Source organism: Pelophylax lessonae (assembly GCF_965119305.1).
Source record: "Pelophylax lessonae genome assembly, chromosome: 12".
NCBI lineage: Eukaryota > Metazoa > Chordata > Amphibia > Anura > Ranidae > Pelophylax > Pelophylax lessonae.
Genome location: NC_138779.1, coordinates 215,512,061 through 215,584,149, shown reverse-complemented (window position 1 = coordinate 215,584,149; position 72,089 = coordinate 215,512,061). Strand labels below are relative to the sequence as shown.

The window sequence follows — 72,089 nt, the reverse complement described above, 5'->3', positions numbered from 1 at the left end:
AATGGGGGGTAGAGGATTTGTGCTAGGAGGTGGGATTTGGGGGGTTTGTTCCACAAGAGGTGATATGGTGGGGGAGGGGGAATTTGTGCTAGTAGGAATGATCTGTGATAGGAGGGGAAAATGGGGGGGGGGGAGATTTGGAGGGTGGCAGAGGATAAGCATTGTTCTTGGAGGGGTACTAGGAATGGTGATTTTGGGGAATTTGTGTTGGGAAGGGGATTGGGGGAAGAGGATTTGTGCTAGGAGGTGGGATTTGGGGGGTTTGTTCTATAAGAGATGATATGGTGGAAAATGGGGGATTTGTGCTAGTAGGGATGATCTGTAATAGAAGGGGAAAATTGGGGGGGGGGGGGTGAATTGGAGGGTAGCAGAGGATAAGTATTGTTTTTGGAGGGGTACTAGGAATGGTGATTTTGGAGAATTTGTGTTGGGAAAGGGAATGGGGGGTAGAACATTTGTGCTATGAGGGGGAATTTGGGGGGTTTGTTCTACAAGAGATGATATGATGGGGGAGGGGGGATTTGTGCTAGTAGGGATGATCTGTGAGGGGGACATGGGGGGGGGGCTTGAGCTGAAGGGGAAATGGGAGTTGGGGGGGACATTTGTGCTAGGAGGGTGACTTTTTTTCTGAGTTGGGGGAATTGTGTTGGGGGGATTTGGTGAGAGAGGGGATTTGAGATTGGAGGGAGGGTGGATTTGGGCTAGCAGTGGAGATTTCGGGGGAAGGGGGGTTGGGCAGATTTTTACTGAGAGGAGGGGGAAGGTTGGGTCCCTTATTGAACCCAAGCATATTTGATAAAGTAGCCTTTTAGAGAGTGGACAGCTCTCCACCCACATTTGATGCTGGGAAAGGTTCCCAAGTTAATCTATGCTGGCTAATTTTGGACTCTCCCCCGTTCAGGGAAGCTGCTCCATACGTTCCCGGAACTTGGTCACGTGCTAACACTCCTCACCCATGGTGGATCGTTTTAAATTTCCTCTCCATGTGGTTCGGAACTGGTCCAAACACCCCCAAGTCACAGGAGCAGACCCTGCATTGGTGGTCCCAGTGCAAACTTGTACTCTTCCGAGATGCTTGAGTGGGTGAGGAATTCATTACCGAAAAAAGAACAAAAAAGGATCAGGTGGCCGGGCCTGCCTACTTCTGTCCTAGGGCAATTTAAAAAAAAAAATAGAAACTGGATCACATTCAAAGAAAAGTCACACAGCTAGTTACAAAGCCGAGGTGAAGTAACTGAAGAAAAAAGGCAGGGTGCCAGCAAATTTGTTGAACCCAATAATATTCAAAGGGTGTCATGTCCACAAAGGGCAATTCGTATGAAGCTCGAGACTTTGGTCATCAGGACAATCCTCCACCATGCTATGACAACGCGGCATCACACCACGAACAGGCCCTTCCAGAGATGGACACCACACAGCCACAATTCTTCCCACCTCCACCGGATTATCCTGAAGTACCTCCAGAATCGCAACCAGGAGGTACGGTCAATCCTCCTCCATATGACATCAACAACTCCAGTGAAGGAGCTTTCTTTAGACCTCTGGTGTTCCCTTCTCCAGGATGGGCACAACCACAAGAAGTGAACATTTCTCTTCCACAACCCAACAACAACCAGAAAATAATTCAAAAGCCTCTTCCAAATCATAACCCAGAATTCTTAACAACACCAATCTCTAAACCAAGAAGCACCGAAGCATTTGCTTCACCCCCACCCACCATGTTTCCTGGAATGATGCCACCACTGCAGGAACCTCAGAACTGTCTATTTCCCATCACACCGATCGTTAATACTGTCCAACCAATGGTGGTGACCACACAAACTTCCTTGATCTCTGATCCAACACCCCCTTGTAAGGACTATTTGGGGTGGTCCATCGTAAGCCTTATACTTGGTTGTTTAGTTTTTGGGATAGTGGCGCTTCACTACAGCATTAAGGTAAGAAATGTTGGGTAGACTTGGTTGCTGTTGCCCTTGAACATCCTTAGTGCTATATAATGCTTTTTCCTCTTAATCTATCTTTCCACTGGTGGGCCACATGGTACTGGAGAGCCAGAGCCATACCATCAATGCTAACAGTACCAGGTCGTGTCCATTTTAGCATGTTGAAATATATTCTGTTCTTGTGTGTATGGAGCTTTTTGGCTAAATGTACTTTTTTTGAGTGTAGGGTGGTGGCGGAACTACCAGGGTCGTAAAAGTTGCACTTGCGACCGGGATCTGGTGTTCCACCACTGTGGGGAGTCCCCAAAACATCCAAAGGCAGCAAGTACAATCCAGTGGTCCATGGTGCAGCGACTCCATCCCCGCCCACTCTCCCTTTTCCCGGTCTTCTTTTGACCCCCATTCCAAGCTGAAGCTCCGCTCCAGGTACTCTCTACTCACCAGGTTCCCGACCTGGCCAGCAGGGGCGGTTGGGGGGAGCTGGGACCGCTCGGCTGGGGCTTGTCGGGGGAGAGTCTCCAGTGGGGCATGGAACTGCTCAGACACAGTTTACACCATCCATGCTGGGGAGGGCCTGCGCTCTGTCCTCGTCCTCTTCCCACACTCAGTAGGTCAGCAGCAGGGACTTTTTACTTCTCTTCACCAGGAATCCTTTAGGCATGTCTGTGGCAGAAGCAGTGCAGCCTTTTTACAGGGCATCAGAGTGGCCCAGGGGGCAATTGCCCCCCTTTCCCCCTGGCCCAGTCCTCCCCTGGTAGGTCAGCACACAGACATCCTTTAGGCATGTCTGTGGCAGAAGCAGTGCAGCCTTTTTACAGGGCATCAGAGTGGCCCAGGGGGCAATTGCCCCCCTTTCCCCCTGGCCCAGTCCTCCCCTGGTAGGTCAGCACACAGCCATACACCACATACACCGTCTGCTGAGATGAGAATACTGCACAACGTCTGTGGAGCGGCACTCTGGACACCTGCCTGGATGGAACATCTCTCCCTCAGCTCTCCATCACCAGGAGTTCAGCCCCCCTGCCATGTTGATGTCTCCATTGCCCCCACCATTTTGTTGAAGGCAGCCCATATACACAGAGCAGAGTTGGTCTTGACAATATCCACTTGCCCTCTGGAAGATTTACTCCCCTTTATGACCAGGCCATTTTTTTAAGATATGGCACTGCCTTATTTTACATGATAATTGCGCTGACGTGCGACGCTGTACCCACACAAAATTTATGTCCTTTTTTTCCTCACAAATAGAACTTTCTTTTAGTGGTATTTGATCACTACTGCGGTTTTTATTTTTTGCGCTATAAAAAAAAAAGACCGATAGTTAAAAAAAAAAAAAATAGAACAGAGCATTAGGGGTCAGGCTGCACATGCTCAGTTAGGTGCGTACTGCTAGAGAGGTTTTTTTTTTTCTCTTGGGAGAGTGCATGTGATCAGCACAGGGCCAATCAGCACTGCCCAGATAGAGGGTCAGAGGAAAATGGAAACCTCCTAAAAGCTTTAAGCCCACAGTGATAGAAGTCAAAAGACTGCTCTAACTGCTGACGAGAAAAAGGTATTTATACAGTATGTACTACAATAATTGCATTTCCATGTTCTGTGTACTGTGGGAGACCAGATATAGTGAATGCAGGGTCTCGGGTTTAGTAATGTTGTAATTGAACAAGCTGAAGTTAGAAGCTGATTGGCTATCATGCACAGCTGCACCAGATTATGACTGCACCAGTTTTAGTAAATGCCCCCCCAATGTTGCTTTGTGTCTCTCTCTATCTTCAGTCTGATCAATGTTTATAAACAATGTTACTATGTATCTATCTCCTGTCTGATCAATGTTTATAAACAATGTTACTATGTATCTATCTCCTGTCTGATCAATGTTTATAAACAATGTTACTTTGTATTTCTTTATCTCCTGTCTGATAAATGTTTATAAATAATGTTACTTTTTATCTCTCTATCTCTTGTCCGAACAATGTGTATAAAACAATGTTACTTTATATCTCTCTCTTTCTCCAGTCTGATTAATCTTTATAAACAATGTTACTTTGTTTCTCTCTATCTCCCGTCTGATCAATGTTTATAAACAATGTTACTTTGTATCTCTCTATCTCCTGTCTGATCAATGTTTATGAGCATTGTTACTTTGGATCTCTATATCTCCTGTCTGATCAATATTTATAAACATTGTTACTTTGTATCTCTCCATCTCCAGCCTGATCAATGTTTATGAACATTGTTACTTTGTATCTCTCTATCTCCAGTCTGATCAATGTTTATGAGCATTGTTACTTTGTATCTCTCTATCTCCTGTCTGATCAATGTTTATAAACATTGTTACTTTGTATCTTTCTATCTTCAGTTTGATCAATATTTATAAACAATGTTACTTTGTATCTCTCTATCTTCAGTCTGATCAATGTTTATAAACAATGTTACTTTGTATCTCTCTATCTTCAGTCTGATCAATGTTTATAAACAATGTTACTTTGTAGCTCTCTGGCTCAGTTCACACTGCCACCACCTAAAAGTCATGCGACTTACAGTGCGACTTTGCGAGGCGACTTTGGCCAGACTTTGAAGCAACTTCAGGGAATGCCTGTGTAATCTTCCTGTAATGTCGGATCCAAATCATGGATGAGGATCCGACTTGGAGGCAAATTCCATTACAGTCTATGGCCACAAGTCGGATAGAAGTCGCCTTGAAGTAATACAGGAACCTTTTCTAAAGTCGGAGCGACTACAGTAGTGCTAATTAAGACCGCTCTCATTGAGTAATATGGGATTTACATGTCATGTGACTTGGGGGTCTCCCAAGTCGGGGCAGTGTGAACAGAGCCTAAATCTCCTGTCTGATCAATGTTTATAAACAATGTTACTTTGTATCTTTCCATCTTCTGTCTAATCAATGTTTATAAACAATTTTACTTTGTATCTCTCTATCTCCTGTCTGATCAATGTTTATAAACAATGTTACTTTGTATCTTTTCATCTCATGTCTGATCAATGTTTATAAACAATTTTACTTTGTATCTCTCTATCTCCTGTCTGATCAATGTTTATAAACAATGTTACTTTGTATCTTTTCATCTCATGTCTGATCAATGTTTATAAACAATGTTACCTTATATCTTTCTATCTCCCATCTGAACTATGTTTATAAACAATGTTACTTTGTATCTCTCTGTCTCCTATCTGATCAATGTTTATAAACAATGTTACTTTGCATCTTTTCATCTCCTGTCTGATCAATGTTTATAAACAATGTTACTTTATATCTTTCCATCTCCTGTCTTAACAATGTTTATAAACAATGTTACTTTGTATCTTTCCATCTCCTGTCTTAACAATGTTTATAAACGATGTTACCTTCTATCTATCTATCTATCTATCTATCTATCTATCTATCTATCTATCTATCTATCTATCTATCTATCTATCTATCTATCTATCTATCTATCTAATCTATCTATAAAATGTTTCTAAATAATGTTACTTTGTATCTTTCCATCTCCATTTCCATCTCTTTGCATCTACAATATTGTAGTTGTGCTGTGGACAAGCAGCTGCTCCATGCTGGGTGACGTATCTGTACATCACAATCTTTCTTCCAGGGCACGCATGCGCCCCCTACCTACCAGTGCTGTGATTGGACACAGCACTAGTTTGGCAGCTGAATGATTTTCAATGCCAATGCTAATCTAGCATTGCATTGTACTTGCTAGCTGCCATAACCCAGGTCCCAGGTATATTTTTTTTCCCTTTGGCAGCTGGCATTCAGATAAAAGTAAGATTCACCATGGAATTATGTTTATAGGTGGTGGGAGAGGAGCTTACCAGAGCGTGTAAAAAAAAGCGGACAGTGTAAAAAAAGAAAAAAGTAGAAAAAATTAAAAAAATTAAAAAATGTAAAACATTTAAAAAATTAAAAGCTTCCCATCCCTCTATGCTCACGGGCAGAAGCGAATGCATACGTAAGTCGCACCCACATATGTAAACAGTGTTCAGACCACACATGTGAGGTATTGCCAGGATCATTAGAGCGAGAGGGGTCTTTTTGACCCCAGATCTCTCAAGAAAGAGAACCTTTAATGCTTATTTCTATTACACGGATTGTTTACATTCCTTATAATAGGAATAAAAGTGATAAAAAATAAAATATAAAAATAAAACAAAGGGACAGTGTTAAAAAAATAATAAAAAAAAGCGGACAGTGTAAAAAAAGAAAAAAGTAGAAAAAATGTAAAAAATGTAAAAAATTAAAAAAATGATAGCTCCCCATCCCTCTATGCTCACGCACAGAAGCAAACGCATACGTAAGTCGCACCCGCATATGTAAACAGTGTTCAAACCACACATGTGAGGTATTGCCAGGATCGTTAGAGCGAGAGGTGTCTTTTTGACCCCAGATCTTTCAAGAAAGAGGACCTGTCATGCTTATTTATATTACACGGATTGTTTACATTCCTTGTAATAGGAATAATAGTGATTAAAAAAAATTTAAATAAAAAAATTGGGCAAACTTTACTGTGTTTTTTTTTCTTTTTTATTTCATTGAAGTTTTTTTTTTCCCAAAAAAATTGTGCTTAACCATTACAGCCCCAGAAGGATTTTCTCCCTTTGTGACCAGGCCCTATTTTGCGATTCGGCACTGCATTATTTTAACGGACAATTGCTCGGTCGTGCAAGGCTGTACCCAAACAAAATTTACGTCCTTTTCTCCCCACAAATAGAGCTTTCTTTTGGTGGTATTTGATCACCTGTGCGATTTTTCATTTTTGTGCTATAAACAAAAAAATAGCGACAATTCAACATTTTTTAACATTTTAGGCCAATTTGTTTTCTGCTACATATTTTTAGTAAAAAAAATTGCAATAAGTGTATTTTGATAGGTTTGCGCAAAAGTAATCGCGTTGACTAACTCCTGGAAAGATTTATGTCCTTTTTATTGTTTTTTTTTTGCTTTTTTTACTAGTAATGGTGGCCATCTGCGATTTTTTGTGGGACTGCGACATTGCGGCGGACAGATCGGACCCCTAACTGACATTTTTTGACATTTTTGGGGGGACCAGTGACATTACTACAGTAATCAGTGCTAAAAATATGCACTGTTACTGTAATAATGACACTGGCAGGGAAGGGGTTAACACCAGGGGAAGACAAAGGGTTAAGTGTGAGCCTAGGGGGTGTTTTCTAACTTTCTAACAGGGAAGGGGTTAACCCTGTGGGTGATCAATGGGTTAAATGTATGCCTCATACTTACTGACGTGTGTGTGGGGGGAGGGGGGTTCTGTGACACAGACAGATATCGCAGGTTCAGCTATGCTGAATCCTGTGATCTCCTCCTTGTCTGTCACTGAGAAGATCCGCCTGCTTTGTTTACATAAGCAGGCGGGTCTTCTCACAGTTTCCCAGATAAGCGGAAAAGGGGGGGGGGGGCGGGCGCGGCAATCACCGCCTCTCCTCCTCCGGCCCGACTCCCGCTGTGTCTGAACACAGTGGGAGTGCGCCTCCGGCGATGCACTCGCGCCGCCGGAGTCACTAGGAGTCCAGCGACTACTATGAGCAGTCGGCAAGTGGTTAAAAAAAAAAAACACTGCTACAGTGTGACATAAAATATTGCAACAACCGTTATTTTATTCTCTAGGGTCTCTGCTATAAAAAAAAAAAAAGATAAAATATATATATAGTGTTTGGGGGTTCTAAGTAATTTTCTATCAGAAAATACAGATTTTTACTTGTAAACAACAAATGTCAGAAAAATACCTGGTATTAAAGACGTTGTAAGGTCACTTGTATTTATATTTTTACAGCATTGCAGCTCAGCACTCAAAGATCTCATTCTGTTTTACAGACGCGTTCCGCTAAAAGGCAACGGAACTGGGAATTGGCGATGAGAAGCTCCCGCATGTCTCTCCGCTTCAACTTAATTTCCTTGTTCCTGGCAGCTGGCATTGTTGGAGCCGTAGCTGGTGTGAACCGCAGCTACTTCTACACTTCCTATAGTTACTATGGATAACTGCGCACTGATCTGCACAAGGGCGGCAAGCTTTTTTGGGGGGTTTCTAGTCTAACTGTAAATGTTATTCTGATGAGAGTTTTTTTTTTGTTGTTGTTTTGGGCGGATTAGTGAAGGATTAAAACCTCCGTCATGTTTTTTCTCTATTTTTCCCATTTGAGATTTTCTTTCACATTAGCGTGTCTTTAAAGCCGTGAGATTTCCAGTGCAAGTTTGATGTGACTTTTGGTGCGAGTTTGATGTGACTTTACGCTCTCTGGACCACAGTCATATCAAAAGTCCCATCAAAGTAGCGCAGGCACCTTTTAAAAAAAATCAATGCGACTTTAAGGCTGAATTCACAAGTCAATAGAGAAAACTATCATCTGCTGAATTATTTTTTGCTAAACTTTTCAGCTTTTTTAGCTTTTCCATCAGCTTTTATTTTTTTATGTTTTTATCATTAATATTCATTTAATATGATTTTTTTTCTCCTTAGGGTAAGAGGTTAGAGTTTGAATAAGGCCCCGTTCACACTGGGGCGATCTGACTTGCCGGGGCGACCTCATAGGTCGCGGCGCGCTGCTCGCACCGCGACCTCAGAGCGGCCGGCATGGACTTCATAACATTGAAGTCTATGCAGGTCGCTCCGGGTCGCCCCAAAGAAGCTCCGGACCCTTTTTCTAAGTCGGAGCGACTTGTGTCGCTCCTATTAGAACGGGTCCACAGCTTCTCTATGGCAGGCGACCTACGGCGACCTGTCAGGCGACCAGGTCGCCTGACAGGTCGCCCCAGTGTGAACGGGGGCTTAGGGTTAGGATTAAGTAAATATTTTATGTATTGTCTTATTAATATTTATTTATTATTATTATTATTTTTTTTTTGTTAGAGCCTTTTCACACTTTCAAGCACTTTGGCTCTAAAAAAAGGGCTTGAAAAGCTTACAAAAACCTATACCTATTAAAAGTAATGAATAATTTCATGCTGGGGGAGTGCGCTGGCGGGGCGCTGAAAAAAAAAATCCTGCAAGCAGCATCTTTGGAGCCAGTTTGGATCGCTAAGAAAAGCGCCTCAAATACGCCCCTCTCCATTGAAATGAATGGAAATAAATGAATAAATAAATGTAAAATAAATACACAAATAAATAAAAATAATCATAAATAAATACAATAAATGAATACTATGTAAAAATAAATAAATAAATAATAATTATTATTATTATTTTTATTTTGGTCTGGTTTGGGTTTTTATTATTATTATTATTACTAATTCAGAAGCACTGATAGTAGAAGGAAACAAAGTAACGGTGTGATGTGTTTGTCCCATTCACTGGGGCTTGGTCACAGAGATGAACAAGCCCCCCCCCCCCCCCGTCGGTGTGGCGAAATGCATTGGGGGCGTGGGTGGAGTGGCGGCTGAGGCCAACACCATTAGTTTGCTTGGGCTGGTTTGAGAGCTATTCTTCTACAGAAAATGAGGAGACATCGTCCTGGCAGAAGCCCAAAAAATAAATACCTGTTAAAAAAAAAGAAAAAATCTGGGCTTTGTAAATCTTGTTTAATGTTTTTTTTTTTTTTTTTTAATTTTTTTTATTTAATATGTTAATTTCACAAAATTTGAGGATCTCTTTGGTGAATTTTTTATTGTATATGTAATGGGGGAAAACCATATTTGTTTGGTGCTTAGTAAATTGTGCTCTTGTTATCACAGTGCATTTCTTCAGTCTGTTAATAAAGTCCAACTGAACACAATACAGTGTCTATGTGTCTTATTCTGTAATTCATTTTCTTACAGCCATGATTCAGCAAGAATGCTGCTTTCACTATCTGAGAGTCACATTACCAAGAGAAGAAACAATTAAACTTCTGTACTTTTACATAAACAAGTATGCCAATTTGACTTTTCATTGACACCAGGGTATGCATGCTTGTTCTCAGGGCCGCCATCAGGGGGGGGGGGGTGGTAGAGGTGATACACCTATACGGGGCCTGAGCATCAGGAGGGGCCCGGATCCCGGCAACCAGGAAGTGTGCACAGTGCAAGAGAGAGGAGATGGGATGGAGGAGATAGGATTGGAGGAGGAGGACATGGGATGGGGCCATGGAGGAGATGAGACTGCAGGAGGAGGGCATGGGATAGAAGAGGACATGGGATGGGGGAGATGAAACTGCAGGAGGAGGACAAGGGATTGGGGAGATGGGATAAAGAAGGAGGAGGGCATGGGATAGAAGAGGGTAAGGGATGGAGGAGATGAGACTGCAGGAGGAGGACATGGGATTGGGGAGATGGGATAGAGAAGGAGGAGGGCATAGGATAGAAGAGGACATGGAATGGGGGAGATGAAACTGCAGGTGGAGGACAAGGGATTGGGGAGATGGGATAGAGAAGGAGGAGGTCATGGGATAGAAGAGGACATGGGATGGAGGAGATGAAACTGCAGGAGGAGGACAAGGGATTGGGGAGATGGAATGGAGAAGGAGGAGGGCATGGGATAGAAGAGGGTAAGGGATGGAGGAGATGAGACTGCAGGAGGAGGACATGGGATTGGGGAGATGGGATAGAGAAGGAGGAGGGCATAGGATAGAAGAGGACATGGGATGGGGGAGATGAAACTGCAGGAGGAGGACAAGGGATTGGGGAGATGGGATAAAGAAGGAGGAGGGCATAGGATAGAAGAGGACATGGGATGGAGGAGATGAAACTGCAGGAGGAGGACAAGGGATTGGGGAGATGGGATAGAGAAGGAGGAGGGCATGGGATAGAAGAGGACATGGGATGGGGAAGATGAGACTGCAGGAGGAGGACATGGGATTGGGGAGATGGGATGGAGAAGGAGGAGGGCATGGGATAGAAGAGGGTAAGGGATGGAGGAGATGAGACTGCAGGAGGAGGACATGGGATTGGGGAGATGGGATAGAGAAGGAGGAGGGCATAGGATAGAAGAGGACATGGGATGGAGGAGATGAAACTGCAGGAGGAGGACAAGGGATTGGGGAGATGGGATAGAGAAGGAGGAGGGCATGGGATAGAAGAGGACATGGGATGGAGGAGATGAAACTGCAGGAGGAGGACAAGGGATTGGGGAGATGGGATGGAGAAGGAGGAGGGCATGGGATAGAAGAGGGTAAGGGATGGAGGAGATGAGACTGCAGGAGGAGGACATGGGATTGGGGAGATGGGATAGAGAAGGAGGAGGGCATAGGATAGAAGAGGACATGGGATGGGGGAGATGAAACTGCAGGAGGAGGACAAGGGATTGGGGAGATGGGATAAAGAAGGAGGAGGGCATAGGATAGAAGAGGACATGGGATGGAGGAGATGAAACTGCAGGAGGAGGACAAGGGATTGGGGAGATGGGATAGAGAAGGAGGAGGGCATGGGATAGAAGAGGACATGGGATGGGGAAGATGAGACTGCAGGAGGAGGACATGGGATTGGGGAGATGGGATGGAGAAGGAGGAGGGCATGGGATAGAAGAGGGTAAGGGATGGAGGAGATGAGACTGCAGGAGGAGGACATGGGATTGGGGAGATGGGATAGAGAAGGAGGAGGGCATAGGATAGAAGAGGACATGGGATGGAGGAGATGAAACTGCAGGAGGAGGACAAGGGATTGGGGAGATGGGATAGAGAAGGAGGAGGGCATGGGATAGAAGAGGACATGGGATGGGGAAGATGAGACTGCAGGAGGAGGACATGGGATTGGGGAGATGGGATGGAGAAGGAGGAGGGCATGGGATAGAAGAGGGTAAGGGATGGAGGAGATGAGACTGCAGAAGGAGGACAAGGGATTGGGGAGATGGGATGGGGAAGGAGGAGGGCATGGGATAGAAGAGGACATGGGATGGAGGAGGACATGGGATGGAAGAGGACATGGGATGGAGGAGGGTATGTGATGGAGGAGGACATGGGATGGAAGAGGACATGGGATGGAGGAGGACATGGGATAGAAGAGGATATGGGATGGAGGAGGACATGGGATGGAAGAGGACATGGGATGGAAGAGGGCATGGGATGGAAGAGGGCATGGTATGGAAGAGGACACAGGATGAGACTTGGTGGGACAGCCAGTGGGGGGCCCTGGGGAATGTTGATGGCCAGGTCCAGGGGGGCCCAGGCCTACTGTAAAGCTGTGTAAGGGGTCCTAAAATTTCTGATGGCTCCCCTGCTTGTTCTAGGTCATGTGTTTAAGGCAGAGAGACAGCATTAAAAGCCAGGCAGTCAGAATTTTCAAAAGAATGTCAGCAATGGCAGTCTTTCTAACATAACAAAAATGCGTTTTCTTAGTTTCTGTTATACAATTTTGCAAATAAATAATCTTTCCTCATAAATTAGAGCTAAAATATTTTCTGCTACACTTCTTTGGTGAAATCCTGATGTACTGATGTCCGATCTCATTAAGGCTGGGTTCACACTGTAGACGGATGCAGCTGACAACAAGGGGTCCAGGATGTCCCTATTCTCCGTTTCAGGGATGAATCAGGCCTGAATTTTTGCCTGAACTCAGACCTGAAACAGAGCCAAAGAAGCACAGGACTCCTGTGCAATCTGCTCCGGAGCCACCCCGGAGATGTGTGAACCGGCTCCATTGAGAGCCAAACACAATCTCCTGTCATGCAAATTGGAACAGGAAAAATCCACATCTAATTCCCACTAGTGTGAACCCTAAAATGCCAGGACAGTACAAATACCCCCCAAATCCCCCCTTTTTGGAAAGTAGAAAATCCAAGATATTATTTAGTAGGAGGCATGGCAAGTTTTTTGAAGTTGCAATTTTTTGTCACAATGTTTTGAGGAATGAAGAAATGTAAAAAGTTTTTTTTTTTTTCAAATATTTTAAACATTTTTTACATACTGTCACCAGGTGCAGTACAGCGTGATCATATAGCTGGTGTTAAAATAAAAACAAAAAGCAGAGCGCCTCTAAGACCGCATTCACACTGAAGCGGCATGACTTCGGGGGCGACCTGTGAAGTCGCGTGCACCGCGACTTTGCCGTGACTTGCATGGACTTCATATAATGAATGTCTATGCAAGTCGCTCCGAGGTCGCCCCGAAGTAGTACAGGACCCTTTTTATAAGTCAGAGCGACTTGTGTCGCTCCTATTAGAACGGGTCCTGTAGCACTGCATGGACCGCGATGGACCGCGACTTGTCAGGCTGACAAGTCGCCTGACAAGTCGCGGTAGTGTGAATGGAGACTAAGTGTTATCAGTTTAATTAAAAGCAAGGCAGCCATCAGAAATTTTGGGGCCCCTTACACAGCTTTTGGCCTGGGCCCCATCAGGCCTGACGACCAACATTTAGCAGGGCGCACCCTCTGGCCCGTCCCACCGAATCCGCCCACTGGCCATCCCACCGAGTCCTTCAGTGCTCCCACTTCTGTTTTAACACTCTTACAACCTAATATATAAAAATGAATCCAAGCCAGCAAAGAGACATCCCCATCTATTCAGCAAATATACAACCCAATCCAGCAAAGAGATGACCTCATATATTTAGCAAAGAGAAATCTCAATCCAGGAAAGAGACAGTATCATATATTCAGCAAAGAGACATCCCAATCTAGCAAAGAGACAGCCCTAAATATTCAGCAAAGACACATCCCAATCCAGTAAAGAGACGGCCTCATAAATTCAGCAAAGAGACATCCCAATCCAACAAGGAGACAGCCTTATATTTTTAGAAAAAAGACAGCACAATCCAGCAAAGAGACATCCTTTCAGCTCCATCAGCTTACTCTGCAGCCACCCTGCTTTAGCAATTGCTAGTTTCTACAGCAGCAACAACTTGGTCTTGTTGGTTGGGGCCTGGGTGGTCGGGCCCCGGAACGCCTGGGCCCCCTACATGTGTATGGGCTGTCCCCCCTGATGGCAGCCCTGATTAAAAGGGCTGTCATTACAAGGAGCGGGAGGGGACATCCCCCCCCCATCCCCAGGCTTGAAGGGAAGGGCCCCGGCCAGGGGCCGTGGGGGCCCTTCATGATTTCTTGCACTGGGGCCCTGAAGGTTCTAGTTACGCCTCTGGTGCGGATGCGATGTGATTTCAGCCATACAAAATGTAAGACTGAAATCTCAGGGCACAGACATTGCATTAATATACATGTGATGTGCTCAGAAATGTGGTGGGATTCTTGTGCGAATCACATGATCTCCTAATGACGTCAGCACGCCTGACGAAACGTGCGTCGGGAGCGTGAGACCGTAGAGTTCCGGTTTGGTGGAACGCAGGCGCGGAGCACCGTCGCATCCACCAGACCAGCCGATTGTTCGTACATGGATTGAAGGCGTTTTGATTACTACTATGGAGTAAGTGCAATTTTAATAATAAACCCCTAGTATTTTGACATATTACACTATTGGAGTCTCCTTTCTATTTCCGCATTTGGATGTCCATAATTCCGGAGCTTCCTATGGCAATTGGTCTTGATATCTTGCTGATGAGGAGACAGTGTTAAGAACAGTCTGGAGCCTCTTTGGAGATCAATGCTGATTACGACCCCCTGTAATTAAGGGGTCATATTTCTCTGGTAAGAAGTATCTAATCAGAGCACTGGGTGGAGGTTTAGTGGTGAAGGCTTTTCCATCAAGTCCAAGTCTACTCATATTGCTGAGATACCACTTTGCACTGAGCACTTTAAGGACTTCAACTATTTATTTATTTATTTATTCACGATAATCACCTAAAAGGACTTTCTATGTATTTATTTATTTATCACTAGCTGATCTGTGTTTTTTACCTAATATTGCAGTTGTTGCTATTTATGGTACATTTTCAGCTTTATATGCACACAAGCACTTTATTGTGAGTTTTGATTGTTGAGCGCAATATTCACCCCTTTTTGTCCACTAGAATCACATGTGATGTTTTCCCACGCACCTAGCCTTAAATACGATTACTAACATGGCATTTCAGTCAAAAGACAAAATGACAAAAAAACGACATCGAAATTTGATGCCAAAAATTAATACTGTTCTCTGTTCATCAACATTTTTCACCGTGAGTCATGGTTGAGGAATGCATTCTTTATTGAACAAAAGAAAGAAAAGGTTCAGGTGGCCGGGTCCACCTAGTTCTGTCCTTATCATAAATGATAAATTGGACTTCTTCTGAAGAAAAGTCACAAACTGGTTACAAAGCCGAAGGGAAGCACCTGAAGAAAGGCAGGGTGCTGGCAAATTTGTTGAAGGCAATAATATTTAAAGGGACGTAATGTCCCCAGAGGGAAATTTGTATGAAGCTGTAGACTTTGGTCATCAGGACAATCCCCCACCATGCTACGACAATGCCGCATCATGCTACGACAGGCCTTTCCAGAGATGGACACCACACAGCCAACATTCTACCCACCTCCACCGGCATATTCTGAAGTACCCCCAGAATCGCAACCAGGAGGTACGGTCAATCCTCCTCCATATCACATCAACAACTCCAGTGAAGGAGCTTTCTCTAAGCCTATGGTGATCCCTTCTCCAAGATGGACACATCCACAAGGAGTGGGCATTTCTCTTCCACAAACCAACAACAATGAGAAAATATTTCAACAGCCTCCCCCAATGTATAACCCAGCGTCGGAAGCGGTGTTTCCTTCGCCCCCACCCACCATGATTCAGGGAATGATGCCACCATTGCAGTACCCTCACAACTGTTCAGTTCCAGGTCCACCAGTGTTCATTAATAATGTCCAACCAATGGTTGTGACAACACAAACAACCATAATCTCTACTCAACCACCCCCTTGTAAGGACTATTTGGCATGGTCCATCTTGAACCTTATATTTTGTGGTTTCATTTTCGGGATAGTGGCTCTTATCTTCAGCATTCAGGTAAGAAATCTTGGGTTGACTTGGTTGCTGTTGATCTTGAACATCCTTCAATGTTATGCCCCATACACACGTGCAGATTATCTGCAGACTTTTGTCTGCAGACTTACCAAAACCATATAATATGAGGTCAAACCTAAACACTTTCAATTTGTATGCAATCCGGCAGGCCCTTGCACTACATAGAAAAGGTAAGTCTGCAGACAAAAGTCTGCAGATAATCTGCACGTGTGTATGGGGCTTTACTATGTATCTCTCTATCTCCTTTCTGACCAATGTTTATAAACAATGTTACTTTGTATCTCTCTATCTCCTTTCCAATCGATGTTTATAAACAATGTTACTTTGTATCTCTCTATCTCCTGTCTGACCAATGTTTATAAACAATGTTACTTTGTATTTCTCTATCTCCTGTCTGAACAATGTTTATAAACAATACTTTGTATCTCTCTATCTCCTTTCCAATTGATGTTGATAAACAATGTTACTTTGTATCTCTCTCTATCTCCTGTCTGATCAATGCTTATAAACAATGTTACTTTGTATCTCAGCATCTCCTATCTGATAAATGTTTATAAACAATGTTAATTTGTATCTCTCTATCTCCTGTCTGATCAATGTTTATAAACAATGTTACTTTGTATCTCAGTTTCTCCTGTCTGAACAATGTTTATAAACAATGTCACTTTGTATTTCTTTATCTCCTTTCTGAACAATATTTATAAACAATGTTGCTTTGCATTTCTTTATCTCCTGTCTGATCAATGTTTATAAACAATGTTACTTGTCTGAACAATAATCATAAACAATGTTACTTTGTATCTCTCTCTATCTCCTGTCTGAACAATATTTATAAACAATGTTATTTTGTATCTCGTTATCTTCTGTCTGATCAATGTTTATACACAATGTTAATTTGAATCTCTTTATCTTCTTTCTGATCAATGTTTCTAAACTATGTTACTTTGTATCTCTCTATCTCCTGTCTGAACAATATTTATAAACAATTTTACTTTGTATCTCACTATCTCCTGTCTAAACAGTGTTTATAAACATTGTTACTTTGTATCTCTCTATCTCCTGTCTAATCAATATTTATAAACAATGATACTTTATATCTCTCTATCTCCTGTCTGATCAATATTTATAAACAATGTTACTTTGTATCTCTCTATCTCATGTCTGAACAATATTTATAAACAATGTTACTTTGTATTTCTCTATCTCCAGTCAAACCAATGTTTATAAACAATGCTACTTTGTATATTTCTATCTCATGTCTGCTAAATGTTTATAAACAATGATACTTTGTATCTCTCTATCTCCTGTCTAACCAATGTTTATAACCAATTTTACATTGTATCTCTCTATCTCCTGGCTGAACAATGTGCTATAAAGGATGTTTACATTCCTTGTGACAGCAATAAAAGTAATACAAAAATGTAAAGCAACAGTTCAAAAATAAAAAATAAATTAATATTCAATAGTAAAAAAAAATAAAAGAATAATAGTAATAAAAAAAAAATGTAAGTGCCCCTGTGTCCCCCCCCCCCCCCGCACAAAGGAGAGTGCATGCAAACAGCAATCGTCCCACACATGTGAAGTATCATCGCAAACGTCAGATCATGGGCAGGAATTCTAGCACCAGACTTCCTCTGTAATTCTACAGTGGTAACCTGTAAGGCTACGTTTCCACTATTGCGGCTACAAAGTCGCACTACTTCTAGCGCGACTTTGTAGTGTGACTTTTTTGCGGCTACATCTGGGGACTTCAGTGTGACCTTCCTTCTATGAGGGACAAGTCGCACTGAAGTCGGCCCAAAAGTAGTGCAAAAACTATTTTTAAAGTCGCTGCAACTCAAGTCGCAGCAGCTAGAACGGGCCAAATTGAAATGAATGGCTTTTGACTTGCTGTGCGACTTGACATGTGTCAAGTCACACAACAAGTCGCAATAGTGGAAACGGAGCTTAAAGGCTTTTAAAACATTGCCTATGGATAGTAAAATCTACAGAATTTGTTGCCGTTGCATATGTGTGCAATTTTAACCACTTGCCGACCGCCCCACGCAGATTTACTGCGGCACGGCGGCTCGGCTGTGCATAATCACGTAGATCTACGTGATTATGTGCACGCGGTTTTGGCGGCGGCGCGCGCGTGCCACCAGAGTCGCGCTCCTGCTGTGATTAGACACAGCGGGAGGCAGACCGCGGGAGGAGCGGGCTCGATTGTCACCGGCTTCTTGCGATCTTCAGAGAAACTGACAGGAGAGTCGCCTGGAATGTAAACAATGTAAGATGGCTCTCCTGTCAGAGAGGCAGGGAACGAGCGTGTGTCTCAGCTAAGCTGAATCACCGATCTCTCTCTGCCTCTGTTCAATCCACCCCCCCCCCCCCACAGTTAGTAAGCACATATAGGGAACACATTTAACCCTTTGATCACCCCCAGAGTTAACCCCTTCCCTGCCAGTGTCATTTATACAGTAACAGTGCATATTATTTGAAACTGATCACCATATTAACATTACTGGTCCCCAAAAAGTGTCAGATTTGTCCACCGCAATGTCGCAGTCCCGATAAAAATTGCTGATTACCACCATTACTGATAAAAAAAAATAAAAAAATCCATAAATCTATCCCGTAGTTTGTAAACGCTATAGCTTTTGCGCAAACCAATAATTATACACTTTTTGGGATTTTTTTTACCAAAAATATGTAGCAGAATACAAATTGGCCTAAACTGATAAAAAAAAAAGTAGATTTTATTTATTATTTCTTTTATTGGGAATGTTTTATAACACAAAGTAGAAGTGTTTTTTTTTTCAAAATTGATACCATTATTTTGTTTATAGTGCAAAAACGAAAAACCGCACAGGTGATCAAATACTACCAAAAGCAAGCTCTATGAAAAATGGATTTTTTTACAAGAAAAGTTAAAATTTTTTAATTTTTACATTTTTTTTTATTGGGAATGTTATATAGCAGAAAGTAAACAAATATTGTTTTTTATTTTTTTCAGAATTGTTGCTCCTTTTTTGTTTATAGTGCAAAAACGAAAAACCGCACAGGTGATCAAATACCACCAAAAGGAAGCTCTATAAAAAATTGATTTTTTACAAGAAAAGTTAAAAATTTTTAATTTTTACATTTTTTTTTATTGGGAATGTTATATAGCAGAAAGTAAACAAATATTGTTTTTTATTTTTTATTTTTTTCAGAATTGTTGCTCCTTTTTTGTTTATAGTGCAAAAATGAAAAACCGCACAGCCAATTAAATACCACCAAAAGAAAGCTCTATTTGTGGGAAAAAAAAGGACATCGATTGTATTTGGGTAAGGCGTTGAATGACCGCGCAATTGTCAGTTAAACAACGCAGTGCAGAATCCCAAAAAAATGGCCTGGTCATTAAAGGGTAATAACCTTTTGTGGCTTTGGTGGTTAAAGCATGACATGTTTGGTATCTATTTACTCGGCGTAACATCATCTTTTTATATTTTACAAAACAAGTGCATTATGTATTGTGTTTTATTGCTTTAAAATAAAAAATAAAAAAGTGTATTTTCCCCTAACAAATTGCATTTAAAAAACCATTGCAAAAATACAGTGTGACCTAAAAAAAAAAAAATGAAAAACCCACCAATTTATTCTCTGGGGGCTCTGCTTTAAAAAGAAAAATAATAAAAATAAATATATATATATATATATATATATATATTTTATATATATATATATATATATATATATATATATATATATATATATATAAAATATATATATATATATATTGTTTGGGGGTTCTAAGACATTTTCTATCAAAAAATACTGATTTTTACATGTAAAAAAGAAAATAAAAGTACCAGAAATGGCCTGGAACTGAAGTGGCTATTTGTCTTTCGTAAGTGAACCCTTTAGTGTCCAGAGAGACTTAAGAGAGTGTCCCCATCTGCAGTTCATTGCTCCATCCCCAGCCCGTGTCACCATAGGACACAGCAGTGATATAGGGGGGTGGAGCCATGGCATGCAGCGAGAGGACATGGGCATCAAGAGGCTGCAGTTCTGGAGTGAAGGGAAGGTAGAAGATACGGGTCCCTGGAAAAATTAATACAATGGTTCTTCTCTCATGCCGTGAATTTCAGATACCATTTCTTACCACTTGACCTCCAGAAGTATTAACCCCTCTTCTGGCACTACATTATTTTAACTGACAATTGCGCGGTCATGCAACGCTGTACAAAAATGAAATTTATATCATCCCCCCCCCCCCCCTCACAGAGTTTTCTTTTGGGGGTATTTCATCACCACTGGGTTTTTTATTTTTTTGCGCTTCAAAAGAAAAAGCACGAAAATTTTAAAAGAAAACAATATTTTCTGCTATAAAACATATCCAATGATTTTTTTTTTAAAATCAATTCCAATTAAATAAAAATAAATAAAAAATAAAACTTCTCCCGAAATTTAGGCCAATATGTATTCTGTAAAAATCCCAATAAGCGTATATATTGTTTTGATTCATGAGAATGTTATATCGTCTACAAACTATGGGTATATATACTGGAATTTCTTTTTTTTTTATAAATATTTTATAGCATTGCAGCTCAGCATTCAAAGATCTCATTCTGTTTTGCAGACGCGTTCTGCTAAAAGGCACCAGGATTGGGAATCAGCGAAGAAATACTCCGGCGTAGCTCTTGGCTTCAACTTGGCCGCCATGTTGCTTGGAATTGTCATTGTTATTGTTATTTGCGCAATAACTGTGCACTAGAAATACTACAGTTGGTACTACTTCTCTTCCTGTTAGACATGTGCAGAATGAAAAAAATTTGCTTAGTTTTGATTCATAATTTACATAAATTAATTTATTAAATTTGTTTAATTCATTTAATTTGTTTAATTCATTTTTTTTTTGGAATTTGTTTAATTTATTCAAACCTATTAAAATGTTCTGAATTCAGTCAAACTGAGCTCAATTAGACCAAATTTGGAAAGTTTGAAACAATTCGAATTCTATTTGCGCAATAACTGTGCACTAGAAATACTACAGTTGGTACTACTTCTCTTCCTGTTAGACATGTGCAGAATGAAAAAAATTTGCTTAGTTTTGATTCATAATTTACATAAATTAATTTATTAAATTTGTTTAATTAATTTAATTTGTTTAATTCATTTATTTTGTTTAATTAATTTAATTTGTTTAATTAATTTAATTTGTTTTCGGACTTTATTTAATTTATTCAAATCTATTAAAGTGTTCCGAATTCAGTCAAATTGAGCTCAATTAGACCGAATTCGGAAAGTTTGAAACAATTCGAATTCTATTTGCGCAATAACTGTGCACTAGAAATACTACAGTTGGTACTACTTCTCTTCCTGTTCGATATGTGCAGAACGAAAAAAAAAATTTGCTTAGTTTTGATTCATAATTTACATAAATTAATTTATTAAATTCATTTAATTTGTTTTCGAAATTTGTTTAATTTATTCAAATCTATTTAAAATTTTCAAAATTCAGTCAAATTGAGCTCAAATAGACCGAATTCGGAATGTTTGAAACAATTCGAATTCCATTAGAATTGAAATCAAATTCCAGTCCAACTGCATTCTCATCGAATTTCATTCAATATCGAAATTGATTCTATTCCAACTTCGAATTTTGGAAGATGGTTATGTTTTTTCTATTCCATTCTATTCTATTGTTTTTTTCTATTCTATTCTATTCTTTTATTTTCTGTTATTTTCTTTTTTATTCTATTCAGATTTGAATATATTCTATTCGAAATTCGAAACCTTGAAGAAGGTTATATTCTTTCTATTTTATTATGTTCAATTATTTTTTTTCCTATTCTTTTCTTTTTTTTTTTCTATTCTATTCTTTTCTATTGTATTTGAGTTCAAATGTATTATATTTGAAATTCGAATTTCAGAAGATGGTTATTGTCTTTCTATTTTATTCTATTATATTGTCTTAGTCTATTCTATTTTATTTAAGTCAAGCTATATGCGCTACCAGATAGCGGTTTACTGAGCGCATCTAAGACAGTTACTACGTGCCACATCCTAAATTGCTAATTATTGACAGAAAACATGGACTTCGCACAGGGGAATATAAAACATATATATATTATTGTTTTGAATTTAAAAATAAACACATCGCTTGAAAAGCAACAACATGACAGAAATATGTAATCAATAATAAATATGATCTATAGACAAGCAAGTAAAGGCTAATGAGATAATTGAATAGTTATGTGAAGTGTATTTCACATCAAAAGGGATCCATTGAAGAAGACAGATAGGTATAGCTGTCCCTCGAAGGAATCTGTCGGTGTGGTAATCACAGATACACATATAAGTTCATTGAGCTAGAACACTTAGCATATATTCTATTCTATTATTTTTCTTTATTTTTTATTATATTTTGTTCTGTTTACTCTACTGTTATATTCTATTCTTTTATTTTCTATTCTGTTCTGTTTTACTCTATTATATTCTTTTTTTTATTTTCTATTCTATTCTATTATTTTATATTCTATTCATAGTTACATAGTTAGTGAGGTTGAAAAAAAGACATCAGTCCATCCAGTTCAACCTATGATGTGTGTGTGTGTTTGCTTTTAACCGTACATTGTGTACCCCTGTATGTTGTGGTCTCCAAGGTGCCCATCTAATAGTTTTTTGAAACTATCAATGCTCCCTGCTGATACGACTGCTTGTGGAAGAGAATTCCACATCCTTACCGCTCTTACAGTGAAGAACCCCTTACGCACTTTAAGGTTAAACCGCCTTTCCTCTAGTTTTAGTGAGTGGCCACGTGTCTTATTGTATCTCCTCTCTCTGAATAGTTTGTTCCTTATGCTAGGGTCACCAGTACAGTATTTGTACATTGATATCATATCCCCCCTCAATCGTCTCTTCTCCAGAGAGAATAAGTTCAGTGCTTGTAGTCTTTCCTCATAGCTGATGTCCTCCATTCCCCTAATTATTTTTGTTGCCCTTCTCTGGACTCTCTCCAGTTCCAGCACATCCTTCCTGAGGACCGGTGCCCAGAACTGGACAGCATACTCCAGATGTGGCCAGACCAGAGTCTTGTAGAGTGGAAGAATAATCTCTTTATTTCTGGAGTGAATCCCCTTTTTTATACATCCCAGTATTTTGTTGGCTTTGCTTGCAGCGGCTTAGCATTGCATGCCACTGCCAAGCCTGTTGTCTACCAGTACCCCCAGGTCCTTTTCCATCCTTGACTCACCCAGAGGTTTCCCCCCTAGTGAGTAGCTTGCTTTCTGGTTTCTGGCACCCAGGTGCATTACTTTACATTTTTCAACATTAAACCTCATCTGCCATGAAGTTGCCCACCCCATTATTTTGTTCAGGTCCGCTTGTAAGGATTCCACATCCTGCATAGAAGATATTGGCATGCTTAGTTTAGTGTCATCTGCAAATACTGAGATTGTACTAGATATCCCCTCCGCTAGATCATTTATGAATAAATTAAACAGGATTGGTCCCAGCAGGGGTCAAGTCCTGGGAAAAAAAGCGTGGGAACTCACCCAGGATCCCCCCCCCCTCGACATTGCAAAAAAGTACCTAAAATGCCCATATTTTGTGGTAAACAGTGCAAATATCAATATTTTAAATTATAAACATGTAGATAGTGCTATTAGCAATGTGTTTATGTTAAACAAAAGTCAAAAGCCATGTTTCTCTATTTACACGAAGGTAAGGTTAATATAATCCAGCCAGCAAAGAGTTCCTCCTTACATCAGAGTCTGCAGGATTCCCCCTTACAGTGCAAGGGAACTCTGACATAAAGGGTAATTCTGCAGATCATGTTCTAAAGGGGAACTCTGATATAAGGGGGGAGGGGGGCTCTGGTGACCAGAGACCACCTTATATCAGAGTCCACTGCATTCCTTTTTACATCAGAGGTCCCACTTACATCAGAGTCTGCAGAATTGTCCTTTACATCAGAGCTCCCCTTCACATCAGCGTCCACAGAGTTCCCCCTAGCACTGTAAGGGGGAATCCTGCAGACTGATGTAAAGGGGAATACCGGGAACTCTGATGTTGGGGGGACTCTGGTGACCAGAGACCACCTTCCGCTGAGTGAATGCACTAAGGAAGGGGGGGGGGGTCCTGATTTAAGGAGGAACCTTTGTAGGTGGAGGGGTTTTTAAGGATTAAATTAGATGGTGAGGAGGCATCATAATGCTTCCTTGCCACCTAGCAAACACCCTCTGAAAAGTGATCCATTGTGGTTCACTCTTCAGAGTGCAAAACTAGTGTACCCTAATTACAGCAATGCCCCTCAGATGTGTCACTCCACACATGCTTGGTATTAGTCCCAGTTCACATATATGCGATGCAGGAACCCTGCAAATCAACTGCGGGTTCCTGCATCGCATTCAACTTGCAGGCAGTTCACACTGCCATATACGAATCACAGGGAGTGTCAATACAAAGCTAATGACACCCCCAGATCAGTTCGCATATTGCAGTGCGAACTGTCAGTTCCAACATGAATTGGATCGCATGGGTGTTCACACCCATGCGATCTGATCCTGGTGCGGACCCAAAAAAAGGGTCCTGTGCGAGTTGTGTCCGAATGCGATGCGAATTCAGCCATACAATCTGTATGGCTGAATTTGCATTGCACAGACATCGCATGTGATTTGCACAGCAGTGCGCTGCGCATCACATGCAAGGTCTGTCATCGCATATATGTGAACTGGCACTAAGACAACAATTCAAATGCAGCATTGTTAGCCCCCCCCAGTACCTGGTCTGGATACAGTCTTCTACCTGGGGTCTGGGTGCAGGGCTTGTCCTGCAGGTGGTTCCTCCTGGAGCTGGGAACCCAGAGACCAGCTGAGCACTGCTGGTACTTCTGGTCCTCTCCCTTCCTTCTGGGCACCACTGAGCTGGGCAACTGGGAGGGGGGCAGGAGAGGAGGGGGAGAGGAGAGGAGGGGGGGAGAGAGAAGAGGAGGGGGGAGAGAGAGAGGAGAGGAGGGTCGAGCAGAGGAAGAGGAGGGGGGAGAAGAGGGGGGGAGAAGAGGGAGGGTAGGAGAGAGAGAGGAGAGGAGGGTCGAGCAGAGGAGGAGGGGGGGGAGAGGAGAGGAGGGGGGGGGGCAGGCGCCTCTCACTAGTCCCAGTACACTGCTTGTCACTCAGGTGAGCTCACATGAACAGCCTAGCCTGGACTACGACGCCACCCCCTGCCCCTTTTTTTTCCCCTGGGTCTCGCAATAATGCCTGACCTTTAACACTTCACAGCGCCTGCCGGACCTCTGTGTTACACGGGAGCAGGAGAAGTGGACTACTTTATCAGTTTCGGGTAGGCGGATTAATCCGCCACAGCGTTCCTAGGCTGTCACCAACTATTCACATTGAAGAAGCTGGTGATCAGGCTGGGGTTGTGTAGCGCGCTGCTGCGGAGGATTAATCCGCCTACCTGAAACAGAAAAAATAATCCTACTGTCCCTGCTCCCTCGGAACACAGGGGCCCGCCCGAAGACATTTTTATTTATTTTTTTCTAAATAGCTGCACACTGCACAGTGGGGGATTGTGGTTCCTCCTTAACAGCGGCCCTGCCTGCAGGACGCAGCTGTCAATGGGAACGGCGTTCCTGCTGTGAAAAAAGTGCGGGGACGCCGTTCCAATGCTTTCCTGCAGGACTCGAGCCCTGGGTCCCAGGACAGAACCCTGGGGGACCCCACTTTCCACACCCGCCCAATCCGAGTACTCCCCATTAATCACCACCCTCTGGACTCTCCCCTGGAGCCAGTTCTATATCCAGGTACTCACCCTATGGTCCATACCTACCTTCCTTAGTTTGTACAGTAAGCGTTTGTGGGGAACGGTGTCAAAGGCCTTTGCAAAGTCCAGATACACCACATCCACAGGCTTACCTTTATCTAGGTGGCAGCTCACTTCATCGTAGAAGGTTAATAGATTGGTTTGGCAAGAACGATTTTTCATGAATCCATGCTGATTACTACTAATAATACAGTTTTCATTACTAAAGTCTTGTATGTGGTCCCTTAACATCCCCTCCAAAATCTTGCAGACTACAGATGTTAGGCTGACCGGCCTATAGTTACCCGGGAAACATCTCGGCCCCTTTTTAAATATTGGTACCACGTTGGCTTTTTTCCAATCAGCTGGCACCATTCCTGTCTGTAAACTATCCTTAAAGATCAAGAATAATGGTCTGGCAATCACCTGGCTGAGCTCTTTAAGAACCCTCGGGTGCAAGCCATCCGGTCCTGGTGATTTATTTATGTTAAGTTTCTCTAGTTTCGTTTTAAGTCTATCTTCTGTTAGCCATGGCGGTATTTCCTGAGGTGTGTTGTTTAGTTCGCCTTACAAGCTAGGTTTGTGTAGCCCCCCGATTCTTTTGTGAAGACTGAAGAGAAGAAATTATTTAACACTTCCGCCTTTTCTCTGTCCTCAGTGGCCATATTTCCTTTGTCATCTTTTATGGGGCCAATGTGTTCTGGCCTCGGTTTCTTACTGTTTATATACTTAAAAAACTTCTTGGGGTTCTTTTTACTCTCCTCCGCTATATGTCTCTCGTGTTCTATTTTAGCCGCCCTGATTTCATCTTTACATTTCTTATTACACTCTTTGTAATGCTTAAATGCTGCCAATGACCCCTCAGTCTTGTATTTTTTGAAGGCCTTTTCTTTAGCACTAATATGCATTTTTATGTTGGAGTTTAGCCACCCAGGGTTTAGCTTTGCTCTTTTAAATTTGTTTCCCTTTGGAATGCACTGGCCAATCCCCTTGTTAAGTATGCTCTTGAAGCACTCCCATTTTTCCTCCGTGTTCTTTGTTCCCAGGGTTCTATCCCAATTGATATTTTCTAGCAGTGAGCGCAGTTTTGGGAAATTGGCTCTTTTGAAATTCAGCGTCTTAATATTACCATTGTGCTTCCTATTACTGTAATTAATATTGAAACTTATTGACCTATGGTCACTGTTTCCTAAGTTCTCCTGTATTTCTATATCCGTGAGCAGGTCTGCATTGTTAGTAATCAGTAGGTCAAGTACCGTATTGTTTCTTGTCGGTGCATTCACCATCTGACCCATGAAATTGTCCTGCAGAACATTTAGGAACTGCCGAGCCTTGGCTGAGTGTGCGGTTCCTTCTGCCCAGTCTATATCAGGATAATTAAAGTCCCCCATTATAATGACATTTCCCATCCTTGCTGCCAATCCTATCTGTAAAATGAGGTCCACCTCCCCCTCCTCCCTCTGGTGGGGGGGCCTATAGCATACGCCCAATATTACCTTCCCCACCGTGCCTTCCCTTTGAAGCTCTACCCATAGGGATTCTGCCTCGTCCTTAGCTCCATTATTAATATCATCCCTCATATTTACCTGTATACTGTTCTTAATATACAGACATACCCCTCCCCCTTTTTTACCTTCTCTATCTCTGCGATAAAGGGAATACCCCTGAATGGTCGCCATCCAGTCATGAGAGCTGTCAAACCAAGTCTCAGTTATCCCCACAAAATCTAAGTCCTCCTCAAACATCAGCAGCTCCAGCTCTCCCATCTTGTTGGCCAGGCTTCTGGCATTGGTATACAAACCTCGCAATTCCTTAATTTTTTTATTCTATTTTATTCTCTTCAGAAATTTATTATTTGATTTGAAAATGATTCAAATTCAAAAAAACTTTTTGAATTCAAAAAATATTCGAATTCGAATTTCATCCAAAATTTTGTTTAGCTATTTTGGATTAATTTAAACCAGTTACTACTGTAATTCGGAAATTCAGATAGATCTTTGACAATAAAACCTGGAGGCTGATTGGCTACTATGCAGAACTGCACCTGATTTTGCATGCTCCAGTTTTAGTAAATAACCCCCAGTTTCTAATGACACTGGATGGGAAGGGAATTAAAATCTACGGGTGATCAAATGGTTAAATGTATTTCTTTTCTATCCATTTTTTTTCTATTCTTGTATTTTCTATTCTGTTCTGTTTTACTCTATTATATTATTTTTTTTTTAATTTTCTATTCTATTCTATTCTATTATTTTATATTCTATTCCTTAATTTTTTATTCTATTTTATTCTCTTCAGAAATGTTTTATTTGATTTGAAAATTATTCCAATTCAAAAAACTTTTTGAATTCAAAAACTATTCGAAATTTCATCCAAAATTTTGTTTAGCTATTTTGGATTATTTTAAACCTGTCACTACTGTAATTCGGAAATTCAGATAGATCTTTGACAATAAAACCTGGAGGCTGATTGGCTACTATGCAGAACTGCACCTGATTTTGCATGCTCCAGTTTTAGTAAATAACCCTCACTTTCACTGTACTAACGACAATGGATGAGAAGGGAATTAAAATCTACGGGTGATCAAAGGGTTAAATGTATTTCTTTTCTATCCATTTTTTTCTATTCTTTTATTTTCTATTCTGTTCTGTTTTACTCTATTATATTCTTTTTTTTTATTTTCTATTCTATTCTATTATTTTATATTATATTCCTTAATTTTTTATTCTATTTTATTCTCTTCAGAAATTGTACTAATGACAGTGGATGGGAAGTGATTAAAATCTAGGGGTCATCAGGGGTTAAATGTGTGCCTAACAATGTGTAATGTGCAGGGCCGCTGCCAGACTATTTTGCACCCTAGGCAAGACCAGCAACTTGCTCCTCCCCGCTCCCCCTTTAAGAACATTACCATGATGATACCATTACATTAAAGCATAAGATTTCCAGTCCAACTACTGATACATTTTAGCGTCAGTGGGCTGGTCCCGATATATGTATCTTTAGCTTGATGAAAGAGCGCGCATGCCCATAGACAGTACGGCGCATGCTCTGAAACGCGTCACTCCGGTGACGTCATCTCGCTGGTGGCCACGCAAGCACTCCAGCGCCATCTTGTAAGTGTCTGGCCGACTTTCCTAAAAACTCTGCAGGCTCCTTGCTGGGTATTCCTGCACAGCGCCCCAGACTTATACCTTTCTTATAAGCCTAATATCAACCTTGCAGGGGCGTAACTACAGGGGTTGCAGGGGTTGCAATTGCTCCGGGGGCCTGTGCAGCTCCCCTGTACACCTGGATAGGAGGGGGGGGGGGCAGGGGCAGAATGTAGAGAAATCACTGTCCTCCTTTTTCCTCCTGTAGCTGCAGGAGGAAAATGGAGGCGATTGGTTCCTCTGTATGCTGCCCCTGCCACTACTATCCAGTTCACTTGTGTTCTGCTGTCTCTGGGCCCTTGTGTGCTCCCCTGGTCCCCCCCCCCTCCACTGTGCTGCCCCCCCCCCCCCCCCCACACACACACACACTGTGCTCCCTTCCCTCTCCCGCCGGCTGCTGCAGGGGATGTGTCACAATAGAGAACCAGGAAGGGGTCAGTAAATATGTAATTTATCAGCTCCTTCCTTTTCTGAATGGACAGAGTCATAGTCAGTGGCACTGTAAAAAAATAAAATAAAATGATAAAAAAGAATACAATTAAAATACCAAAAAATAACAACTGCTGACACCAGTGGGTGAACTTCCAGGATCGCAAAGGTCACACTTGCGACCGGGCCCTGGCATTGCACCACCGTGGGGAGGCCCCAAGATGGCAGGAAAGGGGCCCACTGCAGAACTTGTGAAAGGGTCCCACAACGAGGGTAAAGGGCCCCAGGAATGGATCAGTGGGAAGAGCCCCAGGCTTGAAGGGAAGGGCCCCGGCCAGGGGTTTGGGGGGCCCTTCATGGTTTCTTGCTCCGGGGCCCTGAAAGTTCTAGTTTACGCCTCTGCTCTACATGGTCCATTCTGCATATTAGTTCATTATTTGCATTAATGATGTGTGGAAGGGCAGGGTTAGGAACTAGTCCAACACCCCCGAGGAGCAGGAGCCTAGTCACAGAAGCAGACTCTGCATAGGTGGTCCCAGTGCCAACTTGTACTGCTCCAAGATGCTTGAGCGTCATTTTTATTTTGCAACAATATTTTCAGAAGCTAGAATTCCTTCCCTGTTCATCAACATTTTTCACTGTGAGTGTTGGGTAAGGAATGCACATTTTACTGGAAAAAAAAAAAAGGTTGAAATGGCCGGGTCTGCCTAGTTCTCTATTTAGGGAAGTTTATTGTAAAATATAAACTGGACTACTTCTGAAGAAAAGTCACACAACTGGTTACAAAGCCGAGGTGAAGTACCTGAAAAGGGCAAGGAAGGGTGCCAGCAAATTTGTTGAACCCAATATTATTCAGAGGTTCATGGAGGGCGATTTTTGTGAAGCTCTAGACTTTGGTCTTCAAGACAATCTCACACCATCCTTTGACATTGCCCAATTAGGCTATGGGCAGGCTCTTCCAGAGATGGACACCACACAGCCAACGTTCTACCCACCTCCACTGGAATATGCTGCAGAACCTGCAGACTTTTCTCTTCCACAACTTGAAAATAACCATCAAATTATTCAAAAGCCTCCCCCAATGTATAACCCAGCACCCAAAGTGGTCTTTCCTCAATCCCGGGTATTTCCTTCAGCCCAATCTGCCATGATTCCCGGTATGATGCCACCACAACAGTACACTCAGAACTGTCCGGTTCCAGGAACGACGTTCGTTAATACTGTCCAACCAATGGTGGTGACCACAGAAACTACTGTGATCTCTACTCCAACACCACCCCAATGCAGAGACTATTTGGCGTGGTCCATCGTGAATCTTATATTTTGTTGTTTCATTTTTGGGATAGTGGCGCTTATCTTCAGCCTCAAGGTAAGAAGTGTTGGGTGGTTAAGACCGCATTCACACTGAAGCGGCACGACTTCGGGGGCGACCTGTGAAGTCCCGTGCACCGCGACTTGCACGGACTTCACATAATGGAAGTCAATGCAAGTCACCTCCGAGGTCGCCCCGAAGTAGTACAGGACCCTTTTTCTAAGTCGGAGCGACTTGTGTCGCTCCTATTTAGAACGGGTCCTGTAGCAGTCAATGGACCGCGAGGGACCGCGACTTGTCAGCCTGACAAGTCGCGGTAGTGTGAATGGAGACTTAAAGGAAAAGAAAACAACGCAAATTGACATCACAAACGCAATAAATAAATAAATGTATAAATAAACAGATTGTTGTGTAATGAATTGATACAATACAAAACTGCATTAGACAACAATCTATTAATTTATACTTTTATTTATTTATTTTATTTTTGCATTTGTGGGGTCCATTTGCACTTGTCTATTTTTTTTTACTATTTATTTATATATTAGTTTCCACTGGTGTGTTACAACTACTTACCTCATTTTGTACACCAATTAAATCTAGGTGAAGTAACGTTGTTGCGCTGTTGTTGAGTTTTTTTCTAGTGTTGGGTGGGTGTGGATGCGGTTGACCTTAAATGTCCTTCAGAGCTTAAAAACATACACTATATTGCCAAAAGTATTGGGACGCCTGCCTTTACACACACATGAACGTTAATGGCATCCCAGTCTTGGTTTGTAGGGTTCAATATTGAGTTGCCCCACCCTTTGCAGCTATAACAGCTTCAACTCTTCTGGGAAGGCTGTCCACAAGGTTTAGGAGTGTGTCTATGGCAGGGGTGTCCAAACGTTGGTCCTCCAGCTGTTTGGGAACTACAATTCCCATCATGCTTAGTTATGTCCGTGAATGTCAGAGATTTACAATGCCTTGTGGGATGTGTAGTTCCGCAACAGCTGGAGGACCAACGTTTGGACACCCCTGCCATAGACACACTCCTAAACCTTGTGGACAGCCTTCCCAGAAGAGTTGAAGCTGTTATAGCTGCAAAGGGTCTGGAGGGCCGTAGTTTGGACACCCCCAGTCTCTATGGGAATGTTTGACCATTCTTCCAAAGGCGCATTTGTGAGGTCAGGCACTGATAATGGAGGAGAAGGCCTGGCTTGCAGTCACTGCTATAATTCATCCCAAAGGTGTCCTATTGGGTTGAGGTCAGGACTCTCTGCAGGCCAGTCAAGTTCCTCCACCCCAAACTGGCTCATCCATGTCTTTTTGGACCTTGCTTTGTGGTGTGCAGTGATGTTGGAACAGGAAGGGGCCATCCCCAAACTGTTCCCCCAAAATGTCTTGGTATGCCGACGCCTTAACAATTACCCCCCTTAAAGACCAGGCCGTTTTTTGCGATACGGCACTGCGTTTATTTACCTGACAATTGTGCGGTCGTGCTACTCTGTACCCAAATAAAAATTATGTCTTTTTTCCCACAAATAGAGCTTTCTTTTGGTGGTATTTGATCACCTCTGCAGTTTTTATTTTTTGCACTATAAACAAAAAATGAGCGACAATTCTGAAAGAAAAAAAAAACAATATATTTCACATCCTGCTATATAACATCCCCCCCCCCCCCCCCAAAATGTAAAAATCAAAATCTTTTAACATTTTAGGCCAATTTGTTTTCTGCTACATATTTTTGGTAAAAAAAAAAAATAGCAAAAAGTGTATTTTGATTGGTTTGCGCAAAAGTTATCGTGTCTACTACGGGAAAGATTTATGTCCTTTTTATTGTTTTTTCTTTTTTTCACTAATGGCGGGGTTTCGTGATTTTTAGCAGAACTACAACATTGACACCTAACTGACATTTTTGACACCTTTGGGGGGACCAGTGACATTACTACAGTAATCAGTGCTAAAAATACGCACTGTTACTGTACTAATTGCAGGCGCGTGAACAACGTAGAGCTACGTCTGTTCGTGCAAGAGGGCCAGCCTGCCTAAGTAAATCTGCGGTGGACGGTCATTAAGTGGTTAATTAACTAGCAGACTTGCTGTCATCGAGCTCATGAAGTACAATACACATTATCATAAGTGTAAACACATCCCCACAAGAGACAATAGATGAGTTAATCAGCACAATCAACAATGTGTGGAAGACAGGTTGTTTAGCTGATGATATTAGCTTCTGCCATGAGTCTGACTGTGCAGAGCAGTCCCCTATTGGCAATAGGCAGCTAGGACTTTAACAAGGATCCTAGGCCTAATGTCCCAGAGCCTTCATATATTTCTTCAGGTATATTGTTGATAAATATTACGAAGCATTACAAACCATATTCTCAGTGTCCATTAAGTAGCTGTCCATCATTTTCTCTGTCACCTGTGCCCCTAATAGACACGGGGTGACTTAAACATAGGATAGGCCTAGGGAGCTGAGATAGGGATTTCCCGACCTCTCTAAGGTAAGCTGGGTTCCCCGGCCCCCCCAATCAAAGTGACTCCCATCACAGTCTGGTCGCCAGTCCTCAGGAGGGATGTGTTGGAGCTGGAGAGGATCCAGAGAAGGGCAACTAAACTAATTAGGGGATTGGAGGACCTTAATTATGAAGAGCGTCTGCAATCGCTTGATTTATTCTCCCTGGAGAATAGACGCCTGAGAGGGGACATGATAGCAATTTATAAATATCTCAATGGTGATCTCGACATAGAAAAAAAGCTATTCAGTCGTAGAGAGTGCATGAGGACTCGAGGCCATACATTGCGATTAGAGGAGAAGCGTTTTAACCTCAGGCAACATGGGGGGTTCTTTACTGTTAGGGCTACAAGATTGTGGAATTCTCTACCACAAGAGGTGTTTTCTGTGGGAAGTATGGTGGCTTTCAAAAGACTCTTAGACGTACATCTCAAGGATCAGAACATTCAGGGCTATGTGAGATGATTGCGGCCACACACACCTACACAGGTTGAACTGGATGGACTATTGTCTTTATTCAACCTCACCTACTATGTATGTAACTATGTAACAGTCGCTTATTGAACCCAAACATTTTTGATAAAGTAGGATTTTAGAGAGTGCATAGCTCTCCACCCTCATTTGATGCAGGGAAAGGCTCCCAAGTTAATCCATGCTGAAGTTGATCTATGCTGGCAAGTTAGGGACTCCCCCCATTCAGGGAAGCTGCTCCATGCATTCCCAGAACTTGGTCATGTGCCAACACTCATCATCCATGGTGGAACATTCTAAATTCCCTCTCCACGTGGTCCATTCTGCATATAAGTTCATTATTTGCATTATTAAAGTGTGGAAGGGCAAGGTTAGGAGCTGATCCAAACACTAACCAAGGAGCAGGGGCCTAGTCACATGAGGCTGTGTAGTGGTCCGATAGGTCTCTGTAGGTGTCAGTATAGTGATCAGGTAGGTTAGTGCAGGTAACAGGTAGATCTGTGTAGTGGTCAGTGTAATTGTCAGGTAGGTTTGTGTAGTGGTCAGGTAGGTCTGTGTAGTGGTCAGTGTAATTGTCAGGTAGGTTTGTGTAGTGGTCAGTTAGGTCTGTGTTGTGGTCTGTGTAATTGTCAGGTAGGTTTGTGTAGTGGTCAGGTAAGTCTGTGTAGTGGTCAGTGTAATTGTCAGGTAGGTTTGTGTAGTGGTCAGGTAGGTCTGTGTAGTGGTCAGTGTAATTGTCAGGTAGGTTTGTGTAGTGGTCAGGTAGGTCTGTGTAGTGGTCAGTGTAATTGTCAGGTAGGTTTGTGTAGTGGTCAGGTAGGTCTGTGTAGTGGTCAGTGTAATTGTCAGGTAGGTTTGTGTAGTGGTCAGGTAGGTCTGTGTAGTGGTCAGTGTAATTGTCAGGTAGGTTTGTGTAGTGGTCAGGTAGGTCTGTGTAGTGGTCTGTGTAGTGGTCAGGAAGGTCCGTGTAGGTGTCAGTATAGAAATTAAGTAGGTCAGTGTAGTGATCAGGTTGGTTAGTGCAAGAATAAGGTAGGTTAGTGCAGGAATAAGATAGGTCAGTGTAGGTGTCTGTGTAGTGGTCAGGTAGGTCTGTGTAGTGGTCAGGTAGGTCTGTGTAGGTGTCAGTATAGTAATCAGGTAGGTCAGTGTAGGAATAAGGTAGGTCTGTGTAGTGGTCAGCTAGGTCAGTGTTGGTGTCAGTGTAGGTGTCAGTGTAGTGGTCTAGTAGATTTGTGTAGGGGGCACAAATTACTTACCTTGCCCCGGGTGCTGACAACCCACGCTACGCCACTGACACGAGCAGATACTGCATCGGTGGTCCCATTGTCAACTTGTACTGCTCCAAGATGCTTGAGCCACATGCTTATTGTGCAACAATAATTTTCGGAAGGTAGAAAAATTCCTTTCCTGTTCATCAACATTTTTCAATGTCAGTGGTGGGTGAGGAATGCGTTCTTTACTAAAACAAAAGAAAAAAAAAAGGTTCAGGTGGCTGGGTCCACCCAGTTCTCTCTTTAAGGAAGTTTATGATAAACAGGCCACCTTCTGAGGGAAAGTCACACAACTGGTTACAAAGCCGAGGTGAAGTAACTGAAGAAGAAAGGCAGGGTGTCAGGAAATTTGCTGAACCCAATACATAATATTAAAAGGGTGTCATGTCCATAGAGGAAAATTTGTATGAAGCTCCAGACTTTGGTCATCAGGACAATCCCACATCATTCAACAAACAGGCCTTTCCAGTGATGGACGCCACACAGCCCAATTTCAATCCACCGGGTATCATGCATCCTCCTCCATATCAAATGAACAACCCCAGTGAAGAAGCTTTCTCCAAGCCTATGGGGATCCCTTCTCAAGGATGGGGGCATCCCCAAGAAGTGGGCATTCCTCTTCCACAACCCAACAATAGCCATCAAATACTTCAAATGCCTCCTCCAATGTATAACCCAGAAATGTTAACACCAACAGCGCCCAAGATGGCCTTTCCTCAACCGATGTTGTATCCTTCGCCCCAAACTGCCATGATTCCCGGTATGATGCCACTACAGCAGTACCCTCAGAACGGTCAAGTTCCAGGCACAACGATTGTTAATACTGTCCAACCGATGGTGATGACGACAGAAACGACTGTGCTCTCTACTCAAGCACCCCCTTGCAGGGACTATTTGCCGTGGTCCATCGTGAATCTTATATTTTGTTGTTTAATTTTTGGGATAGTGGCGCTTATCTTCAGCCTTCAGGTAAGAAATGTTGGGTAGACTTGGTTGCTGTTAACCTTAAATGTCCAGAGCTTAGAAACATTAGTGCTATAGCATTCTTTTTTCTCATGGTGTAAGTTTCCACTGGTGCTTGACATGGCAGTGGAGAGCCAGCACAGTAACATCAATGGTAAGGACCAGGCTGTGTCCACATTAACATGTGGCAATAGGCAGATATTCAGATGTTTTTATTGAGATTTGTTGGCTAAATTTACTTTTTTAAAGTGTAGGGGTCCCTGGTGGGTTGATAAAAGACAAGTTGACACTTGGTTATCTAAACAGCTAAAAAACATAAAAAAAAAAAACAAAAATAGAAAGTCTTGTTGTCACCAGGAATAGCCATTTTTAAATAGAAACAAACCTTTATTTATACTCCAGATAGTGTAGCAGCACACAGCAGATTCTTATTAGACTTTACTCTATCTCTAACGAGTGGCCACCAAGAAAGCTGGTGAAATTGCAGAAGCCACATGGTTTGCATCCATGTAGCTTATAAACCCAACATGATAATGATCATTGAAAATTCAATTAAATATTTAATTTTTTGACCAGAAGACATTGCTTGCCCTGAAATATCAGACATACACATATAGAGGGCCACCCTTGATTCTGATCAGATTTTAGTTGCTCATCAAAAAGTTGCGGTGATCAACTGTATTAAATAAATATTCCTGCGAGCTAGACCGGTCTAACTTATTTCTCAATATTGCTGCGAACACAGCACTCTCTCTGAAGTGTAAATGAGTAAATAAATATAGGAAATGCCGCGCAATATGAAGTGCTTGAAAAAACTTGTATGTGAAAATGTGATTTAAATATGTGCAAAATCTATGCAATAAATAAATATCATAGAAATAAATATATAAGGTGCATCCAATGTTGGTGTGACAGATAATCTAAAGTGCTGTAACAGATAATCTAAAGAGCATTCAATATATTAATATATCAAACATGCAATGAAAAAGGTGACTTCAATATTCTAGTGCTCAGTATAATTAATGTTTTTGCCGTGATAATAAATATTAAACAAAAATAAATATAAATAAATATTTAAAATGATAATTAATCAGAAAGAAAGTGCATGCCGCACCCAAATATATAAAAACAATGGTATAATAAATAAACCTGTGCTGTTAACAACTAATGCAAAAAAAAAAATAATATATACAGTATATACGTATGAAAAATGTATAAAATTAAAAAATTGCCAAAAATGCAATAATAGTGCAAAGAGTGCTATTTTCCAGTGCTAAATATTGCACTTCCCATTAATATCTGGAGAATAGTTCATTACAGTGTGTATCCAATATTGATCTAGAGGGACCTCCACTGCAACACCCTGTGAGTTTGGGTTCTCACCTCCACTCATGCGACTCAGCGGCTAAGCTGGGTCATACAGCGCAGTTTCCCCTATTTAGGGTCATCTTTCACAGAACCGGTGGTCTGCTGGTCTCCTCGAAGGCTAACTGGAATTAGCTATGATACCGTCTGGGCCCCTCCCTTGAAGATGCTTTTATGATGGGCGCACTTAAACACCTACAAAATGTGAGTACATTTTTGTTCTGTTTATTTAATAAAATTTATCTGAAAGTTATAAGCACTATTGGAGTCCCCCCGAATCTTTTACATGTAACAACCAATGAGAATAAGAGGGACACCTACTAAGCAGAAATACCCCCCCCCCCCCCTTGAGGACACCAGCAGACCACCGGTTCCGTGAAAGATGACCCTAAATAGGGCAAACTGAGCTGCATGACCCAGCTTAGCCGCTGAGTCGCATGAGTGGAGGTGAGAACCCAAACTCACAGGGTGTTGCGGTGGAGGTCACTCTAGATCAATATTGGATACACACTGTAATGAACTATTCTCCAGATATTAATGGGAAGTGCAATATTTAGCACTGGAAAATAGCACTCTTTGCACTATTATTGAATTTTTGGCAGTTTTGGGCGCGGCATGCACTTTCTTTATGATTAATTATCATTTTAAATATTTATTTATATTTATTTTTGTTTAATATTTATCATCACGGCAAAAACATAAATTATACTGAGCACTAAAATATTGAAGTCACCTTTTTCATTGTACATTTGATGTATTAATATATTGAATGCACTTTAGATTATCTGTTACAGTATCACACCAACATTGGATGCACCTTATATATTTATTTCGGGGATCAACTATATGTTTTAGCAGACCTTTAGATTATTAAAGGTGAAAAAAAAAAGTAAAAAATGCTGACCCGAATTTGACAAAAATATTTCAGGGGGGGTCAGTTTGTCTTTCTTTCAATCAAAGAGTTGCACGTTCTCCCTTGGCTGGAATTCCACCATTCTCCTTGTGATTATTTCATAGATTTGATTTTTTTTTGTAATCAATTGTAAAATAGTACAATCATATTGCTATGGGACAGACGGTAATCACAATCGTCTTTCACAATTCCGGTATTTGGTGATTAATGATAAGATTACTGCAACAATGTGAAAACGTGATACATGGGATGGGGAGGAATAACTTTTTCATTAAAAATTAAACAATAACATTTTTGTTTGTTATGTGATAGAAGTCAAGCTAAAACTTCCCTCGTGGCTATATCTCACCTTGAAGATGAAGTACATTTCATTCCCAGTAACCAGTTAGTGCAGATTCTATAAATCTGAAATCCCTGAGGCATCACATGATACAGAGGCTTCAAACCCTACACCATTCCGAACTACCAATTTCAAACTTTCTTTTCTCTAGAGCAGTGGTCTCCAAACTGCAGCCCTTTGCTTGCCTTTATCCCACCCCTGGGGAACTATTCCGTCCCACTGACACCAATGATGGGGCACTATTCCTCCCACTGATACCAATGATGGGGGCACTATTCCTCCCACTGACACCAATGATGGGGCACTATTCCTCCCACTGACACCAATGATGGGGCACTGTTCCTCCCACTGATACCAATGATGGGGCACTGTTCCTCCCACTGACACCAATGATGGGGCACTATTCCTCCCACTGACACCAATGGTTCGGGACTATTCCTCCCACTGATACCAATGATAGGGCACTATTCCTCCCACTGACACCAATGATGGGGCACTATTCCTTCCACTGGAACCAATGATTGGGGACTATTCCTCCCACTGGCACCAATGATGGGGCACTAGTCCTTCCACTGGAACCAATGATTGGGGACTATTTCTCCCACTGATACCAATGATGGGACACTACTCCTCCCACTGATACCAATGGTGGGGCACTAGTCCTTCCACTGGAACCAATGATTGGGGACTATTCCTCCCACTGGCACCAATGATGGGGCACTAGTCCTTCCACTGGAACCATTGATTGGGGACTATTACTCCCACTGGCACCAATGACGGGGACTATTCCTCCCATTGACACCAATGATGAGTCACTATTCCTCCCTCTTGCACCAATTATGGGACACTATTCCTCCCACTGATACCAATGATGGGACACTATTCCTCCCACTGACACCAATGATGGGGCACTGTTCCTCCCACTGATACCAATGATGGGGCACTAGTCCTTGCACGGGAACCAATGATTGGGGATTATTCCTCCCACTGGCACCAATGATGGGGCACTAGTCCTTCCACTGGAACCAATGATTGGGGACTATTCCTCCCACTGATACCAATGATGGGACGCTATTCCTCCCACTGATACCAATGATGGGGCACTACTCCTCCCACTGATACCAATGATGGGACACTATTCCTCCCACTGACACCAATGATGGGACACTATTCCTCCCACTGATACCAATGATGGGACGCTATTCCTCCCACTGATACCAATGATGGGGCACTAGTCCTTCCAATGGAACCAATGATTGGGGACTATTCTTGCCACTGGCACCAATGATGGGGCACTAGTCCTTCCACTGGAACCAATGATTGGGGACTATTACTCCCACTGGCACCAATGACGGGAGACTATTCCTTCCATTGACACCAATGATGGGGTACTAGTCCTCTCACTGATACCAATGATGGGGCACTAGTCCTCCCACGGGCACCAATGATAGGGTACTAGTCCTCCCACTGACTCTAATGTTGGGTCACTATTCCTCCCACTGGCACCAGTGATTCGCGACTATTCCTCCCACTGGCACCATTGAGAGGGCACTATTCCTCCCACTGACACCAATGATGGGGCACTATACCTCCCACTGACACCAATGATGGGGCACTATTCCTCCCACTGACATCAATATCAGGGGACTATTCCTCCCCCTGACACCAATGATGGGGCACTATTCCTCCCACTGACACCAGTGATGGGGCACTATTCCTCCAATTGACGCCAATGAAGTACACACTATAGAAGGATTTGCTTATTTTTTTGTTTTAAAGGTTCTAACTGTATCTAAATATTTACAATATTGCAGCTCAACATTGAAAGATCTCATTCTGTTTTACAGACACGTTCCGCTAAGAAGTACCGGGACTGGGAATCAGCGCAGAGGAAATCCCGTGTAGCTCTTGGCTTCAACTTGGCCGCCATGTTGCTGGGAATTGCCTTGATTATCATTGTGCCCTCTGTGTACTACACCACGTACCGCCCATACTACTACTACTACTACTACTACGGCTAACTGTGCACACTGATCTACACAATGGTGACAAGCTCTATCAAGTATCTACAAGTACAATTCTAACTCCAAATGTCATCTGTGATTATTTTGAAGATCTCTGTGTCAATGTAATCCTCTTAGTTCCCGACTCCGACTAGAGTTTTTCCTTTTGTAGTTTTGGGTGGAATAGGGAGGAGCCGCCGTCCCGGCAGAAACCCAAAAGTGCAATAAATACCAGCCAGGGGCTCAAACTCTTCTACGCTTCATCCAAAATCGAAAAGAAAGTCAGGCAATGTCAATAATCTTGTTTAATGTGTAAATGTGATTTAAAAAATGGAGGCTTTCTTTAGTTATTGTTTTTTTTTTTCCTTTTACTGTATATTTAATGGAAAATAATATGTGCTTTGTACTTACAGTAATATATTGTGCTCTTATTATGACAATTCTGCGGTCTTTTATTAACCACTTCTGGACCGGAAGGATTTGCCCCCCTACTGACCAGGCCATTTTTTGCAATTCAGCACTGCGTTACTTTAACTTAAAACTGTGCGGTCCTGTGACGCTGTACCCAAATAAAATTGATGTCCTTTTTTTTCCCACAAATAGAGCTTTATCTTTTGGTGGTTTTTAGATCACCTGTGCAATTTTTTTTTGTTTTGCGCTATAAACGAAAAAAAAAAAAGAGAGACAATTCTGAAAAACAAACAATATTTTTCACGTTCTGCTATATAACACTCCAAAAAAAAAAAAAAATGTATTAAAAATCAAATTTTTTCATCCTTTTAGGCCAATTTGTATTCTGCTACATATTTTTGGTAAAAAAAAAATCCCAATAAACAAACAATGTTTTTCACGTTCTGCTATATAACACTCCAAAAAAAAAAATTTAAAATCAAAATTTTTCATCCTTTTAGGCCAATTTGTATTCTGCTACATATTTTTGGTAAATAAAAAAAAATAAAAAAACTCCCAATAAACGTATTTGATTGGTTTGCGCAAAAGTTATCGCGTCTACAAACTAGGGGGGAAGATTTATGTCATTTTTATTTATTTATTTTTTTGTACTAGTAATGGCGGTGATCAGACTGCAACATTGCAGCAGACAGATCGGACCCCTAACTGACATTTTTGACACTTTTGGGGAGGACCAGTGACATTACAACAGTAATCAGTGCTAAAAAAATATGCACTGTTACTGTAATAATGACACTGGCAGGGAAGGGGTTAACACCAGGGGCAGACAAAGGGTTAAGTATGAGCCTAGGGGGTGTTTTCTAACTTTAGGGGGGAGGAGCTTGTGGAATCACTAACCCTAAATAGGAGGATCACAGGCGCTCTGTGTTCATTCCAGAGAGAACAACAGTCTGTTGTGTTTACAATATCAGACCGTCGTCCTCTCTCCAGGGGATGCGATCATGGGTGCCCGGCTGCAATTACGGCTTCCCCGCTGTGGCGCCCCCATTAGGTACTAACTGTCACTATGAGAGAAAGACAGATACTTAATGGTTTGGATTGCTTCAAGTGGGATAGTAATATTTGTCAGCAATATCTCTCCTGAAGTTTGAGGATTTGGTCCCACTTTACACTGTGAGACCTATAGCCTGTTGCCATGAAGTCTGTGACTCCTAAATGGTCAGAGCATTGCTTGATGTGTATTCCATGTATTTCAATGAAGGATACGCACAGACTGTCATTGCAGTCATTGCAGTCTTGTCCTATTGTCTGTTTTGAGATGGAATGTATATTGTGTTAAAGTCTACCTGTCCCATTGTTAAATGTTAAATGTTAATGACCTCACATTGTTCTGTCCAGATGGCTATATAATTAGTTCAGGTTAATTCTGTTTCTGTATACAATTCCATCTGATAAATGATAATGTAATCAGGGGCCCTGACCTGGTCAGTAGGGGGGGGGGGGAATGTGTATGTCCCTGTGTTGTATATAAATTCTGTGTGACTGTTCAATAAAGAGTTCTACTTCACCCTCAATCTAGAGTCCTGTCTCTTATTGGGGGAATCTGCTACAAGGGATTGCTATGCTCTTCATACTCCCTTGAATAATCACTAAGTTCTTGTAAGAGCTTGTTCCTGTTCCACTCTCTGGGAAAAGAAAGGTTCACCCACTGGAACCTGGAGCCTTGTCGTAGGTCCAGGGTGCGTAGGAGACAATGAGACCCCAACCAAGCTGCAGTGGTTCGTGGGGTCAGCGGTGGTTATGGTGTCTGGTGGAGTGCTTGGAGCCCTTGGGAAGCATCCGGCAATGGAGGTACCCAGTCGGGGTGCCGGTTGATCCGTTACAGTGCCATTCAGAATAAACATACACAGCATATCAGTGAGCATTAAAACGGGAGTTTAAACAGTAAATCTACCTTTGTTGAGAAAAAAAACAATTTGGCTGATCAATATACAGGGATCTTAGAAACCTTTTAGCAGATACCTATCTGCTGCTAGAAAATAGAAATAGTTGTTTGCTTCACCATGTCCTGATTCTTAAATTCTGGTTCATTATAAGCACCTGGTGCACTTTCGATGTTCTATTGAGAAAATTGGCTGTGTTTGCATCTTTTTAGAAGTGTTTAACCCAGAGGGAAATATCTCACTATAAATGAGATCCCCATTCCAGGGTGTGCCTAAATGTATATCTTAGTGCAGACTTCTGGGCGAAGCAGTGAGTCAGTCACACATTGTTAATGTCATTCCTGGAGGTATTCTGCACACCGAATGTACAAAACCGTTAATAGTTATAATATCTTTATAACCTGTTCGGTCACAATTGATACTTTTTTATTTTTATAAATTCTACACAAAGCCCTTGAGTGGGTGGCTCTGCTGAGCTTCCAGGTGCATTCAAAGTGACAACTCCCAAGGTCAAAGCTGCTGGCTTTGAAGTGGAAAGTCCCAGCTGGAAACCCAACACCGGTCATTAGAGGACTGCAGGGGACTAGTTCTGTCCAGGAAACAAAAACATTTACTGAAAATATTTCGTTTTTTCCTGGTTTCTTAGCTTAGGTATTTGAATGCAGAATGTAAGAAACAACTGAATAGATAGATAGATAGATAGATAGATAGATAGATAGATAGATAGATAGATAGATAGATAGATAGATAGATAGATAGATAGATAGATAGATAGATAGATAGATAGATAGATAGATAGATAGATAGATAGATAGATAGATAGATAGATAGATAGATAGACCTTAATTGCCATCCATTTACATCCTCCCATGCATGAGCAGCCAATGATAGCTGATCACATGATGTTAACAGCAGCCGGCAATCAGATTTTTTTTTTCTCCTCACACTGAAGCGCGAGAAGAAAAAAAAGCCGATCGCCAGCTGCTGTCAGAGGGACACCAGTCCCGAAGAGGAAGAGCAACTGTGCCCACCAGTGCCACCTAGCAATGCCACCTATCAGTGCAGGTCAGTGCCACCTACCAGTGCCCACCAGTGCCACCAATCAATGCTCACCAGTGCCGCCTATCAGTGCCAATCAGTGCCCCATCATCAGTGCTGCCTATCAGTGTCACCTACCAGTGCCCATCAGTGCCACCTATAAGTGCCCATCATTGCCACCTATTAAAGCCCATCAGTGCCCATGAGAGACACCTATCAATGCCACCTATCAGTGCCACATATTAGTGCCCTTAAGTGCCACCTACCAGTGCCTTTTACTGCCACCCATCAGTGCCTATCAGTGCCACCGATCAGTGCCACCTATCAGTGCTGTCTTATCAGTGCCCATCAGTCCCGCTTATCATTGCCCATCAGTGTTGCCTATCAGTGCCTATCAGTGCCCGCCAGTACAGCCTATCAGTGCCTATCAGGGACGCCTACAAGTTCAGGGCAGTGCCACCTACCAGTGCCCACCAGTGCCACCTATCAGTGCCAATCAGAGCCCCATCATCAGTGCTGCCTATCAGTGTCACCTACCAGTGCCTATCATTGCCACCTATCAGTGCCCATCATTGCCACCTATTAGTGCCCATGAGTGCCACCTATCAGTGCCACCTATCAGTGCCCCATATTAGTGCCTTTCAGTGCCACCTACCAGTGCCTTTCAGTGCTGCCCATCAGTGCCATCCATCATTGCCACCTATCAGTGCCACCTTATCAGTGCCACCTTATCAGTGCCCATCAGCGCCGCCTTATCAGTGCCCAACAGGGCAGCCTATCAGTGCCCATCAGTGCCGCCTCATCAGCGCACTTCAATGAAGGAGAAAAATTACCTGTTTTCTTGATTTGATTTGATTGTTTTGTTTGATTATAATCTGAATGTCTTTGTTATGTCTATGGCACTGTTATCATATTGATCTATATATGGTTGTATTGACCTAAATTTTATTTTTGTATGACTTTCTAATAAAAATATTTTGTAAACAAAAGAAAAATTACCTGTTTGCAAAATTTTATAACAAACTATAAAAATAGTTTATTTGTTTTTTTGTGTTTTTTGTTCAGCAAAAAATAAAAAATCCCAGTAGTGATTAAATACCACCAAAAGAAAGCTCTATCTGTTTGAAAAAAATGATGCACATTTCATTTGGGTACAGTGTTGCATGACTGCGCAATTGTCATTCAAAGTGTTTCAAAGCGGTGAATTGGCTTAGGCAGGAAGGGGGTTTAAGTGCCCGCTAGGCAAGTGGTTAAAGATAAATAGAGATAGATATCTAAGGAACATTGAAAGCATATTTTAACAAAAAATAAACAAACATTTTTTTATACCTATGAAAATATGTTTAAGAAATATTTAAAAATTCTGATTTTTTTTTTAATATAGTAACATTGCAAAAAGAAAAAAAAAAATACAAAATTAATGTGTTAAAAATGTAATTGTACTTTATTTTCCTAAATCAGCTAACTTCACTTAAATTTTTTTTAAATTATTAATAATAATAAACATAATAATAATAATAATACTGTGACCATTGCATTCCCAGGATTCCTCTCATATTTTTAAAAACCCCCTTTCTTTCTAGTTCTTTCTCCAACCCACTTCCCTTTACTCATTTGAAACATCCCTCTTTCCCTTCATTTATATCCTCTATTGCCCGGGTCCTCAATAGGCGGACACCGGGCCGCGTCCGGACCCAGACGCGCTTAGCTCTGGACCGCGGCGGTCTGTCTGTCCTGAAGCTGCTGCCTATTCCTTTTATCACTGGTTGCTAGATCACCGGCTGCCCGGCGTCTAACAACCAGTGATATCACAAGCCCGTTGCCCAGCATTCACAGTGGAGGAGGAACTTATTCCTCCTCGCGCCTAAGCACCGCCCCCCCCCGCGCTGCATTCTGGGAGTTGTAGTCTGTGGACACTGAGCTGAGGGAAGCCGGTGTTCTATCAGAAAACCATACCCCTACCTACGTCATTTCCGGAGCGGGTTCATCATGCACCAGCTGTAGCCGCGTCACACGTCCTACTGCGCATGCGCAGAATAGGTAGGGAATTTTGATAACATCATAAGGGGTGAGGCAAAAGTCCTACTGCGCATGAGCAGGCGCATGCGCACCAACGGATCAAGCAGACGAGCCGACAATGGGACAATCCTATTCCCTACCCACACGCGCACTCCCACTGTCTCATTGTCGGGTCGGCGCAGTGTGGGCATGGGGATTAGATTGTTGGCTCGGTGCAGTGTCGGCTCGGTGCAGTGTCGGGTAAGCGCAGTGTGTGCCATGGAGAGCAGATGAATGTTTGTTATAAGAGATCACGCTGCCCGACCCGTTGGTGCGCATGCGCCGGCGCATGCACACTAGTACTTTTGCCTGACCCCTTACGATGTTATCAAAATTCCCTACCTATTTTGCGCATGCCCAATAGGACGTGTGACGCGGCTACAAGCTGCTGCATGACGAATCCACAGCCGATCTCAGCCGGAAATTACGTAGGTAGGGAAATCTGACGGGGTAGGGAAATCTGGGCTTCGGCGGCAGGTGGTGAAGAGACATCTGCTCGGCGGCGAGGTGCATGGACGTCTGAGCGCTCAGCTCTTTGCCAAGCAACCAGACTGGGACCTACCACAGCGAAGAGGGTAACTCCAAACTCACATTCCGACCATCCCCGTCCGATCCTGCCACCTAAGAGGAAGGAGGCAGGGGCGTAACTACAGGGGTTGCAGGGGTTGCGGTCGCAACCGGGCCCCATGCTCCAGGGGGCCCTGTGCGGCTCCCCTGTACACCTGGATAGGAGGGGCAGCAGGGGCCGCATGTAGAGAAATCACTGCCCTCCTTTTTCCTCCTGTAGCTGCAGGGGGAAAATGGAGGAGATTGGTTCCTCTGTATGCTGCCCCGCCCCTCCTCCTATCCATCCAGTTCACTTGTGTTCTGCTGTCTCTGGGCCCCTGTGTGCTCCCCTGGTCCCCCCCCCTACTGTGCTTCCCCCCCTACTGAGCTTCCCCCCCCCACTGTGCTGCCCCCCCCTACTGTGCTCCCTACCCTCTCCTGCCGGCTGCTGCAGGGGATGTGTCATAATAGAGAACCAGGAAGGGGTCGGTAAATAGGTAATTTACCAGCCAGCTCCTTCCTTTTCTCAATGGACAGAGTCATAGTCAGTGACATTGTAAAAAAAATAAAATAAAATGATAAAAAATAATACAATTAAAATACCAAAAAAATAAAAACAACTGACACCAGTGAGTGAACTTCCAGGATCGTAAAGGTCACACTTGCAACCGGGCCCTGGCATTCCGCCACTGTGGGGAGGCCCCAACATCGCAGGAAGGGGGCCCACTGCAGAACTTGTGAAAGGGTCCCGCAATGAGAGTAAAGGGCCCCAGGATCAGTGGGAAGAGTCCCAGGCTTGAAGGGAAGGGCCCCGGCCAGGGGTCCAGGGGGCCCTTCATGGTTTCTTGCACCGGGGCCCTGAAGGTTCTAGTTACGCCTCTGGAAGGAGGTGTCTCTTCGCTACAGCAACTGGGAAGACGAGTAAGTGTGGGAATGCTTGCATGTAAAATAAATCTATAATTTTAACTATACAGAACTACAGAAATGTTTTTAAAAAGATTAATATATTTCACCTGCATAGCCACTGAAAATATGCAACAAAAAATAGTTTGTACTACTGTAAACCATAAAAATGAAGTCTCACTGCATTTTTAAAGAAGTATTTTCATATAATATAATGAAAATAATTATTTAAAAATGCAGTGAGACTTCATTTTTATGGTTTACAGTAGTACAAAATATTTTTTTGCTGTATATTTTCAGTGGCTATGCAGGTGAAATATATTAATCTTTTTAAAAACATTTCTGTAGTTCTGTATAGTTAAAATTATAGATTTATTTTACATGAACATATATATTTGTTTTCCATCATTGCCAGCACAATGGCTGAAATTATAAATCAGGCTGACGGGAAGAATAGCTAAAAGACACAAAATTCTTTTTGCAGTCTCTCCCATCTATGGATCAAACAGTGTCATATTTCACATATTGGTTGTGTATTTGTTAGGTCATTTTTTTTGTGTATAGTTCAAAAGATTTGGGGAATGCCTTTTTTTGTTGTTGGAGTTCTGTATTTGGAATTTGACGGACACTTTTCCAGACCTCGGACTGAATGGAAAATTGGTGAGTGGACCTTTCAAGTTTACATTTGAGTACCCCTGCTCTTTTGTATATGCAGTTGATACATTCCTACTATGACTATGTACCAAGAAATTCTGAGACGCTGTCTGTCAAACACTTGCTTTAATTTTCTAGTACCCTAAAAAATGATTGAATAGAAAAATATTTGAACTAATAATAATATTAACAATGTTATTTAGATATTACAAATATATATATATATATATATATATATATATATATATATATATAGAAAAGATAATAATGTATATATATATATGTGTGTGTATATGTGTATATATATATATATATTTGTAATATCTAAATATATAAAAAAAATACAAAAATAATTAAAATCGAAGTTATATATATAGTATTTTATGAAAAAAGATAATAATAATAATTATATATATATATATATATATATATATATATATATATATATATATATATATATATATATATATATATATTATTATTATTATTAATGTTATAAAAATAAAATTTTCACTTTTTCAGGAGACAAACACATTTAAGTAAAAAGAATAGAGGAAATAAGGAAACATCCAAAGGCTTTTTTTTTTTTTGCACCTTAAAAAAAAAAAGAACAACTTGCACTTTTTGTGCACACAACACATTTAACTACAATATATATATTGAGAAGATAATTATATATATATATATATATATATATATATATATATATATATATATATATATATATATATATATATTTGTAATATCTAAATATATAAAAAATAATACAAAAATAATTTATATCTAAGATATATATATATATATATAGTATTTTATGAAAAAATAATAATAATAATTATATATATATATATATATATATATATATATATATATATATATATATATATATATATATATAATTATTATTAATATTAGAATTATAAAAAATAAAAGTTCCACAAACAAATTTAAGTAAAAATAATAAAGCAAATAAGGAAACATCCAAAGGTTTTTTTTTTTTTTTTTTTTTGCACCTTAAAAAAAAACACATTTAACTAAGTATTTACAAAAAAAAAAAAAGAATGTAAACAGAGTAACAGAAAATAAGAAAATGATAAACAAATCATAACAATGTAATCTGCACCTTGAAAAATAAGCTACATTTGTTATTCATGAAGTGTAAAAATGTTTCATTATTCAAGCAGGTAAACAACAAAATAATGAAAGTTGAAAGAGTTAGGCCCCTTTCACACATGCTGTCCGTTTTTCCGTTTTTCATCCAACCGTTGACGGATGAAAAAAGGACATCAATGTATCTCTATGTAAAAACGGATGACAATGGATGATCATCAGTTAACATCCGTTTTCATCCACTTCTGTCAACGTCCGTTTTTTTGAACGGATGAATGCCCTATTTTTCATCCGTCAAAAAAACGGATCGGATGAAAAACGGATGACAACGGATGAAAAACGGACGACAACGGATGAAAAACAGATAACTGATGAAAAACGGATGAAAAACGGATAACAACTGACGAAAAACGGATGACAGCTGACGAAAAACGGATGAAAAACTGACGAAAAACGGATGAAAAATGGATGGAAAACTGATACATTTTGACGTGACTGAACTGATGAACTGAACGGACCGTATGTGTGAAAGGGGCCTAAAGAAAATAAAGAAAACATCAAGACAGTTTAATTTACACCTTAAAAAAAATATCAATGTGTGCCCACTCAAGCAGGTAAAAAACACAAAAAAAGAAAAAAAAAGTAATACAAGGAATTAAAAAAAAAAAAAAAAAAAAAACTCAAGGCAATTTAATCCCTAAAAAATTAATAATCCGCTATGAAACAGGAAACAAATAATATGTTCATACATTATTATATTCATTTTGACCAAGAGCAAGTTTATAAGACGTCAGTGCGATTGCCTGGTGATGGAATCAAACACTCCACAGCCTGCAATCTTCTCTTTTATGTGTTCGGTTTCTCTGACACTAACATACGCTGTCTGTCACGTGTTAATAAATTATTCTCTGCTTTTGTTCTGTGTCAGTTTTGTAAAACTGTCTGTTTGTTGCCATTGTGTATTTTCAGGATCCTGGTATACTGTACCTCGCCTCTGTTTTATTTTTTTCTGCAGGTTAGCTAGTTAGTGTAAATAAGTAGGAATATATGGAGCAAAGTGCAGTGCAAACTAGTGATCGACCGATATTATTTTTTTATTGCTGATACCGATACCGATATTTTGGTCATCGCGTATCAGTATCGGCCGATATCTGCCGATATTTTCGGACATTTAAAAAACATTTTTATTTTTTTTTACAGGTACTCTTGTGGAGGGATCTGGGGGTCTAAAAGACCCCAAACCCCTCCTCTGCACTTAGAAGCATTCAAAACGCCAAGTTTGGCTGTTTTGAATGCTGTATTTTTTTTTAATTTGTCGCCGCCAGTACCCGGAAGTGATGTCATGACATCACTTCCAGGTTTTTACATGGAGACCCGAATGTGACTTTGATCGAGTCTTCGGCGGCCGTGTAGGCTTGTTCAGACCCGGTGGAACAGGAGACCCGGGCGAGCCCCGGAAGCGGCAGGAGGGGGGGGGGGGACGTCCCCTCCCGCCCCTTCCGCCCCTCCCGCTTCTTGTAATGACAGCCGAGTGGCTTCTCAGCCGCATCGATTGTCATTACAAGACAGCCAACCATCGGCTATGGACACCGGTACCGGGGTGATGCCTCTAGCTGCAGGCATCACTCTGGTACAGCACTTTCCCGAAATATCGGTAATATCGGTAACCTCAGGGGCCGACTCCGATATATCGGGGAAAGTGCATATCGGCCCCCGATATATCGGTGTTGCCGATAATTGGTCGATCCCTGGTGCAAACTAACGAGAATGTAATGAGTTCAGCATTTCAGTCCAGTTTGAGTTTCCCGGCAAACTCTTGCTGGCCTCAGGACACTTTTATAATAAATATGAAATTTTACTACACTCAGATTGTGCCCCCTCCTGTCCATTATCTCTAGCTGATAAGTGTGCTGGGAAATGTTTTGTTTGTTTGGAATGTGCAAAGCCCATTTATGTGCACCTTATGGCAAAGGCTAGTTATAGGTTGGGGTTGTTGCCATTTTTTGTATAGCTTGCTCGCTGGATTTGGCGTGGGGACACATTGGATGCATTCAGCTGCCATTAAGCTCTTACTGGGCCTCAGGGCCGGGACAAGGGGTGGGCAGAAGGGACGGTTGCCATGGGCGCAATGGTTTATTGCAGAGATGGGGGGGGGGCGCCTTGACCCTAACTCTAAGGGAGGGGGGGGCGCAGTTTGGCATCCTTGCCCTGGGCGCTGGATGACCCTGTCGCAGCACTGCTGGTCTTCTAATGTGTCCCTTTAAGGAGGAGTGGGCTCCCATCAGGCATACCTATCCACTGCTATACACTCACCGCCCACTTTATTAAGTACGCCTGTTCAATTGCTTGGAAACACAAACTACTAAACAGCGAATCACATGGCAGCAACTCAATGCATTTAGGAATCTAGACGTGGTGAAGACGACTTGCTGAAGTTCAAACCGAGCATCAGAATGGGGAAGAAAGGGGATTTAAGTGACTTTGAACATGGCATGGTTGTTAGTGCCAGGCAGGCTGCTATGAGTATTTCTGGGATTTTCACACACAACCATCTCTCGGGATTACAGAGGATGGTGGGAAAAAGAGAAAATATCCAGTGAGCGGCAGTTGTGTGGAGGAAAATGCCTTGCTGAGGTCAGAGGAGAATGGGAAGACTGGTTCTAGATGATAGAAAGGCAACAGAAACTCAAATACCCACTCGTTACACCCAAGGTGTGCAGAATACCATCTCTGATCACACAACACATCCACCCTTGAGGCAGAGGGGCTACAGCAGCAGAAGACCACACCGGTTGCCGCTCCTGTCAGCTAAGAACAGAAAACTGAAGCTACAATTGGCACAGGATCACCAAAATTGGACAATAGAAGAGTGGAAAAATATTTCCTGGTCTGATAAGTCTCAATTTCGGTTGTGACATTCAGATGGTAGGGTCAGAATTTGGCGCACGGATCCATCCTGCCTTGTATCACCGGTTCAGGCTGGTAGCGGTGGTGTAATGGTGTGGGGGTGAAGGGGGGGTAACGGTTTAGGCTGGTGGTGTAATGGTGTGGGGGATAATTTCTTGGCACACTTTGGGCCCCTTATTACCAATTGAGCATTGTTGCTGACCATGTCCATCCTTTTATGACTACAGTGTCCCCATCTTCTGATGGCTCCTTCCAGCAGGATAATGCACCATGTCAGAATTTGCAGAATTGTTTTCATTCAGGGGTTTCCAGCATGAACGGCCTGTTTAATGTCATGCCACAGCATCTCAACTGGATTTAAGTGCGGACTTTGAGTAGGCCACTCCAAAACATCAATTTAGTTGTTTTTTTTTGAGTCATTCAGAGGTGGACTTGCTGGTGTGTTTTGGTTCATTGTCCTGCTGCATTACCCAAGTGCGCTTGAGCTTGAGGTCAGGAACTGATTGCGGGACAAGATTCTCCTTCAGGATTTTCTAGTAGAACGCAGAATTCTTGGTTCCATCAATGATGGCGAGTCCTCCAGGTCATCCAGGTACTGAAGCTGTAAAGCAGCCACAGTCCACCACACTACCACCACCATGTGTGACAGCTGGTATGCTGTTCTTTTTATGAAATGCTGTGTTAGTTTGTCTCCAGATGTAACAGGACGCGCACCTTCCAAAAAGTTCAACTTTTGTCCCATCAGTCCACAGAATATTTGCCCAAAAGTCTTGGGGATAATCAAGATGTTTTTTTGGAAAATGTGAGACGAGCCTTTGTGTTCTTATGGTTCAGCAGTGGCTTTGGGCTTGGAACTCTCCCATGAAGGCCATTTTTGCCCAGTCTCTTTCTTATTGTTGAATCATGAAAATTGACCTTACCTGAGGCAAGTGAGGCCTACAGTTCTTTAGATCAGTGTTTTTCAACCTTTTTTGTGCAAAGGCACACTTTTTTCATGAAAAAATCACGAGGCACACCACCATTAGAAAATGTTAAAAAAATTTAACTCTGTGCCTATATTGACTATATATAAAGTAATTCTCTTGAATAGGAATCAAATAAACACAAAGAAATTATTTTATAATTACTTTATTATGAATGCGTAGTGGTGGGGACAAGGTGCCTTCCAAGGGGGAGGCTGCGCAGAGAGCATGGGGTGGCAGCATACCCCCTCCTTCTGAATCATACCAGGCCACATCCCTTTTAACACTGCGAGGGTACCTTTCAAAATGAAGCCCCCCCCCCCCTCTTTGTAAGGCAACTTGTTCCCAGGTTGAGGAGACAAAGATGTAATTTCTACATCTTGCTCCCAGAAGGGATCATGTGACTCACGGGCATGTGACGGGGGCCTATTAGAGTGGAAGCCCCTTTATAGTAAAGGTGCCCCCAAATATCTTATCCCCGAAAAACCTCCAAAATTGAATAAACACACACAAATCATGAAAAAGTATTTTGCTAAAAATTCCATAAATAAAAAACAATGTCACCTGCTGTACAGTAAATTCATCATCAATTTCCAACATCAGGGCAGGCAACAATGTAGAGCCAGCCTCAATCCTGAAGACCCAGCACCACACCACAATGTCCTCCTACCTGATAATGTTGCTCAGGCTGCCTGTCACCACCACGACGTGCTGTCTGACACAGTCTTCTTCTTCTCCAGGTTCTGTGACAGTGAGTCCCACACTGCTCACCTGCAGACAGTGCAGTGCGTGCTGAAAGTGGGTGGGGGTGGAGCCAAATTGTAAAAGGCGGGGACTGGGAGGCGGGGGGGCGGCGGCCTGGAGGAGAAGAGGCACAGAAGGGGTGACGTCACTGGTTGCTAGATGCTAAGCGGCCTCTAGCCTAGCAACCAGTGCTCCCCGCAGAGAGAGAGCGCCGCCGCCGCAGCCACAGGACACAGGACAGAGGCAGAGAGAGCAGCGCCGCCGCCGCAGCCACAGGACACGAGCGGATGATAGATGGTCAGTAAGGCATTTCTGTGAACTGCTAAAGCTTCGGATGAAATTGGAATTTTTCCCGCGGCACACCAGGCAATATCTCACAGCACACTAGTGTGCCGCGGCACAGTGGTTGAAAAACACTGCTTTAGATGTTGCTCTAGGTTTTTTTATGACCTCCTGGATGTGTCGCCCTCCTGCTCTTGGAGTAATTTTGATTTGTGGGCCACTTCTGGGAAGATTCACCACTGTTCCACCTTTTCTCCATTTGTGGATAATGGCTCTTACCGTGGTTTGCTGGAGTCCCAAAGCCTTAAAGATGGTTCTGTAACCCTTTCTAGACTGATACATGTCAATTACTTTGTTTCTCATCTTTTTTTAAATTTCTTTAGATCGCGGCATGATGTGTTGATTTTTTTTTTAGATCTTTTAGCGTGCTTCACTTTGTCAGACTGCTTCTATTAAGTGATTTCTTGATTCAACAGGTCTGGCAGTAATCAGGCCTAGGTGTGGCAAGTGAAATTTAACTCAGCTTTCCAAAAAATGTGATTAATCACATTTTAATTCATGATTTATCAAGGGGAGGGGGCAATTCTTTTTCACAAAGGGTCAGGCAGGTTTAAATAGCTTTTTTACCTTAATAAATGAAATCATCATTTTAAAACTGCATTTTGTATTTATTCTGGATATCTTTGTGCAATCTTTAACTTTATTTGATGATATAAATTATTTAAAGCGGTAGTAAACTCTAATGACAAAAAAAAAAAAAAAACCCTGCAAGACAAAGGCATAATAAGCTAGTATGCATCGCATACTAGCTCATTATGAATTACTTACCTTAGAACGAAGCCCGACACGGACCCCCGGACACCGCTGTGGGAGCGGACATGATCCCACGGCGTCTCTTCCGGGTTCCGCGGCTCCGGCGCGGGAGTAATTTTCCGGCAATTCCCGGAAAGGAACTCTGAAGGTCCGCCGGACCTTCAGAGTGCATGCGCCGCACTCGTCAGCGGCTGCATGCACTGCAAATATCTCCTAAACCGTGCCGGTTTAGGAGATATTAATTGTACCTACAGCTAAGCCTTATTATAAGCTCACCTGTAGTTAAAAGTCAAAAAAAGCAGTATACTACCGATTTAAGTGTGACAAATATGCAAAAAAAAAAAAAAAAAAAACCAGGGGGCACATACTTTTTCACAGCACTGTAAATGTTAGATTACTGCGATACATTTTACTTTTTTTGTGTTTACGGACCATAGAAAGTTTCCAAACATTGTTTCTACAGTGATAGATGTTTTCCAATGTCGTATGTTGTTGTATGTTGACCAAAGAGGGATGGGACTGAGGCGTAGGTGTATATAATACATGCGAATCAGCACTTTCCACTCACGACCAAACACTACACTCTCCCAGTGAAAAAAGACTTGTTTCCTGTGATCTGAAGACATAAGACCTCTGGAGTCAATACAAGACATCACATCTACTGGGAAGTGACATGAGTTCCAACTATGAAATGAATAAGCAAGAGGGATATCCTCCCAACCCAGTTTACTCTGCCAGCTATCCTACCTATCCTCCTGGCTCACCAGCTTACCCTCCCAATCCACCAGGCTACTCTTCCAATCCGGTTTATCCTCCTAATCAGGTTCCAACCTATAGCAATGTTCCACCATCGTACTATGGTGGCCAACCTCAGCCTGGAGCCATTGTGACAACTCAACCCAATGTGATGGTCCTTCCTCAGCCGGCTTACAAGGACTACCTTGCCTGGTCTGTTGTGAACCTGATTTTCTGCAACCTCATTCTTGGCATTGTGGCCCTTGTTTTCTCCTCTAAGGTAGGTAGGCATAATGCAAGGAGGCCTTCATTATAAAGCAAACAATTATTTTTTTAAAGAATGTAAATATTACATTTTCCCATGATTATCAATGTAGATAACTATCTTAACATAAGTTTATTTAAAATCATAACCCTGCTTTTTTCCCTGCTATCTGTAGAGATAAGCGAACATGAAAACTTTGTCGCAAATTCCATTGTTAAGGGGGAATTTTGTAGTTTGGTTCTGGCCATTTGCAATTTTTTTTTTTTTCTTGCGCAATGAGCTAGTTTGACATACAGCAGCACCACAGCAATCTGCAAGGGCTCTTCCAGGTAGTTTTAGCAGGGCCACTTTACCGAATGGGCACGCTGGGCAGTTGCCCGGGGTCCCCACTTGCCCAGGGGGCCCCACCTGCCCAGCAACACAGCCCCAGCCACGCATTAGTCCCGACTACCCTGTGCATTCTGCTGCTGAACTTACCAGGTGGCAAGTGCCTGCCAACCCTGCTCTGCTGTCAGGCCACTTGGGCCATGGAGGGGGAGTCCACAACTGCAGGAATGCCTGTCAGCCTCCACGGGAACAGGCACACACAGGACAGTTGAGTCTGACTCCACTCACCGGAGCCAGCCACCAAAGTTGGAAGCTGTCATTAGCCTGGCACTGCTGTACCCATAAATGTTGCTCTATGGATAATTTGCATTTTTTTCTTGTGGGTGATTGTGTAGGCAGGGCCCCAGTGCACTGCATTGCCCGGGGCCCTTTAATGCTCTTAAGATGGCATTGATAATGGCGCATGACTTTTTTTAGGAGATCCTAGACCTGCTTTGGCCAGTGGAAGTATCAGTTACAACAGATTAAATGGCCATAGGAAGGTCTCTTCTTGGAAAATTCCAGCTAAAGTAGATATAGCATGCTAAAAATTGTCCAGTGGCGGAACAGTTTGTGTTACAAAATACAACGAACTTGCACATGTACTGGGAAATACAAAGAGCACAGTGGTAATTTATCAAACGTAAGGTACAGGTTTCATTAGCCGTGTTTATCAAAAAGGGTGTCAAGAACAAATGATACTTACAAAGTAGTAAGTCTAGTAATGTGCATGTAAAAGTCACACTTGGTAGATATCCAGTCCTTTGGGTGTTCCTCATCTGCAATTCTGTGAATATCACTGTAAAATTGGTCAACAGTAATGTGTAGTTGCTCCGTTCATTGAGGTGGTAGCAACATAGCAATACAGAAGGAAGTAGAGAAAAGGACATAGACGAAGAGGAAAAAGAGTGGGTTCAAGGAAAAAAAGGGGGACTAGAGGGACAAAGGAAGAAGTGATAGATATGGAGAGTTCCGTGAGGCCCAACCTTAGCAATGGCCATGTAGCTCTGGGCGGTTGGTTATAGCGAGAGGAAGGAGCTGTCTAGGCACAAGTGCCTGATGTCCAACCATGGGCTCAAAATTCTTAAATATTTCAGTTTGATGGTATAGTTTGTGAGCATTTTTTTTTTTTTGCAGCACCAAACATCATTTTTTTAAAATTAAATAAAAAAATTGGGCCTTCTGTTCATTGTGTTTTTCTTTTCTTTTTTTGGAAGGGGAAGGAATATCTAGATTTATTTATATTTATATTATGGCAATAGGGTGAGGTAGGGTGCTTTGTTGTACAGTAGTTACTACATAGCAAATCATCAGTGAGCAAAAGGGATACTTGCCCAGACAGCTAGCAATTAGCAGTAAAATGCAGTTTCTTAAGTAATTTTAATCTCTCCTGATGCAGTTTGTCAATGCTCCCTATCCCTCTACAAAAGCCTTACACTGACCCAATTGCTGCTCTAACCTTTTTTTAAAATGGGGGGGGGGGGGGGCTGGAAGGGGCTGGCTTATCCAAAACCCCTGTTGTTGGCCCTTATAAGCCTGCTAGCCATGGTTCACAGGTCATGCAGTTCACTTGAGTGGATTTGCAGAAAAATTTGATCTAACCTTTAATTTTGAACCCATGGGTGTCAGGACCTCTGTCACCTGTTGGTGGCACTGTGCTTCCCAGAGTGGGAGGTTGTAGTTCTGGTGTCCACCAGCAGGTGTCTCTAGCATTCAGCAGTTTCTAGTATTTAGCAGGTGTCTTCAGCATCCAGCAGTTTCTAATCCACCAGCAGGTGTCTCCAGCTTCCAGCAGTTTCTAGTAATCAGTCTCCACCTCATGCTGGTTGCTGGGAAGGTATTTAGACTCTCCTCTGCTATTACACTTTGCGTCAGTGTTTTGCTTTGCTGTGCTAAGTCAGATGCTGCTGCTATTTTTTCTGCTCCCGATCTTGCTCTTGCCCTGCACCCTGTACCCTGCTGCTTTATATCTGCTCCTCTTGTTCCTGATCCCAGTCTTGGTTCCTCCTTCTTTGCATTTCCAGTATTCCCTGTGATCTGTGTTCCTCATCTTGTATATATTGTATTATAGTTAGGCATTTTGGTTAAATGGTTGTAGTTCACTTGTATCTTAAGATTTGCTAGATTCACCATCATTGATATCAGTGGGAATAATATTTTTCCATCATTGGTGTAAGTGGGAAGAATAGTGCCTCATTATTGGTGTCAGTGGAAGTAATATTGCCCCATCATTGGTGTCAGTGGGAAGAATAGTGTCCCATCATTGGTATCAGTGGGAGGAATAGTGCCCCTTCATTGGTGTCAGTGGGAGGAATAGTGCCCCATTACTGGTGTCAGTGTGAGGAATAGTGCCCCATCATTGGTGTAAGTGGGAGGAATAGTGCCCCATTACTGGTGTCAGTGGGAGGAATAGTGCCCCATCATTGGTGTCAGTGGGAGGAATATTGCCCCATCATTGGTGTCAGTGGGAGGAATAGTGCCCCATCATTGGTATCAGTGGGAAGAATAGTGCCCCATCATTGGTGTCAGTGGGAGGAATAGTGCCCCATCATTGGTGTCAGTGGGAGGAATAGTGTCCCATCAGTGATGTCAGTGGAAGGAATAGTGCCCCATCATTGGTATCAGTGGGAGGAATAGTGCCCCATCATTGGTGTCAGTGGGAGGAATAGTGCCCCATCATTGGTGTCAGTGGGAGGAATAGTACCCCATCATTGGTATCAGTGGGAAGAATAGTGCCCCATCATTGGTATCAGTGGGAGGAATAGTGCCCCATCATTGGTCATTGGTGTCAGTGGGAGGAATAGTGCCCCATCATTGGTGTCAGTGGGAGGAATAGTACCCCATCATTGGTATCAGTGGGAGGAATAGTGCCCCATCATTGGTGTCAGTGGGAGGAATAGTGCCCCATCATTGGTATCAGTGGGAAGAATAGTGCCCCATCATTGGTGTCAGTGGGAAGAATAGTGCCCCATCATTGGTGTCAGTGGGAGGAATAGTGTCCCATCATTGATGTCAGTGGGAGGAATAGTGCCCCATCATTGGTGTCAGTGGGAGGAATATTGCCCCATCATTGGTGTCAGTGGGAGGAATAGTGCCTTTTGAGAGGACGCCATATGACGTTCATTTAGAAGGATGAATGGCCCGCCCGGCCATCAATCTGTTATAGGTTGTCAATACAAACTTTTTGTATGATAGTCAGTTTCTCCATATATGTTCACATAAAGACTATGACTACAGTTAGTGTTGGTGTGATTAGATAGCAATGAAAACTCTTCTTCTTGTTCAGTTGTTTAGTCATGGTTGACTCTTAGTGACCTCATGAACCATAGCACGCCAGGCTTTTCTGTCCTCCACTGCCTCCGGGAGCTTGCTTAACGTCATGTTCATTGATTCGATGATGCTATCTATCCATCTTGTTTTCTGTCGTCCACTTCTCCTTTTTCCTTCCATGTTTCCCAGCATCAGGGTCTTTTCCAATGAGTCCTCTCTTCGCAGTAGATGGCCAAAGTATTTGGGTTTCAGCTTCAGGATATGTCCTTCCAGTGAATATTCAGGGTTTCCTTCAGGATTGACCGGTTTGATCTTCTTGACGTCCAAGGGACTTTCAAGAGTCTTCTCCAACACAATAGCTCAATAGCATCAATCATTCGGCATACAGCCTTCCTTATGGTCCAACTTTCACAGCCATAGGTTACTACTGGGAATACCAAAGGTTTGACCATACAGCACTTTGTCGGTAGGGTGATGTCTCTGCTTTCTTTAATGTTGTCTAGGTTTGCCATGGCTTTCCTCCTTCTTCTTGAGCACTATGTTTATTATTTTTCTTTTGGAGTTGGGCTTTGAATGTGAGGCTTGGTATGCAATATATGAATTTAATTCCCTCTTTACAGACGCGGGATGCTGTGAGACGCGGAGACTCCATCTCGGCAGGAAGCTATTCCCGAACAGCGTTCAGCTTGAATGTTTCAGCCCTTGTCCTGGGCATAATAGCCCACATCTGTTGGATATCCTGGGTCATCTACTGGTCTGTGTCCAGTCCCTACAAATACAACTACAGCTACTACAATAATGGATACTACGGCTAAGAACTTTGCATTGGATACATGTGTAACTTTTCCTTTTTGCCTAATGATTTTCACTAATAAAAAATAGCTTCTCAATTTTTTATTCTTTTTTTTTTCTTTCATAAGATACTCTGGAAGTCTGGGAGCTACCTATAGGATTGCTGACCAATGAGCATGTGTGGTGAGACCCAGTAACGAAATATGTAGCGCAAACCTAATTGGCCAACCAGTGCTGGGACAAGGTCACTTAGAGCCCCGGGGCGAACATGTCAAACTACGCCCATCACCCCCCCCCCTCCCCAAGATGTATGAGCATTATGTATCAGCAAAAAATCCCCCCCCCCAAAGAAATTGAGCACTAAACTGCATGCTTACCCTAAAAGTATAAATTACCCCCTCCTCCTAGTACCCCTCCAAGCAGAGATCCTTGCCCATCCCCATCAGTTCAAATCCTCTATCTCCCTAAAACCCCCCTCCAAAAAAAAACAAATCACCCCTCCAAATCTTCTACCTCTCAAATTTCCCCTCCGAGCACAAATCCACCCCCCCACTCCAAAGCCCCCCATCCTAGTACATATCCCCTCTTCTAGCACAGACCCCCCCAATTCCCCCCACCCTTGCACAAATATCCCCCAACTATCCCTCCGAGCACAAATCCCACCCACTCCAAAGCCCCCAATCCTAGCACAAATCCCCTCTCCTAGCACAGACCCCTCCCCCCAATTCTCCCCACCCTAGCAAAAATATCCCCCAACCATCCCTCCTAGCACAAATCCCCTCCCCCCTCTACCATATGATCTCTTCTAGCACTAACCCCCCCAAATACCTCCTCCTACCACAAATCCTCCTCCCCATCCCCCCTCTGAACACAAATCCCTACAAAATCATTTACTTCTAGCACCCCCTTGCCAATCCCCCCCTAGCACAAATAACCCCCAATCATCCTTACTGGCACAAATTCCCCCCCCCCCCCTAAAAAAATTATCCTCCTAGCACAAACCACCCCACCTCTACCATATGACCTATTCTGGCACCCCCCCCAAATCCCTCCTCCTAGCACAAATCCTCCTTCCAATCCCCCTCTCAACACAAATCCCCACCAAATCATTACTTCTAGCACCCCCTGCCAATTTCCCCCTCCTATCACAAATACCCCCCCCCCCCTCAATCATCCCAACTGGCACAAATCCCCCCCCCCCAAAAAATTCCCCTCCTAGCACAAACCACCCCCCCTCTATCATATGACCTATTCTAGCGCCCCCCCCCCCCCAAATCCTTCCTTCCAGCACAAATCCTCCTCCAAATCCCCACCAAATTATTATTTCTAGCACCCCCGCCAATTTTCCTCTCCTAGCACCAATACCCCCCAATCATCCTTACTCACACAAATTTCCCCTCCCCCTCAAAAAAATTCACCTCCTAGCACAAATTCACCCCCCCCCTCTACCATATGACCTATTCTAGCACCCCCCTCCCCAAATCTCTCCTCCTAGCACAAATCCTCCTCCCAATCCCTCCTCCCAACACAAATCCCCGCTAAATCATCACTTCTAGCACCCCCCCCCTCCAAATTTCCCACCTAAAACAATTCTTACCCCCTATTGTCCCCCACATTCCCCCTCCTAGCACAAATCTCCACACCTTATACCCTTGTGGCACCCCCCACCTACCCTAATAAATCTATCAACTATTTTAAGACCAGGCCTTTTCTGACACTTTTTGTTTACAAGTAAAAATGTGTATTTTATGCTAGAAAATTACTAAGAACCCCCAAAAATTACATACACTGTATGCATATATATATGTGTGTATACATATATATATATATATATATATATATATATATATATATATATATATATATATATATATTGTCATTTTAGCAGAGGCCCTAGAGAATGAAATGGTGGTCATTGCAATTTTTTATGTCACACTGCATTTGCGCAGTGATTTTTCGAATGCAACTGTTTTTTGGGAAACAATACACTTTAATGAATTTTAATGCAAAAAAAAAAACACAATATAGTATAACCCAATTTTTGGTAAGTTATAAAGGATGATATTTTGCTGAATAAACAGATACCTAACATAGCATGCTTTAAAATTGCGCACGCTTGTGGAATTATTGTAAATTATGGTACCTAAATCTTCATAGGCGACACTTTAAACATTTTTACAGGTTACCCCTTTAGAGTTACAGAGCGGTCTAGTGAAGAATCATTGCTCTTACTATATTGTTCACGGCCATACCTCACATGTGTGGTGCAAACACTGTTTACATATGCGTGCGCGACCTACGTATGCGTTCGCCTCTGCGAGTGAGCAAGGGGGGACCGGGGCGCTTTACATTTTTTATTGTCATTATTATTATTTATTTTATTTTAAAAAAATATTTTTTACACTGTCTTTTTAATTTTTTTGTGTAAACATCCCTTGTGATAGCAATAAAGCATGACAGGTCTTCTTTATTAAGACATCTGGGGACCACATATCTCTCTTCACCATTTAAAAAAAAAAAAGAAAAAACATTGATCTCATGCTTTAAAAAAAAAAAAAAAAGACTCTGTTTACATTTGCCCTAACTGGAAGTGACAAAAGCTCACTGCTTCTGGTATCCTAGACCATTGGTCCCCAAACTGGGACCATTGAAACACCTTTCCCCCACGGATACACTTTCCGATGCAGTTTTAACCACTTATACTGCGGCAGATTGGCTCTGTCCTGCGAAACAACATAACTGCTTTGCGAGAGTGCAAGTGGGGGCGCGCGCCTGCGCCCATTCGCCAAAAGGGGAGCCAATCAGCGCTCCCAGTGAAGTCAGAACAACGGTCTGCCGTTGTAAACACGGCAGACCGCTGTTCTGTCAGTAATGAACAAAGGAATCCTGTGTTCCTCCTATTTAGGAATTCAGATCTCTGTGTTCATACAGCAAGCCCCCCAACAGTTAGAAAGCACCCCCATGGGACACGTTTAACCCTTTGATCCTCCCTGGTGTTAACCCCTTCCCTGCCAGTGTCATTATTACAGTAACAGTGCATATTTTTATAACTGATTACTGTAGTAATGTCACTGGTCCCCCCCAAAAGTGTCAAAAATGTCAGTTAGGGGTCCGATCTGTCCGCCGCAATGTTGCAGTCCCACTAAAAATCGCAGATCGCCGCCATTACTAGTAAAAAAAATGAAATAAATAAAAATGACATAAATCTTTCCCCTAGTTTGTAGATAACTTTTGCGCAAACCAATCAATATACACTTATTGGCATTTTTTTTTTTTTTTAAAAATATGTAGCAGAATACAAATTGGCCTAAAATGATGAAAAAAATTGATTTGCAGAGGTTGAAGGGGTGGGGGGTCAGCCTGTCAGTGCTTAGACCATACGCTGCACACTGCATCAAATTGTGAGGGGTGTACTCACTTTTGTGAGATACTGTACACAGAGCCACAAATTGGTCTTTGGCACCGGATCAAAAAGTTTTTCACATTTAAGTTTAGGGATGGAGGCACATGACCCTACAGTGTTATGGCTTCATTTAAAGTCCCCCAAAAAAAAAAACCTTGCTTCTACTTACCCATATTTTGTCATTGGTACATGTTGGGGGGAAATTTACTAAAACAGTAAAACAGTGTCCAATCAGCTTCTAACTTTAGCTTGTTCAATTAAGCTTTGAAATTAATAATTTCCGAGTGCTAGCTTGCTTTCTTGGTGTGATTGTGATAATTGCGCACATTGATATCTCTTATTTTATGCATGGTGCGACCCCTTGTGGGCATAATTGCTTGTTGCATGCCGTGGCTTCTTCTCTTACTACTTAAAGCAGTGGAGTCAAAGCACTTATGGGTTTAACAAATTTTTTTATTAATTCTAATTTAAAGGGGCATGACAGGTTGTGTGTCCTATACCTTCATACTTTTGCTAATAGGTGTCCCTCATTCCCATCTCAGAAAGTTGGGAGCTATGGCATTATGTGCCCTGCAGACCCCCCTGCTCTGTGCCCTCCAGACCTCCCTGTACCATGCCCTCCAGACCCCCCTGCACTGTGCTCTCCAGACCCCCAATACCATGTTCTCAAGAATCCCCTTTGCCCTCCAGACCCCCCTGCGCTGTGCCCTCCAGAACTCCCTGTACCATGCGCTCTAGACCACCCTGCGCTATGCCCTCCAGACCCCTGTACCATGTCCTTCAGACCCCCCTGTACCCGAATCTCCTGACCCCTCTATACTGTGCATTCCTGACCCCCATGTACCATGCCCTTCAGTCTCCCCTGCGCTGTGCCCTCCACACCTCCCTGTACCATGCCCCTCAGACCCCCCATGCTATACACCCAGACCCCTGTACAATGTCCTCCTGACCCCCCTGTACCAGGCTCTCCTGACCCATCTGTACTGTGCCTTCCTGACCCCCCTGTACCATGCCCTCTAGACCTCCCTATACCATGCCCTCCAGACCCCTCTGCACTGTGCCCTCCAGACCCCTGTACCATGCCCTCCAGACCTCCCTGTACCAGACCCTCCTAACCCCTCTATTCTGTGCCATTCCAACCCCCTGTACCTTGCCTTCCAGACCTCCCTGCGCTGTGCCCTCTAGACCCCTATGCACCATGCCCTCCAGACCCCCTACGCTGTGCTCTCCTGCTTCCCCTTTTACATTGCCCTGCTGACTCCCTGTCCTTTTCCCAGCGAACCTGCTGAGCCCTTGAATTGTAGACACCTTGTTCTCTGCCTTGCTAGTTTCTCTCCTTATCACCCCTGTCATCTTCCCCATTGATCTCTGTAAACTGCCCTACATCTTACTGACCTCTGTACACTGCTGTGACTACTACTGACCTCTGTACACTGCCCTACATCCTACTGACCTCGGTACACTGCGCTACATACTTCTGACCTCTGTACACTGCCCCAATCACTACTGACCTCTGTACACTGCCCTACATCTTACTGACCTCTGTACACTGCCCGACATACTACTGACCTCTGTACACTGCCTTACATCTTACTGACCTCTGTACACTGCCTTACATCTTACTGACCTCTGTACCCTGCCCTACATTTTACTGACCTCTGTGCACTGTCCTACTCACTACTGACCTCTGTACACTGCCCTACATCCTACTGACCTATGTACACTGCCCTGCATACTACTGACCTCTGTACACTGCCCTACTCACTACTGACCTCTGTACACTGCCTTACATCTTACTGACCTCTGTACACTGCCCTACATACTACTGACCCCTGTACACTGCCCTACATACTACTGACCTCTGTACACTGCCCTACTCACTACTGACCTCTGTACACTGCCCTACATACTACTGACCTCTGTACACTGCCTTACATCTTACTGACCTCTGTACACTGCCCTACATCTTACTGACCTTGGTACACTGCCCTACATACTACTGACCTCTGTACACTGCCCTACTCACTACTGACCTCTGTACACTGCCCTACATACTACTGACCTCTGTACACTGCCCTACTCACTACTGACCTCTGTACACTGCCCTACTCACTACTGACCTCTGTACACTGCCCTACATCTTACTGACCTCTGTGCACTGCCCCACTCACTACTGACTCCTGTACACTGCCCTACATCTTACTGACCCCTGTACACTGCCCTACATCTTACTGACCTCTGTACACTGCCCTACATCTTACTGACCTCTGTACACTGCCCTACATCCTACTGACCTCTGTGCACTGCACTGGCTACTACTGACCTCTGTACACTGCCCTACATCCTACTGACCTCTGTACACTGCCCTACATCTTACTGACCTCTGTACACTGCCCTACATACTACTGACCTCTGTACACTGCCCTACTCTCTACTGACCTCTGTAAACTGCCCTACTCACTAGTGACCTCTGTACACTGCCTTACATCCTAATGACCTCTGTACACTGCCCTCCCTACTACTGACCTCTGTACACTGCCCTACATCCTACTGACCTCTGTACACTGTCCTACATCTTACTGACCTCGGTACACTGCCCTCCCTACTTCTGACCTCTGTACACTGCCCTCCCTACTATTGACCTCTGTACACTGTCCTACATCCTATTGACCTCTGTACACTGCCCTACATTCTACTGACCTCTGTACACTGTCCTACATCTTACTGACCTCGGTACACTGCCCTCCCTACTACTGACCTCTGTACACTGCACTCCCTACTACTGACCTCTGTACACTGTCCTACATCCTACTGATCTCTGTACACTGCCCTACATTCTACTGACCTCTGGACACTGCCCTATCCACTATTGACTTTTGGGGGCTTTATATGTATTTTTTTTTAAAAAAGTGTATGGCACCCCCGTAATTTTTGCAATCTTCCATGTTGTCATGGTAGATTATCACCTCTTAAAGGTTGGCTACCCCTGCTTTATGGTATACTGGTTATATGCTGTCATCTACATTTTGAACACTAGAGGGACTCATTACTATGTTAGATAGTAACAATGTAATTTTTTATTCTGAAGAAACAGCTGCTTGTTTCTTCCTGTCCATGTGCTGAATGAATGTGAATAGGTGTGATTTTAAAATTATCAATCAGCTGCTGCACTTGCAGGGCTCTTTGGAAACTTCACACTGGACCTCATGCAACTAGGATTCTGTTCCAAAACGAAATTGTGATACTGTAGCGCCTTACTCCTGTGCTCAGAAACAGAGCCGCAGTGTGTAGTGTGATTGTCTCGATTTCATCTGCGACATTCAGATGGTAAGGTCAGAACTTGATGTAAACAACATGAAAGCATGGATCCATCCTGCCTTGTATCAATGGCTCAGGCTGGTGGTGGTGTAATGGTGTGGGGGGTAATGGTTCAGGCTGGTGATGGTGGTGTAATGGTGTGGGAGATATTTTCTTGGCACACTTTGGGCCCCTTAGTACCAATTGAGCATGGTTTAAACATCAGGGCCTACCTGAGTATTGTTGCTGACCATGTCCATCCCTTTATGACTACAGTGTCCCCATCTTCTGATGGCTCCTTCCAGCAGGATAATGCACCATGTCACAAAGCTCCAATCATCTCACCACTGCTTTCTTCAACATGACAATGAGGTCACTGTAGCTCAATGGGCTCCACAGTTACCACATCTCATCCAATAGAGCACCTTTGGGATGTGGTGGAACTGTGATGTGATTGGCACCATGGATATGCAGCCGACAAATCTGCAGCAACTGCGTGATGCAATCATGTCACTATGTACCAAAATCGCTGAGGAATGCTTCCAACACCTTGTTGAATCTATGAGAGCGAAGAATGAAGGCAAAGTGTGGTCCAAACCGGTACTAGCAAGATGTGCCTAATAAAGTTGATGGTGAGTTTAAAAAACTCCCTTTGTGTTGCACTTAAAGAATCATGGGGGGGGGGGGGGGGGGGCTATTTATACATTAAGTTCTCTATTTCATTTTTCTACATAGGTCCTGGTATGACATTGAAAAAAAGCAGGAAATGTTAGTAACTTGTTGCTATGAAACTTAGCTTGCATGCGAACGTGTGTTAGAAGTATTTTGTTTTGGCCTCTTTGTGTGTCTTCTAAAGGAAGATAAGTGAAAAATGTAACTATGACAGGCACTCCACAATGCTGTAACTTTAGCCCATAGTAATTAGAAGGGCTGGGGGGGCATTGAAATGTGAATCTATATAACACGCACCAGCGTGTTACTGAAGACCAGAAGAACTCAGAAACAGCCCACAGATTTGGCACTAAGAAGGTTCAGTCCAGAGAAGGGGGAGAAGACTTTGGCGGAAGGTGGCCAGACAGGTGTAGGGGAACAAGGTTGAGGCAAAAGACAAATCCAAAAGGAGAAGAAGGGGAAAAATGGACTCACAGAATGAAAAAGTGGAAGCACTCCCACCACCTTATCTACCCAAAGTGGCCTTTCCCCAACCATATCCTGGTCCTTCTGGAATGGGTTCAGCCACTCTTCCTGGCCAGCCAAACTACTATCCGAATGTAGCTCCAGGATACCGTCCTGATACGGCTTCAGGATACCCTCCCAACCCGGCTCCAGGATACCCTCCCAATCCGGCTCCAGGATACCCTCCCAATCCAGCTCCAGGATACCCTCCCAACCCAGCTCCAGGATACCCTCCCAATCCAGCTTCAGGATACCCTCTCAATCCAGCTCCAGGATACCCTCCCAATTCAGCCCTGGGGTTCACCAATCCACCAGTCTACCCTTATGGTGCCCCACCTGCACCTCCACAACCGGCAGTGAGTTCAGTTGTTGTGACAACTAGCAGCAACGTGGTGGCTTTACCTCAGCGAGTCTACAAGACCTACCTGGCATGGTCCATCATCAATCTGCTCTTTTTTGACCCTCTCTTCGGAATTGTGGCTGTGGTCTACTCTGTCAAGGTAAAACCTATAGTGATTTGTATTGGTACACAGAAGGCACAAAAATGTATAATTGTCTTATTTGCTGCTCAGTTTTGCAGATCTTGCAGAACTTTTTTGGCCAACCATATGTCCATTTGCGTAGTATTCATTGATCGAAGACAATGGGGTTGATTTAACTGGAGATTTATTAGAACTCAGCTGCACCGGCTTTTGCCCTCTCTAGGTTTAGTAAATCAACCCCGATGTGTGAATTAGTTCTAAATTTTCTCTAAATTCCCTTGCAAAGTGAACAGCCTACTTACCTTTATTAAGTCTTCCATGGTGCGTCCGTTAACCACTTAAGCCCCGGAAGATTTTACCCCCTTCCTGACCATGGCCTATTTTGCGATTCGGCACTGCGTGACTTTAACGGACAATTGAGCAGTCGTGCGACGCTGTACCTAAACGAATTTGATGTCCTTTTTTTCCCACAAACAGAGCTTTCTTTTGGTGGTATTTGATCACCTGTGCGATTTTTTGATCATGCGCTATAAACAAAAAAAGAGCGTCAATTTTGCAAAAATAACAATATTTTTCAGATTTTTTTTATATGAAATTCCCCCCCAAAAAATGTAAAAATCAAAATTTGTAACATTTTCGGCCAATTTGTTTTATGCTACATATGTTTGGTAAAAAAAAAAAATCGCAAAAAGCGTATTTTGATTGGTTTGCGCAAAAGTTATCGCGTTTACTAACAAAGGGAAAGATTTTTGTCATTTTTGTTGTTTTTTTTTTAATGTGTAATGGCGGCGATCTGAGATTTTTTTGCAGTACTGCGACATTGCGGCGGACAGATCGGACCCTTGACTGACATTTTTGACACTTTTGGGGATACCAGTGACATTACTACAGTAATCAGTGCTATAAATATGCACTGTTACTGTAAAATTACACTAGCAGTGAAGGGGTTAACTTTTTTTGAGAGGGAGGGGTTATGTGTGTCCCTAGGGGCGTGATTCTAACTGTGATTGGCTGTGGCTTGAGGTGTAGGAACAGTGATCAACAGTCCTACATAGTAGAACCGTATGATCACCATTCATACACAGGGGAGAATGACAGGCGGCTTGTTTACATCAGCCGCCTGCCTTTCTCCCTCTCCACCGACGATTGCGAGTGACCGGCGGATGATCGGGTCCGCCGGTCACACTAGTGGGGGGATCCGTGACCGTGCGGGATCGCGCCTCCGGCGGCACGCGTTCGCTCCCGAGACCCTCACAGGCTAGTGACGTAGTACTACGTCGTTTTGCCTGTGAGGGGCTGACCGCCGCAGTAAATAGTCGTGCGGCGGTCGGCAAGTGGTTAAAGGTTAACTCCATATTTCTTGTCTCTTTAAATAGTTTGCTTCACAGATGCACCCACTGGAAGCTCTCAATTACCTGTATATAGCCTCAGCTACATGTAGTATACAGCACTGGGTTTGGATAGTGGCATGGCAACTTCCTACACCCCTCCCAAAGCAAAATGTTGTTGGGCTGAGCAGTGCCGGGACAAGGTCAAACCGAACCCCCCCCCCCCAAGATATGTGAGCATTATGTATCAGCAAAAATCCCCCCCCACAAAAACACTGAGCGCTAATCTGCCTTCTCACCCCCTAAGCATAAATTCCCCCTCCCAGTACAAATCCGCCCCCCTGCACAGTACATAGCACAAATTCCCCCCAAATCCCCCCTCCTAGCATTAATATTCTTCCCCCCCTCCTAACACAAATTCCACTAAATCACCACCCCACCTCCCCCAATTTCCCCACGTAGAACAATACTTACCCCCTGCTGCCCTGCAAATTCCCCCTTCCAAGACTAATCCCCAGTCTCCTTATTGCGTCCCCCCTCCTCACATGATAACACAATGCCCAGGGCAGCCACCCCTCCTGCCCACCTCTTGTCCCGGCACCCCCCCCCCCAAGATGTATGAGCATTATAAATCAGCAAAAATTCCCCGCACAAAAAAAACACTAAGCAGTAATCTGCATGCTTACTCCCTAAGCATAAATTCCCCCTCCTCCCAGTACAAACCTGTCCCCCTGCACAGTCCCCCAAATGCCCCCCCCCCCCAAAAAAAAATCCTCTACCCCTAAAATGTCCCCTCCTAGTACACATCTTTCCCCCACCCCTACTTAAAATCTTTCTTTCCAGCAAAAATTCCCCCCAAATTCCCCCCTCCTAGCATGAATATTCTTAACTACCCACCACCCTTCTAACAAAAATCCCTCTAAATAACCACTCCCCCCCCCCCCATTTTCTCACCTAGAACAATACTTACCCCCTGCCGCCTCCCTAATTCCCCCTTCCAGGACTAATCTCTAATCTCGTTATGGCGCGCCCCCCCCCTCCTCACATGATATGACAGTACCCAGGGCAGCCGTCCCTCCTGCCCACCCCTTGTCCCGGCCCATGTGACTGCGATGCATATTAGCACATTATGCATTTACTTTGCAGGAGAAAAAAAAAAAAGAAGAGTTTACTTCCTCTTTAATTTTGCCCTTCAAATTGATTGTATTTTGTCAAAAATGACAAATTTCACCAAAATCTCCGGATTTTCAGAGAAATTAATGCTGGCCATACATTATAAGAAAAATCGGATGGAATTCTATTGTTTCAAATGTTTGGCCGATTTTCTGTTAGTGTATGACGAACGATAATCGGTTTCAAATTTTCAGCCTCGAAAATTCGATTGAAAATTTTGAAATATTTTTATTGAATGAACGAAACTTGTAAGGTTAGTGGCTTTTTTTTGCGCAGGAAAAAACGTTCAATTTTTCGTGCGCAGGTGCAAGAAAACTTTAACCTGAAGTAAACAAATTTGTGATAACGTAACACAAAGATGCAACGATTTTTTTGTCAACACAACCTCAACTACACATTCAGCTAGCAGGACACATAGTACATTCGATCTGTCCAGAAGGAACATACAGCACACCAAGCAGGCATACACGGAAGGGACGGCGAGAGGTCAATTTTAGTTTGTAATTTCCCTTCTAATGTGACCAAATCAAATGATAAACCGGTTAATTTATGTCCATTGAACGTTTATCTTTCGATAGTTTCGATAGTTTCGATTTTTAGCTTTTGTTTTTCGAAATCGCTATCGTTCGATTTTTCGTATAGTGTATGGCCAGCTTAAAACTCTCAATTTTCACTCATCCAAAGTTGTAACATGTTGCTTATTGTATTTTTATTAGATATTGTAACATTGTTTCTGTTGTAGGTATAATGAATATTGTAATATATTCTAATATTGGGGTTTGATTTACCAAAACTGGAGAACTCAAAATCTGGTGTAGCTGTGCATGGGAGCCAATCAGCTTCCAGGTTTTATTGTTGTCACACTCTAATTGCACTGCTTAACCACATCTGGACCGGAAGGATTTACCCCCTTAATGACCAGGCCATTTTTTGCGATACGGCACTGCGTTACTGTAACCCAGGGGTTCTCAAACTTTTTAAACAGGGGGCCAGTTCACGGTCCCTCAGACACTGTTGGGGGCCGGACTATAGTTTGAAAAAAAATATGAATGAATTCAATGCAGAGAGACCAGCGTGCCCCCTTTCAATGCAGAGAGACCAGCGTGCCCCCTTTCAATGCAGAGAGACCAGCGTGCCCCCTTTCAATGCAGAGAGACCAGCGT

At 42.8% G+C, this 72,089-nt stretch overlaps 2 protein-coding genes and 1 pseudogene across 3 annotated transcripts; all 3 read left to right on the top strand.

The window, feature by feature from the left end:
- Window positions 1-1,295: 1,295 nt before the first annotated feature.
- Window positions 1,296-1,955, top strand: LOC309568364 (uncharacterized protein; the record flags this gene model as incomplete). Its single annotated transcript, XM_082274028.1, has 1 exon — window positions 1,296-1,955. One exon carries the CDS (start codon window positions 1,296-1,298, stop codon window positions 1,953-1,955), a length of 660 nt encoding a protein of 219 aa, XP_082130154.1.
- Window positions 1,956-15,146: 13,191 nt separating this feature from the next.
- LOC309568038 lies at window positions 15,147-40,286 on the top strand (annotated as a pseudogene). The gene is made up of 3 exons: window positions 15,147-15,492; window positions 35,323-35,653; window positions 40,113-40,286. The product of its transcript is annotated as an uncharacterized misc_RNA (transcript).
- A 15,026-nt stretch (window positions 40,287-55,312) lies between these two features.
- On the top strand, window positions 55,313-60,090 carry LOC309568363 (interferon-induced transmembrane protein 1-like; the record flags this gene model as incomplete). Its single annotated transcript, XM_082274027.1, has 2 exons — window positions 55,313-55,654; window positions 59,896-60,090. 2 exons carry the CDS (start codon window positions 55,313-55,315, stop codon window positions 60,088-60,090), a joined length of 537 nt encoding a protein of 178 aa, XP_082130153.1.
- Window positions 60,091-72,089: the final 11,999 nt, after the last annotated feature.